General features: G+C 46.0%; 2 protein-coding genes and 1 non-coding gene across 4 annotated transcripts; 2 read left to right on the top strand and 1 right to left on the bottom strand.

Annotated features, from left to right (window-relative positions):
* Positions 1 to 7,899: 7,899 nt before the first annotated feature.
* Positions 7,900 to 34,409, top strand: Sdad1 (SDA1 domain containing 1). 2 transcript variants are annotated; one of them, XM_040747407.1, is made up of 22 exons: positions 7,901 to 8,108; positions 10,016 to 10,120; positions 10,434 to 10,532; positions 10,701 to 10,811; positions 13,028 to 13,099; positions 13,175 to 13,275; positions 14,725 to 14,782; positions 15,593 to 15,667; positions 17,412 to 17,513; positions 18,947 to 19,016; positions 20,022 to 20,125; positions 21,470 to 21,527; positions 23,180 to 23,238; positions 24,140 to 24,216; positions 24,886 to 24,983; positions 25,088 to 25,164; positions 25,737 to 25,863; positions 26,026 to 26,117; positions 26,255 to 26,445; positions 26,550 to 26,634; positions 27,786 to 27,947; positions 31,404 to 34,409. In XM_040747407.1, the coding sequence occupies exons 1-22, from the start codon at positions 8,019 to 8,021 to the stop codon at positions 31,449 to 31,451; spliced, it is 2,061 nt and encodes a 686-aa protein (XP_040603341.1). In that variant the 5' UTR covers positions 7,901 to 8,018; the 3' UTR covers positions 31,452 to 34,409. The 2 variants fall into 2 exon arrangements, with proteins under 2 accessions (XP_040603342.1, XP_040603341.1); XM_040747408.1 differs by lacking the exons at positions 27,786 to 27,947; positions 31,404 to 34,409 and adding an exon at positions 26,881 to 27,020 and having other exon boundaries at positions 7,900 to 8,108.
* LOC121141037 lies at positions 15,188 to 15,307 on the bottom strand. Its single transcript, XR_005877985.1, has one exon. It is a non-coding gene; the product is annotated as a U6atac minor spliceosomal RNA (small nuclear RNA).
* Positions 34,410 to 42,072: 7,663 nt separating the features above from the next.
* Naaa (N-acylethanolamine acid amidase) lies at positions 42,073 to 56,941 on the top strand. Its single transcript, XM_040747406.1, has 11 exons — positions 42,073 to 42,347; positions 43,137 to 43,301; positions 45,826 to 45,952; positions 48,127 to 48,217; positions 49,949 to 50,025; positions 51,273 to 51,445; positions 51,529 to 51,591; positions 52,571 to 52,637; positions 53,448 to 53,476; positions 55,640 to 55,717; positions 56,256 to 56,941. The coding sequence occupies exons 1-10, from the start codon at positions 42,136 to 42,138 to the stop codon at positions 55,713 to 55,715; spliced, it is 1,080 nt and encodes a 359-aa protein (XP_040603340.1). The 5' UTR covers positions 42,073 to 42,135; the 3' UTR covers positions 55,716 to 55,717; positions 56,256 to 56,941.
* The last annotated feature ends 404 nt before the right edge of the window (positions 56,942 to 57,345 follow it).

The following is a 57,345-nucleotide window of genomic DNA, read 5'->3' as shown; positions in this document are numbered from 1 at the left end:
AAATCCAGCCCTACAGAAAGTTCTAGAAGGAAAATTCCAACCCAAGAAAGTTAACTACACTCAAAATAACATGGGCAATAGATAATCATACTTTATCAGAAGTCAGAAATAGGGAAAAAACTCACACACAAAACCACCACCAAAAACGGATCCAAAGTAAACAAGAATCAACAATCAATGGTAATTAATATCCCTGAATATCAATGGTCTTAACTTACCTATAAAAAGACACAGGCTAACAGAATGGATATGAAGACAGAATCCATCCTTCTGCTGCATACAAGAAACACACCTCAATTTCAAAGACAGATGTTATCTCAAAGTTAAGGGTTGGGAAAAGATTTTCCAATCAAATGGTCATAAGAAACAAGTGGGTGTCGCTATCCTAATATCTAACACAATAGACTTCAAACTAAAGTTAATCAAAAGAAATGAAGAAGGTCATTTCATACTCATCATAGGAAAAATCCATCAGGAAGAAGTCTCAATTCTGAACATCTATGCCCCAAATATAAAGGCACCCATGTTCATAAAAGAAATATTACTAGAACTCAAATCACACATTAAACCCCACACACTTATAGTGGGAGACTTCAACACCGCACTCTCACCACTGGACAGGTCCACCAGACAGAAACTTAACAAAGAAACAATGGAACTAACAGAAGTTATGACTCAATTGGGTCTAACAGACATCTATAGAACATTCCATCCAAACAAACAAACAAACAAAAAAGAATATAGCTTCTTCTCAGCACCACATGGACCCTTCTCTAAAATCAACCACATACTTGGCAATAAAACAAACCTTAACAGATACAAAAAAATTGGAATAACCCCCTGAATCTTGTCAGACCACTATGGCTTAAAATTATAATTCAACATCAACACAAATTGCAGAAACCCCAGAAACTCATGGAAATTGAACAATGCTCAACTGCATCACCCCTGGGTAAAGGAAGAAATAAAGAAATCAAAGACGTCCTAGAATTCAATGAAAATGAAGCACAACATATCCAAACCTATGGGGTACTCTGAAAGCAGTTCTAAGAGGCAAGTTCATAGCACTAAGTGCCCACATGAAGAAACTGGAGAATAGTCACACTAGAGAATTAACAGAACACCTGAAAGTGCTAGAACAAAAAGAAACAAACTCACCCAGGAGGAGTAGATGCCAGGAAATAATCAAATTGAGAGTTGAAATCAATAAAGTAGAAACAAAGAAAACAATACAAAGAATCAATGAAACAAAGAGTTGGTTCTTTGAGAAAAATCAACAAGATAGACAAACCTTTATCCAACCTAACCAAAATCAGAAATTAAAAGGGGGACATAACAACAGACACTGGGGAAATCTAAAGAATCATTAGGTCATACTTTGAAAACCTTTACTCCACTAAATTGGAAATTTTAAAGGAAATGGATGATTTTTCTGGATAGATATCACTTACCAAAATTAAATTAAGAACAGATGAACAATTCAAACATATCTATAACCCCTAAAGGAATAGAAGCAGCCATAAAAAGCCTTCCAACCAAAAAAAGTCCAGGGCCAGATGGCTTCAGTGCAAAATTCTACCAAAAATTAAAGGAAGAGCTAATATCAACACTCTTCAAATTGTTCCACACAATAGAAGCAGAAGGATCACTGCCAAACTCTTTTTATGAGGCTACAATTACTTTAGTACCTAAACACACAAAAACACAACCAAGATAGGGAATTACAGACCAATCTCCCTCATGAACATTGATGCAAAAATATTCAATAAAATCCTCTCAAATCGAATCTAAGAATACATCATAAAAATCATCCACCATGATCAAATAGGCTTCATCCCAGGGATGCAGGGATGATTCAACATATGAAAATCCATCAATGTAATTCACCATATAAACAATCTGAAAAAAAAAACATGATCATCTCACTAGATGCTGAAAAAGTCTTTGACAAATACCAATACCCCTTCATGATAAAGGTCTTGGAGAGATCAGGAATAACAAGAACATACCTAAACATAATAAAAGCAATATACAGCAAACCAACAGCCAGCATCAAACTAAGTAGAGAAAAATTCAATGTGATTCCTCTAAAATCAGGAACAAGACAATCTCTCCATATCTCTTCAATATTGTACTTGAAGTTCTTGCTAGAGCAATAAGACAACAAAAGGAGATCAAGGGGATACGAATTGGAAAGGAAGAAGTCAAACTTTCACTATTTGCAGATGACATGATAGTCTATGTAAGTGACCCAAAGAATTCTACCAGGGAACCTTCAGCAAAGTGGCAGGATACAAAATTAACTCAAAAAAATCAGTAGCCCTATATATAGACAATAAAGGGGGTGAGAAAGAAATCAGAGAAACATCACCCTTTACAATAGCCACAAACAACATAAAATATCTTGGGGGTAACTCTAACCAAACAGGTGAAAGACCTGTATAACAAGAACTTTGAGTCTTTAAAGAAAGTAATTAAAGAAGATACCAGAAAATGGAAAGATCTCCCATGCTCTTGGATAGGTAGGATCAACATAGTAAAAATGACAATCTTTCCAAAAGCATTCTACAGATTTAATGTAATCCCTATCAAAATATCAGCACAATTTTTCACAGACCTTGAAAGGCCATTCCCCAACTTTATATGAAAAAACAAAAGAACCAGGATAGCCAAAACAACCCTGTACAATAAAGGAACTTCAGGAGACATCACTATCCCTGACTTTAAGCTCTACTATAGAGCTATAGTTCTGAAAACAGCTTGGTATTGGCACAAAAACAGACAACCCACACACCTTTGAACACCTGATCTTTGACAAAGAAGCTAAAACAATACAATGGAAAAAATAAAGCATCTTCAACAAATGGTGCTGGAGTAACTAGATGCTGGCATGTAAAAGACAGAAGATAGATCCATATCTATCACCATGCACAAAACTGAAGTCCAAATGGATCAAAGACCTCAACATCAACCCAGCCACACCGAACCTCTTAGAAGAGAAAGTGGGAAGTACCCTTGAATGAATTGGTACAGGAGACTGTTTCTTGAACATAACACCAGTAGCACAGACACTGAGATAGACAATTAATAAATGGAACCTACTGAAACTGAGAAGCTTCTGCAAGGCAAAGGACACAGTCAACAAGACAAAACGGCAGCCCACAGAATGGGAAAAGATATTCACAAACCCCACATCTGACAGAAGGCTGATCTCCAAAATTTACAAAGAACTCAAGAAGCAAGTCTCCAAAACACCAAAGGATCCAACTCAAAGGTGGGGTACAGAACTAAATAGAGAATTCTCAATAGAGGAGTTTAAAATGGCTGAGAGACACTTGAGAAAGTGCTCAACATCCTTAGCCATCAGGTACATGCAAATCAAAACAACTCTGAGATACCATCTCACTCCCATCAGAATGGCTAAAATAAAAAACACTAATGACAGTTTATGCTGGAAAGGATGTGGAGAAACAGGAACACTCCTCCACTGCTGGTGGGAATGCCAATTTGTACAGCCACTTTGGAGATCAGTATGGAGATTCCTCATGAAAATGGAAATCAGCCTACCACAAGATCCAGCAATTCCACTCTTAGGAATATACCCAAAAGATGTACACTCATACAATAAGGACATCTGCTCAACTATGTTCATAGAAGCATTATTTGTAATAGCCAGAACCTGGAAGCAACCTAGAAGCCCCTCAACTGAAGAGTGGATAGAGAAAATATGGTACATCTACACAATGGAGTACTATTCAGCAGGAAAAAAAATGGAATCTTGAAATTTACAGGCAAATGGATGGCACTAGAAGAAACCATCCTGTGTGAGATAACCCAGTCACAAAAAAAAAAAAACATGGTATGTACTCGCTCATATATGGACCGCCAGAGAGTCTGGGAAGCAGGGAGGACCCTAAGAGAGATATGCATGGTAACCTGGAGAAGGGTTATGGGAGGAGATCTCTTAGTGGGGGGGGGAGATGGGAGAAAGAGAGGGGGAGAAGAGGAGGACACGAGGGGGGGGGAGGGGAGCAGGAAGGTTGAGGCTGGGCAAGAATAGAGAGAAGAATGAGAGATACCATAATAGAAGGAGCCATTATAAGTTGGAGGAGAGATCTGGCACTAGTGAGATCTTCACAGATCAATAAAAATGACACCAACTGGCATTAAGGCTACCTTAAATGTTCTCCCCTGATAATGAGATTGATGACTACCTTATATGCCATCCTAGAACCCTCATCCAGTCGCTGACGGAAGCAGAGGCAGATACCCACAGCTAAAAACCGAACTGAACTCCTGGAACCCAGTTGCAAAGAGGAGTGATGAGCAAAGGAATCAAGATCAGGCTGGCGAAACCCACAGATGCAGCTGACCTAAACAAGGGGGAATGCATGGACTCCAGACTGATGACTGAGAGACCAGCATGGGACTGATCTAGATACCCTCCCCATCCTGGGTGTCAGAGAAGAGGCCTCAGCAATTTATGGGACCTTGGAGAGTAGATCAATTCCTGGCATACAAATGGACTCTGGGAGCCCTTTCCACATGAAGGGATGCTCTCTCAGTCTGGACACATGGGGGAGGACCTAGGCCCTGCCCAGGATTATATGACAGACTCTGAAAATCCCTCATGGAAGGCCTTACCCTCCCTGGGGAGCAAAGGGGAGATGAGTGGGATGGGGGTTGTGAGGAATGGGGGGCGGCTAGGGGAGGAGGGGAGGGAGAGGGAGCTGAGAGTAACATGTGTAAAAAGTTAAATAAAAAATTATTATATAGCCGGGCGGTGGTGCCGCACGCCTTTAATCCCAGCACTCGGGAGGCAGAGGCAGGCGGATCTCTGTGAGTTCGAGGCCGGGCTGGACCGACAGCCTCCAAAACAATACAGAGAAACCCTGTCTCGTAAAACCAAAAAAAAAAATTATTATATAAAAAGAAAGGCTCCACCCACTCCATTCTTCTTCTGCTCTTCTCATTTGGCTCTCTCTTTCCCGCTGTTCCCCTGGGGCAGACAGAACTTTTTCTGTCTCCCTCTTCTGTCCTCTGTCTGTCTCTGTGCCTCTTCACCACTCCCCCCCCCCCTTTAATAAAACTTGTCACTAAGCTCGGTCTACCTGGCATGTTTGTCCCTCCGCCTCGGTCACCCTCACCTGCCGTGGAATCCTCCAAGGCTCCCCTCGCACTTTATCTAACACTAAATCCCAGCTTCCTTGACACCAGCAAACTTCGGCAAATCATCCTTTGAGCCTCACCTTTAAAGACAACAGTGCATTCAGGCATTGTGCTGGCCTGCCCCATGACCCGGCAGAATGCACTCAGGCAGTTCCCTGGTCAGGCTGGGGTTCCATGACTATTAGTCTGCACGCAGGTGCAAAGGACCCCTTTAAAAGAAAGACACTCCCCCACCCCGCCCACTTACGCTCCTCTCTCCTCATTCTGCCCCTGTCTCCCTCTTCCGTTCTGTCCTCCCTCTGTGTCTCTTTGCCTCTTTTCTCTTTCTTTCCTCCTCTCCCCTTTCTAATAAAACAACTCACTCAAATTGTCTTCCTGGCGTGTTTGTTGCCCCCACACACACCCTGGTCACCCTCGCCGTCCATGGAATCCACCAGGGTACCCCACGCAGGACTCCCTTCCAGCTTTATCCTAATATTTGTGCAAAAGAACAGCAGGGATGCTCTGAGGGTTAAAGAGAATGTAAGAGAAGCCCGTGAACAGTACGGGCACAGGGTGGGTGATAGCGTGTTTTTGTATTAACACTGCATTATTTCATTCATTCATTCATTCATTCATTCATTCATTCACCCAGCCAGCTACCTCACGTTCACTGATGCGCATTGTTTGGTTGTAGAAACTTCTCTGCAAAGCACCAGATCTGAATTTAAAACTCAAGCTGAGGAACATTCACAGAAATGCTAACAACAGTTGAATTCTAAGTACAGATTAATTTGCTTTCCATATCCAAACCATGAACTAAAACAACCAAAACCAAAAGAAAAGCAATCATACGGTGGTGCACGCTTTTAGTCCCAGCGCTTGGGAGGCAGAAACAGGCACATCTCTGGGTTCGAGGCCAGCCTGGTCTACAGCGGGAATCTGAGTATGACCAGGGCTACACAGAGAAACCAGTCTCAAAAAACAAAAGCCAATTTAACCTCCACCCCTGCTCTTGTCAGTCTCTAAAACAACGTTTTCTAGTCGTATTCCTCATGGATATTCCTTCTAACTTCAGTACCGTGTTCCAGCCTTTTTCTTTTGGGCCACCAACCAGCTCCCAAATCATGACGTGGAGACTTGTTAATGGTTTTGAATGTTCAGCCTAGCTTAGGCTCACTTCTGGCTAGCTCTTTTAACCTCTTTGATTACATTTTGCCTGTGGCTTTTACCTTTTTGTAGTTTCCTGTTGTCCCTCTAGCTGGCTGATGGCTGCCTGGCTCGGGGTGTCTCCCTTCTCCTTCTCCCCTCCCCCACATCTAGATTTTTCCTGTTTAATCTCTCTGCCTGCCAGCCCCACTTATCCTTTCCTCTGGCTAGCTATTGGCCATTCAGCTCTTTATTAGACCAATCAGATGCCTTAGGCAGGCAAGGTGAAACACATGCAACACATCTTTACATAATTAAACACACATCCTTACATCGTTAAACAAATGGAGCATAAACACATGTAACACACCTTTTACACAGTTAAAGTAATATTCCAGGACAGTACAGTCTAAAGAAAATGATTAACCCTCATTTCTTTTCTATTTTTTTTCCAAGACAGGGTTTCTTAACAGCCCTAGCTGTCCTGGAACTTGCTCTGTAGACCAGGCTGGCCTCGAACTCACAGAGATCCTCCTGCCCCTGACTCCAGAGTGCTGGAATCAAAGGCATGCACCATCACGCCTGACTTTTAGTCCTCATTTCTAAAAAGATTTTTTGTTTGTTTTAATTATGTATATGCATCTGTGTGTGACTATATGTGCTGTAAGCATAGGTGCCTGCTGAGGTCTCATATTTCTCTGGAGCAGGAGTTATAAGCAGTTGAGAGCCACCTGACTGTGTGCTACAAACTGAACCTGGGTCCTCTGTAACAACAGGACCTGATCTTAGTTGCTGAACCATCTCTCTAGCCCCTAATCCTCATTTTGCAATACAGGGTCTCATGTATTCCACGCTTCCCTCAAATTCCACTTGTAGCTGAGGATGGCCTGGGAGCCTCAACCCTCCTCTCTCTACTTTGTAAGTTTTGGGCATGCCTGAGTCCCCTATTGATCCTTATTCATTTGAGCCATCCTAAGAATACTTAGGGAGGTGGGGAGGATCTGGGAAGAATTGGAGGAGGGAAAAAAACATGATCAAATGTTTCGGATTTTGTTTGTTTGTTTTGTTTTTATGAGACAGGGTCTGTATTGCTTTGGAGCCTATCCTGGAACTCTCTCTGTAGACCAGACTGGCCTGGCCTCGAACTCACAGAGATCCACCTGCCTCTGCTTCCCGAGTGCTGGGATTAAAGGCGTGTGCCACCAACTCCCGGCCTGATTAAATGTATCGTATAAAGATTATTTTCGCTGGGCGGTGGTGGCCTACTCCTTTAACCTCAGCTCTCAGCCTGATCTACAGAATGAGTACCAGGACAGACTCCAAAGCTACAAAAGAAACCCTGCCTCGAAAACGCCTCCCTCCCCAAAAATTCATTTCCAATGAAAAAAAAAAGTTGAGATAATGAAACCTGCTCATACATGTGGAAGAAAAAAAATCCACAGCTTTAACTTTCATTGTGTCTAAAATATTGGCGACAGCAGTAGCGATTGCCCAACAGCAGGGACCGACAGCGAGCAGACACCAACAAAGCACTGCAAACAGGGCGGGTAAGTTTGAGCCTCTGAGCCTCCCGTAGCTCGGTACGGCTTGCCGAGTGTCCCACGTGCTGCTTCCGGTTACTCTGGGACACACGAGTCTAAGCTGCCGCGGGGACCGGCCGTGACTGGCGAGGGCCTACGTTTTCCAAGAAGTCCCCGCCAGGTAGCCCATCTGCCGCCACCATGTCGGGCAGGAACAACAACAAGCTGCCCAGCAACCTGCCGCAGTTACAGAACCTGATCAAGCGGGACCCGCCAGCCTACGTCGAGGAGGTGGGACGGGGATGCGGCTCTGGGGTCCTCCCGGGAGGAGAGGGTGCGGGGAAGGAACGTTCCTCAGGGCTCGTCTCCCGCCGCTTGCAGACCCCACTCGCTGCCGCCGAGACACGGCTTAAAACCTGTCGCCTGCGCATTTGTGCAGCCACCCCGCCGCGGTGCCGAGGGCCGCGCCCAGCCGCCGGCCGCCTCGGATCAGAGACTCATTTAATTAGCCCCTCGCTTTGGAGGAGTCGTGCTTACAGATGCTTCCCACAGACGGCCGCGCCCCAGCCCCCCGAGCCCTGCCAGGACGAGCAGAGCGTTCTCAGATGCCCGGGCCGCCGTCAGAACCTTAGAAGGTGCGGTGAAGCCAGGGTTCCAACCCATTGGGAGCCAGCCTGAGCTAGAGTTGAGAAAACGCTTTGGGAAAAGATCGAGGTCGACAGTTGTGAGGGCCTTAGCACTTCAGGTGCGTGAAGTGAGACGAAATGAAAGCGGTGGCTTTGTGCTGTTAGCCTGGTGGAGACTTCAGACACGCATTTGTCTCGGAAGCATTTAAACCATCATCCCAGGCTGCTGCCGTTGACTTCCCGCGACACTGTGACTTTTTTCCCCAGAGGATAACTCAGCTCGTTTTTTGATTGTCCCTCTCCCCCAAACTCATGTATCTTTACATATGAGTGTTTATACAAATGCTTTTCAATACTTCGGGTGGCCGCCAATAGAGAGTGCCAGACTGGTACAACAAAGTACTGACAGGCAGGGCTTTCCGGTGTCCCGAGTCCCGTCATTCGCAAAGGTGTCGATTAAGAGTCCTTGCCTTTCTTTTTCTGTTAGCATGCAGAGTGGTGGGCTTTATTTCAGACTCTCGTATGTATATGCTGCGTTTTGTTCTTACCTGCCCCCTTCTACACTGCCCTTCCCAAGCCTTCCTGGTCCCCTTCCTTTTCCCAGACAGCCCCTGCTTCTGTATTGATGTCCCATACATTTCAGTTCCCAGCACCCCTTTAAGACCTCATCTTCCTGGGGAGTGACTCAGTGGTTAAGAGCACTGGTTGCTTTTCCAGAGGACCCAGGTTTGGTTCCCAACATCTTCATCATGTCTCATAACCATCTGTAACTCCAGTTTCGGAGGAGCCTACACCCTCTTCTGGCCTCTGGATGCCAGGCACATGTGTACACACATACATGTAAATACTCAGTATACATGAAAAAAGAGTCTTCCCCCATATCCCCCTTTCTAACTTGTGTCATCAACATAAATTTAGATCTAAATTCTGCTTAGGAGAGGAAACATAAGAAAGAAGTCTAGCTTACTTTCTTAACATAATGATTTCCTTCCAATGTCATGATTATATTGTTGCTCGTAGCTGAAAAAAATGTGTATATGTGCCAAATTTTCATTGTACATTCTTTCTGTTGATGAACACCCAGGCCAGTTCTGTTTCTGGCTGTAATAGGTAGCACACCAATAAACACGGTTGTGCAAGTGTATCTGTAGTGTTTGATTGGAGTCCTTTTGCTGTATACTCAGGAGTGTTATAGCTGGGCCATACAGGAGTTCATGTGATGTGGACGGGAGAACAGGCCACAGTCTGAGTTCCTGGCCCTTTGTTTATGCCTCTCTGCTCAAGCTTCTATCCTAAGGAACAGGGCTCACAGGAGCCATGTGGTGCTGGAGATTTTTCAAAATCCAGGTGGACAGATACAGAGAAGGAGAAAGGAATGTTTTAAGAGCTGGGGGTGTGACTTGGTAGAGGGTTCACCTGCCATTCATGAAGCCTTGGTTTTAATCCTAGGACCACCAAATAAAGTGTGTTCTTACATACCTAGACCTTTTCTCTGCGCCGCTGGCAAAGATGTGTGCACCTTGTTATTCTGCATAAAAGAGTGTGACAGACTCCATTCTCTTTCCCCTACAGTTCCTCCAGCAGTATAATCACTATAAATCCAATATGGAGATTTTCAAGTTACAACCAAATAAACCGAGCAAAGATCTGGCAGAGCTGGTGATGTTCATGGCACAGGTAAGAAGGTAATGGTAATTCCTCAGTGGGACAGAGGTGCAGAAGTACCACTGCCCCGCCCCCGCCCCACCCCTGCTATTTCCGGCCTTCTTCCTAAGATGTGTTAGAGGATTTTGATTTAACACAGACCAACCAGAACAAAAATCAAAAAGGTTTTTTTTTTAATTCATCATACAAGCAGGTTCTCAATTGTGCTGTGTACATTTCACAAAAAAAGCCACTGGAACCATGAGAGTTGTAGAAAAATTAGCATACAGGGAAAGCTGGCAGCAGGGAGAAAGGCCGCCCTGAGAAGAACTCTGCTTTGTTACAGATTGGCCACTGCTACCCGGAGCATCTCAGTAACTTCCCACAAGAGCTAAAGGAGCTGCTCTCCTACAATCACACTGTCTTGGACCCGGATCTCCGAATGGTAGGAGAGTTAAAATGTCCTGTGCATGCAATGACAATGGAGAAGTGAGGGCACCTTCCAGCGGAACACCTTTCTGGTGCCTGGGGCAGGGCAGAGGTGGATGTGCATGCCAGGTTTCTCATTTGATTAACTTCACCATCATCTAGTATGTTCTTTTCCTCCCCCTAGACATTTTGCAAAGCGTTGATCTTGCTGAGAAATAAAAATCTCATCAACCCATCGAGTTTGCTAGAGCTCTTCTTTGAGCTTCTGCGATGCCACGACAAGCTCCTGCGGAAGGTAAAGAACCAACATTTGCTGCCTACATCCCTCTCTTCATGAGCTGACGTGACAGAGTTCAGAGTTCACAGAATTATTAACTCATTTGATAGGGTAAGAGATATAGCTGATACAGCTATGCAGTTTAATATTAATAACCAACATTTGCTGAATGCCACTCTGGACTAGCATTAATCTCAAAGGCTTCCAGTATGTGTTTATTCACAAAAACCTGAAACAGAGATTGTTGAGGTCTTTATGGTTAATGCTATACAGACTGGTTGAGGCACTGCAAATGGCTTGTCTCGGTCAGTCATACAGCTTCTGTATGTGTAGGACTAGACCATGAACCCATGCAGTCTGGTGCCAAAACCTAGTCTCTTCATGACTATGCTGTACTGAATGGTTACATGAGGACATGCACACTAGCTAGAACCAACCTGCACAATAAAAACTTTTTGTTGTTTTAGCATTTTTCTATGACTATATATTTGCTTATTTAAGACAGGAGCTGAAGGCTTGTTGATTGAGTGTAGTCTTCCTTGCCTGGCACTTTGGTCCGTTGTGCCTCCCCTCCCCCCGCCAGCCGCCTGGGCTCTGCCACAGTTGTAGTCCCCAAATAACACACAGGACGCTGTATTAATTATGAAGCTGTTGGCCATTTGTTTGTTTCTTACTGGCTAGCTCTGAGTTAAGTATTTAACCCATAATCTTAAGTATTTCTCTTACCAGAGAAAATGGTCCAGATCTCTTACTCCTTTGGAGGCTACATTGTGACTGACTCTGCCTCTCTTTCCCAGAATCCTCCTTGACTCGTAGTCCCACCTATCTTGCTTCCCTATTGGCCAACAGTGCTTTATTCAACAACCAATAAGAGCTAGATTTACAGAATTTCATCTCCCATCAAGGCTTATGAAACAAGTTTCAGAAAGAAAAGCTTAAGTTTATATTCATTAAGTTAATCCCTCATACCAAATATTAAAAGGCTACTACTATTTGGTTTGAGCGTTTATAGTTCTGGTCTAAGTCGTGAACTACAAATGATCCATGGTACCATGTTTTGGCCCCGTTTAGTCACAGAATTGTCATGCGTTCGGTCAGATGTTTGCTTCTCTTAGAAGAGTTAGGGGCTGGAGAGATGGCTCGGCGTTGAGCACTCACTGCTCTTCCAGAGGATCCAGGTTCAGTTCCAGCACCCTCATCGGACAGTGACAACCATCAGGAACTCCAGCTCCAAGGGATCTGACACCTCTGGCCACCATGGCACCTGCTCTCATGTGCACATACCCAAATGCAGGCACATACACAACTACGTTAATTAAACATAATAAAAAGAAATATTTTATATTCATTTATAGTGTACAGTTCAATGAACTTTTTTGAAAGACTCGTTTTTATTTGTGTGGGTGTTTAACCTATGTGTGTATGTATACTACATGCATTTATTGCTCACAGAATCCAGAAGAGGGTGTCAAGTCCCCTTGAACTGGAGTTACAGACAGTTGTGAGTCACCATGTGTGTGCTGGGAACTGAACTTGGGTCCTCTGCACAAGCAGCCAGTGCTCTTAACTGCTGAGCCATCTCTCAGGTCCTCTGTGCTTTCTGTTTCTGGGTTTCTTGTGGTGCTGGAGGTTGAGTCCAGCGCCTTGCAGTTGCTGGAAGTGCTTGTTCACTAAGCTGCATCCCAGCCCTTGAGTCTTTCAGACTAAGTAGTCCAGCCTGACTTTGACCTTGTTGCAATCCAGGCTGCCTCGAACACTCTTCCTACCTCTGTCTCAAGAGTGGTACAGTACCGCAGTTTGCCTATTCTTGATGTTAGTGGAGTTACACATTACTTTTTTTGCAGCTGTCTTCTTGCCCTCAGCCTGCTGTTTCAAGATCGTGTCCTTTTCATTGACAAATATCACTGTATGGCTCTGCCACTTGTTTACCCATCATCAGTGCCATTCATCACCCAGTGGGTGTTTGCGTTGCTTCTCCTTTTTGCCTGTTGTAAACAAAGGAGTTCTGACTGTTTGTGTAACAGGTAGGGACTAGGTTTTCTTTTCTCTGGGGTAGACGTGTTCATTTGGTAAGGACCCCGGGGGCAGCCTTACCTTTAGCTGCTCTTGAGTGTTTGCTTCTTTGGATCTCTTCTAGTAGAGAAGGAAATAGGAGAAGCAGGGTTGTCCTGCGTATTGGTGCTTTTCTCCAAGGTCAGACATGCTCATGGGTTTCCTGTGCTTTCTTTCCTCAGACTCTGTACACACATATTGTGACTGACATCAAGAACATAAACGCCAAACACAAGAACAATAAAGTGAATGTGGTAAGTGCCCTTTGCGTCCTTGCTGGAAGCCTGTGCTGTCTGTACATCCGAGTCCTCATCCTCCTTGTTCCCTAGGTGCTGCAGAATTTCATGTACACGATGCTGAGAGACAGTAACGCCACCGCAGCCAAGATGTCTTTGGATGTGATGATCGAACTCTACAGAAGGAACATCTGGTAACTCAAGCAGGGATTTTTCTCATGGGAAATTCACACACACACATACAGAGCTCTGGCTGTCCTGAAACTCCCTCTGTAGACCAGACTGGCCTCAGATTCAGAGATCTGCTGCCTCTGCCTCCCAAGTGCTGGGATTAAAGGTGTGCACCACCACCACCCAGCTATATTTCCTTTATAATGATTACAGGACTCATAGATAAGTGTGGCTTTTTGTCTTTGTTTTAACCTTACACTCTAATGTACTTCTGTTATCCATTGAGTTGAGCATAATGTGCAGAGGCATTCATGTGTTTGGTGCTTTTGTCAGCTCAACATGCGTTACTGCTATCTGGGAAGCGGAACCTCAGCTGAGAAGATGCCTCCATCAGATGCTCTGTAGGAGTTTATGGTGCATCTTTTTAATTAGTGATGGATGTGGGAGGGCGCAGCCCATGGTGCAGTGTTATCCCTGCACATGGCCCTGAGTTGTTCAAGAAAACAGAATGAGCCGGGCATTGGTGGCTCACGCCTTTAGTCCCAGCACTTGGGAGGCAGAGGCAGGCGGATCTCTGTGAGTTCAAAACCAGCCTGGTCTACAAGAGCGAGTTCCAGGACAGCCTCCAAAACAATACAGAGAAACCCTGTCTCGAAAAACCAAAACCAAACAAACAAAGAAACCAGGAAGAAAGCCAAAAGCAGCACTTGGTGGTCTCTGCTTCAGCTCCTGCTCTAGCATCTCTCAGTGATGGAGTGTGAGCTGAAGTAAACCTTTTGTCAGCTGTGGTTGAGATTTCACTGATGTTTGAGACAGGGTTTCTCTGTATTGTTTGGAGCCTATCCTGGCACTTGCTCTGTAGACCAGGCTGGCCTGGAACTCACAGAGATCCTCCTTCCTCTGCCTCCCAGTGCTGGGATTAAAGGCATGGGCCATCAACGCCCAGCACTGTTTAAGTTTTTAAAATAATGTTTGTATACATTAGGAGTGTGTGTGGGTGTACCCAAGCCTGACATCTGTTGTCTTCCTCAGTTGCTCTTTACCGTAAGGTATGAGACAGAGTCTCTCATTTGAACCCAGTAGAACTCAGTTTAGTTCAGCTAATCTGGGTAACTGGTTTGCTGTTGGGATCCCATCTCTGTCAACAGACAGGCCCCATGCCCCCCTGACAGGAGTGGTGGGATTTGAACTCCAGTCCTCATAGGAGCACTCTCCTCACTAGCCGTTCCTCTAACCCTGGGTATTGCAGTTTTTTTCCTTCTGAGTTTTTGGTGGTTTTGTTTTTGGAGTAGGGTTCCTGTGGCACCAAATGTTCTTCACATTGATGGCTTCAAGTTGTGTCTTAGACTTAGCTGGAACTTAGGGAAGTTTTGTGCCTGTGCTGACTCTCAGCAGCTTGTCACTGTGAAATCCTAGAATTGACCATCCTAATGTCAGAGGTCCTTGGTGTTTGATGCCGTTTTCTCTTCCAGGAATGATGCTAAAACTGTCAATGTTATCACAACTGCCTGTTTCTCCAAGGTCACCAAGGTGAGCTGTAGGGCTGTGCAGAAGCGAACCGAAGTGGAGCTGGGTGCGTCAGGAGGGAATGGCTACCATTTCTACGTCATACCTTAAAAACCCTGTAGCTCAGTTGACTCCTCTAAAGTGGGAGCCAGGAAAGCGACTCTGTAAAAAGAGACGCCATCGAGCCCAACTGCATGATGCAACAAAACAACAGCAGCAGTTCACATTATTTTCCCCGGTGATACCCGGCTTTTCTTCTGTCGGGCCCCGGCACAGCTGAAAGAAACTCAGACAATGTGTGACTTGTAAGAAAGGCTGTGGTGGCTCCTTTCTTGAGATAGAAATTCTCAGCAGTCTGCCCTAAGGGAGCTGTATAGAGCCTGGCGGTTGTTTCTGTTGAGGTCAGTGTTTATCAGTAGATAGAGTGTATAAAGACAGTGATCGGATGCCACAGCTTCCATGCCAGTGCCTTAACTACATGTGTGTTGTGAGGCTCAAGCCCCTCCATCCTTGTCAAGGGGAGCGCTAACCTCTCCTTCCATATAGCATGTGCTTGACAGTCTTTCTTCTGATTAATGATTGACTTGGGGGCTCTGGGGATGGAACCCAGGGACTGGCCTAACTCTCAAGCATGTGCACTGCCATTGAGCTGCCTGCGTCCCTCTCCTCATCCTAGTTAAGGACTTTTTTGCGTGTTTGTGAAATATTTTAAATCATGGAGAAGGAGTGATTCCCTCCCTCCCTTTGAGGTTCTTTTCTTCCGTGTGCGTGTGGGTTGGAAGTCTGTGTTTGTTGTAACATGGGTGTGTTGACTTGTTTCTTGTTGGTCTTTAGATCCTAGTTGCTGCTTTGACTTTCTTTCTCGGCAAAGATGAGGAAGAGAAACAGGACAGTGACTCAGAGTCCGAGGTGAGTTGAATGAGGTGTCCAGTTCTTCACGTGTTGCTCTGAGTTCAGTCTGTCAGATGTTAGAGTTAGAAGGAAACGAGTGTCACATATGTCCTTTTTAAAGTCCTGCCATGTTGAGACTTTAATGCAAAACATTTGCAATTTATTCCTATTATTTATCTAGTAAGACTAACTAAAATGTAAGTCACATTCATTCTACCCCGATCTTAGTTCTAAGTTATTTCTTCCTGTTCATATATAAATTTAGAAGAAAAGAGAATGCTGGCAGTTATGAAATAGTACCACTGTCCCAAAAGTAGGAAAGAGAGGAGGATAATGTCACAGTGTTTTTAAAAATCAAGATTTGTGCTAAAAAATAAAATTTTTAGAGGAAGTAAAAATAAGTTCTTTTTTTACAGAAATTATTAAAAATATGCATATCCATGTAGGGCTAGAGTAATTGCCCAGTGGTTAGAACACTTGTTGCTCTTGTAGAGGCCCAGAGTTTGGTTCCCAGCACCTATGTTGGGCAGTTTAAAACTGCATGTAACTCCAGCTCCAAAGGCGTGAACAACATCTTCTGCTTTCTGTGGAGATCTGCAGGGATGTGCAGACCCACACACACAAATACAAATAAATGATTTTAACATTGTGGTAACTAGACCAGGAACCCCTGGTAACATGTTACTGTATTTCCTTGTAAAGACTTTGAGACAATGTAGACAGAGTAAAGGTTTTCTTGACTCTGGGTTGTTTCTGTCCTAGGTCCCCTTCCAGGTTACCCATTTAGTTTCCAGTGCATTTTTGTGTGTACAGAGAGCCTTACATAAACTTTTAGCAGCTTTATGCGTTATATGTCCACACTGAGTGTGCTTTGTGTCGCTGTATGCAGATGCAGTTGGTTCAGATCTGTGAATACCCACTGAGTATCCAGAATAGGAATGTATTACACTTTAAGTGTGCTTCCATTGATGAATACATTCACAGTTTCCTTCAAATAAAAGCAACATTGTGTTTGCATATATCATACTGAAATGAAAAGTAAATACTAAATCTGAGCACAAAAATCACCGCTGCAGGGAAAATGTGTGGCCTCTTTTAGCACACATGTTGCATAGTTCCTGATTTTAAAAGTTGTATTCATTAGTAGGTGTGTGCAAAAAGTCTTAAGAACTAAAACATAGGGGCCAGAGAGATAGCTCAGAGATAAAGCCCTGTGGAGCAATCCCAGCGACGTGAGCTGCATCTGTAGAAGCCATGTAAAGGATGGAAATAGGAATCATTCTGCAGAGTTGTCCTCTGACAGCTACGCAAGCACTATTGCATACACACACACACACACGCACACACACACACACGTTGACACTGACGAGGTTATTTTATTAAACAACCTAACACCTGTAACTCCAGCTCCTGAGGACTCAAGGCCGATGGCCTGCATGGGCACTGCACTCATATCATATTCTTTTTGTTTGGTTTTTTGAGACAGGGTTTCTCTGTGGCTTTGGAGGCTGTCCTGGAACTAGCTCTTGTAGACCAGGCTGGTCTGAACTCACAGAGATCCGCCTGCCTCTGCCTCCTGGGTGCTGGGATTAAAGGCGTGCGCCACCAACGCCCGGCCTCACATGCACATTCTTACACACAGACACACATAATAAAAATTAAGTGAATCCCTAGAACAAAGCGGGATGCAGTTGAAGGTCTGTGCACTGCTCCTGTGCAGATTTTCCTTGCTCCCAGTTTCCCAGTGTCCTTTGTTCTTCAGGATGAAGGACCCACAGCGAGAGACCTGCTGGTGCAGTATGCCACGGGGAAGAAGGGCGCCAAAAACAAGAAGAAGCTGGAAAAGGCCATGAAAGTGCTAAAGGTGAGATTTGTACCCGGAAACTGCAGTGGGAACCATGAGTGTTAGGACTCGCATGGAGTTTGTAGCCTGCTAAGGTTTGGAATCAAGAGATAATATTAAAGACAAACAAACCTTAAGAATGTGTAATGAATTGTAAACATTAACATTTTAGATGAATAGGTTATATTCAGCTCTGACAAAACTGTGACTTAAATGAATTTGATTAAATTTACTTTGATTAGATATGAGTTCTTTGAAAAAGTTTGGTATTTGGTGATGGTTATTCCAAATATCATTAGTTTGATCCCCGTGGAGCCTCTGTGTGTGTGTGTGTGTGTGTGTGTGTGTGTGTGTGTGTGTGTGTGTGTGTGTGTGTGTGTGTGTGTGCGCGTGCACATTTATGGGTGTTACAGTTTATTTGTGTGTGGCAGTTAGCATGTATACATGTTTGTGCACGAGTTTACATTTATGCAGGTGCCTGTGAACACGGTGCAGATTGCCAAGATCAATGTTGGGTGTCTTCAATCCCTTTGCACCTTACTCTTTGATAAAGGATTGCTCCCTGAGCCTGGCTAGTCTGGCTGGTCAGTGAACTCCGGGAATCCACCTGTCTCTCTCTGCCTTTGCAGAGCTAGAGTTCCAGGGCACGCCACCACATCCCGCTTGGTGCTGAGGATGCAAACTCAGGTCCTCAGGCTCCCATGGCAAGCACTCTGCCAACTGAGCCTTTTCCCCAGCCTCTACGTTGTGCTAGCATTTGCATCTTTAATCTTTAAGTCACACATCTCATAGCCGATTTGTTTTTACTTTTGTTGTTGTTTGGTTGTTTTATTTGGTTTTTGAGACAGGGTTTGACTTTGTAGCTAGCTCTGGCTGTCCTGGAACTCACTCTGTAGACCAGGCTGGCTTCAAACTCAAGAGAGCCACCTTCCTGCCTTCCAAGTGCTGGGATTAAATGCATGCACCACCATACCTGGTTTCTCAAAGCTTAATTTTAAGAGGCAAAAACCAACTTTAGTTCTTCCAAATGAGAAAAGATTTTTAGAACAAGTATTTATATAATGGGGACAGGGAAATGGCTCCGTGGGTAAGAACTCTGCTGTGCAAGCGTGGCCACCTGAGTTCAGATATCTAGTGCAAGCCAGGTGTGGCTGCGCACATCTGTAACGCTAGCCCTGATGTGAGGGGAGACAGGCGGGTCCCTGGAAATTGATAACCAGCCTGCCTTGCTAGAAAACAGTAAGTCCAGGTTCAGTAAGAAACCCTATCTCGGTGAGACAAAGTAGAGTAGTAGAGCATTGACATCTTCCCTGTTGGGCACACAGCCTACAGTCAGTCTAGGACTGGCTAAGCCTTCAGGACACAAGCACACAGACAGGCTGAGGACTGCCTAGCTGACATGTCACAGGAATTCAGAGCCAAGGGGTTTTGAATGGGTTTCCCTTCTCTTTCAGAAACAAAAGAAGAAGAAGAAACCAGAAGTGTTTAATTTTTCAGCTATTCATTTGATTCATGATCCTCAAGGTACCATAATTGCTACTTCTGAGTTCCTAATTGGTCTTATCACTTCCTGTTTTCTTACTCTTGTTTTAGGTCAGTCTTTCTTAATTGAGTCACCTAGGAAACTGGGTAAAGTGAAGATTCTGATTCATTAGGGGGTGTGTGTGACTTTGGAGTCTGCACTTCCAAGAAAGTCCTAGTAGATTGGCTGCTGGCTGCCTGCAGACCACTCTCTTAGAAGCAAACTATATCCGTAGTCACTGCAGAGACTGATGCACAGCATCTCGGGAGCCTGTATTTAGGAATATGTATATACATATGTGTGAAACAGCAATTAATGGAAAAGGGCAGGGAAAGGTAAGGGAGGGCTTGAAGGGAGGAAAGGGAAGGAGGAGATGACATGATTATAACATCAAGAGATAAAAGAAATAGTTTTTAAAATATGTCTTGAAACCCAGGGCTGAAGAGTTGCCCTAGCAGCTAAGAGCACTGTCTGCTCTTGCACAGGACCCAAGTTTGGTTCTTGGCACCCACATCAAGTGCCTCACAATGCCAACCTGGCTTTGAGGGATCCAACACCTCTGTGAACATCCGCACACATGTGCACATACAAGCATACACATAAAATTAATATTCTCTAAAAGATGTTAGAAATCACCTTGAGTGTTGGCACAGCACTCATGAGGCAGAGGCAGGCAGATCTCGGAGTTCTAAAGACCAGCCTGATCTACACAGTGAGTTCCAGGGCAACTAAGGCTATGTAGTGAGACCCTGTCTAAAAAAAAACTTAAGAGTCCTTAAGACGGCCGGGAGGTGGTGGTACACACCTTTAATCCCAGCACTCGGGAGGCAGAGGCAGGTGGATCTCTGAGTTCGAGACCAATCCTGGTCTACTGAGCGAGTTCCAGGACAGGCTCCAAAACAATACAGAGAAACCCTGTCTTGACGAATTTGGGGTGCCATATTTGATCTTTTCAGTGATGTAACTCTTCGTGCCCTTTCCCTGTGCCTCTGATTCTTTCCTCCCAGATTTTGCAGAAAAGCTTCTGAAGCAGCTAGAGGGCTGTAAGGAGAGGTTTGAAGTGAAGATGATGCTCATGAACCTCATCTCCAGATTGGTGGGAATTCACGAGGTACAGAGCTTCTCATGGCGGATGTCGGGAGTGGAGGGAATTCACGAGGTGTAAAATGCACTGCTTCTCTTGGTGGATGTTAGGAGTGGGGTGGGCTTGGTAAAGGAAAGCAGTTACGTAGAACAATGTCTCGGTTCTAATCCCCAAGCATTTACACGGTTAGAATTAGTAGGAAATCAAACCTTTCCCCCTGAAAGCAACTACTTTTATTTACCATTGTTGCCTTTCCAGTGTATATGCACATACTAATCTATGCACATGTTCACATGTAACCATTATGTGCTCTGTACTTCATACTTTCACATACATGTTCCTGAGCCAGAATAAACTACATACTTCTCTTGATTCTTCTTGTTACCTTCCAGTGTGCTAATCATCCTGGCATTAGCTTCCAGGTGTCTCGGGTAGGGGTTGTACGTTTGCAAAGCAGGGATCCCTGGGTATTTCTTTTGTATTGAGTTAGAGCTATTTGGTGTGTGTATATAGTGTGCATGTGGATACTTTCAGAATAGCTGCCTTTAGAAAAAGATTACCAAAGTTTTAGATCACAAGGAAGTGACCCTTGGAATTGTTCTCTTGACGGCTTTGTTTTTTTCCTCTTACATGTATGGGGGTTTTGCCTGCATGTATTTTTGTGTAATGCATGTGTTCAATGCCCCTCTTTTGGGGCATCAGACCCTCTGGAACTGGAGTTAGTTACCTGTGGCTGTGAGTCATCATGTGGGTACTGGGAACACGTGGTCATCTGGAAGAGCAGCCCTTGCTGTTAACATCTTAGCCATCTCTCCAGCCCAGTTTTCTAACATGGCTGTCATGACTGGTTCTGCTCTGAGATTGTTCAACATTTTGCTTTTCTTGGTTAGAAATACAGAGACCAGAGTCCTTCCTCCAGTGTAGTTGGGCTAGTTGACAGTAGAGTCAGGGGTATCAGTTTGTGGCACTCTAATAACACTAGGGCCACTCAGATTGTCCCTGTTCTGTCCCCAGGGGCTTTAGGACCAGTGCTGGTCCTGACCTTGCTCTCCTTCTATGAACACCAAGACAAAGCTCTGCAGCCAGGCCAGGGCCAAAACTACAAGGGTGTTGGGTTTTGTCTGCCTTTCCCTACCCATTCTACTCTTTCTCTCTTGTATGGAAAGAGAGCAGGGTAATGGGGGAGAACATTCTTTCGCTGAGTTATTGCAGCATATTGAATTAGCCTGTGGTGAAATTGCTTACTGAGGCTAAAACAAGTCAAAAAGCTTGCCAGTGCATTTATCTTGGTGATGAAATTGCATGGTGGAAACTGAAATTTCATGCTTACATTTCATAAATGTTAAAGTTGGTGCATTCTTCTCTCCACAGCTTTTCCTCTTCAACTTCTACCCTTTTGTGCAAAGGTTCCTGCAGCCCCACCAAAGAGGTAAACTTCCTGTGTGTCTGTTCCTTGATGGCTGCAACCTAATAGGTGCTAGTCTGTTGCTATAGCACCGTTAAGGACAGATAGAGTTATGTGTGTTTTATATAGAGAAAAGAAAGGAAGATGGAAAGCTGAGGCCGGAGGATCAGGACTTCAGTCCAGCCCACACACACACACACACACACACCCCTAAAAAATAAAAATAAAGATAAATTCTTGCTTGCAAGTCTTTTTGTAACATAAATTCTCTTATCAGAAATTCTAGTTTTGGGCCTAGAGAGATGGCACAACAGTTAGGAGCACTATACTGCTATTGCAGAGGACCTTGGTCTACTTCCTAGTCCCCACATGGTGGGTTACAACCATCCATAACTCCAGTTAATAGATCCAATACCCTCTTCTGACCTACACAGGCACCAGGCATGCGTATGGTGCACAGACACGTGTGCAGGAAAAACATCCATACACATAATAAATAAGTCATAAACATGATGTAATTTTCACTTTAACCGTAGGTTGTGGTGGCGGGACTCCATGGCCTTGTGTGCCTCCTCAGTTAGCAGTGACACAGAAGCAGGGAGAGATGACCGACAGGAAGGAAGTGAACATTTGAACATCTGACATGAGCCTAGCGCCATGCTTAGTGCTTTCTCTACGTCACTAGATGAAATGCTTCAGTTGTCTCTTGGAAGTACAGAAAGTGACCACAGAATTCAAGTGAATGAGAAGGCAGTGTTCGCCTCTTTTCCCAAAGGCCTCCTCATTTTATTTTTGGTTGGTGGTGGCTTTTTGTCTGGCTTGTTTTTATATTTTTGAGAAGCTCTCACTATTCGTGCTTGGCTAGCCTGGAACCCCCTGTATACACCAGGTTGGCCTTGAATTCACAGAGGTCCTCCTGCCTCTGGCATGCACCACTGCACCCAGCTTGGGGTTTGTTTGTTTTTGAAACGGGCTCTGTAGCCCAGGCTGGCTGGAACTTCAGTAAGCCTCCTGCGTGGGCCCCTTGTGTGCTGCACTAACGGACATGAGACACATGCCTGGTCCAAAGGCCTTGTTCTTTCCATACACTGCTTCCTTTGGAAGAGAGTTTTCATATGTGTACATTTGTGTTTGTCCAGCAGATGTTTGTTTGGTTAGTTTGGGGCTTGAGACCAGATTTGGTGTATAGCCCTGACTGGCTCCAGTCTCGGGTCCTTCTGTCCCTAGGACCTCACTCCTATGTGCTAGGATCATAGGGTGAGCTACCACACACAGCCTTCTTGGTTTCTATGCCTACACAGAAAGCCAAGGTGAGCGTACATCTGTTAGGCACTAAGTTCTTACTCTCACCGAATTGGTGCTCTGGAGGGAAGTCTAGGCAGCGCAGTATAGTACTCAGGTCAAGGTTCGGAAGAGAAAAGCAGAGTAAGGACAATATTGAGTATGGAGGCAGATCCTCTTTTAGGCTGGGGATCTCAGAGGCCCTCTTGATGAGGTAGAGTTGAACAGTGGACCTGAAGGAGCCAAGAGGGGAGCCCTGCAGATGGGTAGAGGCTGCTGTTCAGGTGGAGTAAGTTAAGTGACAGTTGTGTGATAACTGAGTTTGCTTGCCATGTTGCTGTAGTCCTTGGAGGCAGATGATAATGTGTGTCCCTTCTGGTCTCTTGTGCTTTCAGAAGTTACGAAGATCCTTCTGTTTGCTGCACAAGCCTCTCATCACCTGGTGCCGCCAGAGGTGAGAACTGCCCTGACCTCTGGACCGGGGGTTGGGGGGTGCAGTACAGTGAGTGCCGCCACCGGGATCCATTGCACAGTGTTGCCGCTGCTGAGCATATGAGGGTTTCTTTCAGGGCTGCTGTGTCTCCTGTCCCTTTCTTTACATGAACAGAGGAGACCTAACTCCTAAGGGCATGTAACCGGAGTCAGCTGTACAGTTCACAGAAGGGAGCGTGCTGAGGGTTCTCAATAAACGACTAGGAAAGGTCCAAGGGTATTAATAAGTTCATGCTGACTGTGGTTTAAAGCTGGTAATTCTTTGATTAAAAGCAGAGTTTTGTTTTGATTTAGTCATTGTTGAAAACAACATAATAGAATACGTAGAGTAAGAAAACAGAGGTAGCCGGGTGCCAGCTCTCAGGAGGCAGAGGCAGGAGGATCTCTGTGAGCTCGAGGCCAGCCTGGTCTACAAAGTGAGATCCAGGACAGCTAGAGCTGTTATACAGAGGAACCCTGTCTCTGAAAAACAAAACAAAGCAGAAGTGGGGGCTGGAAAGATGGATCAGTGGTTAGAGAACTTGCTGCTCTTCAGAGACCCAAGTCAGACAGCACACAGACAGCCTGAAATGAGTTCCAGCTGCTCTGGTGCTCTCCTCTAGCCTCTGAGGCTACTGGCGCACGCACGCACACACACACACATATTAAATTTTAAAAAAGAAAACAATGTGAAAGAACCTTGTGCCCAATGCTGGCAACCCAGATTACTGACCTGGAGGAGTATGTCTTTCTCCCTCTCTTCCTTAGCTTTGATTCTCAGCTCCCATCCTGGAGGTGGAAGTCTGCTTTTGCAGTGAAGAATCTGCTCTCCTCAGGAAGCAGAGACCTCTCTCACGATACAACCTCTTTTGTTTCCAACTCAGATTATTCAATCATTGCTCATGACGGTGGCCAACAATTTTGTTACTGACAAGAACTCTGGGGAAGTCATGACTGTAGGGTACGTACAGCATGCTTGGGGACAGTAGGTGTTTATAATGTACCAACATGGACAGTAGAGCTGTAGGTGTGGCCTCTAGAACAGCAGTCTTCTCTGGAGGCTCTGTGTTTCCTTTCACTGATCAGAATTCTAAGGAGGGAACCAGATAAAAAGTGCCTGTCCTTCTGATCAGCCATGTGATATTTTGCAGTTTTACTCTTTACTCCCCCCTCCCCAAGAATTTTTCTTAGACTGGGACGTGGGATTTGTTAATGAGTCGCTCTAAAGAGAAACCAGAGAACTTCGTAGCCCTTCTGGTTAACTCCAAGGCTTGTCTAACCTGCCCACATTAGGTGATACGCTGAACAGTTACTTTGTATCTCTCTTGCCATCTGTGGCTGGGAGAACAGCTCTAAAGACCTTTAACCCTTCCAAGCCGTCTTCATGCCTTCTCTCCTTAGAGTGGGTGAGCAAATCCTGCCATGATTTGTTGTACCCATTCCTGGTCCTTGTTACACTGACGGGACAAGTGACTGTTGTCGTGAGTAACAGCCTGCAAGGCTGTTCACCCTCTTTCCTCTGCCACACTGCAGGTTTAGGGTCCTAAGCCTATAAAATCCAGCCTGTGTTCCTTTTGATTTTTGAACATAAAGTTACTCTTTTATTTTTAATTCATTGCTCCTTTTCCAGAATCAATGCTATAAAAGAGATAACAGCTCGGTGTCCTTTGGCCATGACTGAAGAACTTCTCCAGGACCTGGCTCAGTATAAGACGCACAAAGATAAGAGTGAGTTGCACTTCGTTCCCTGTGGGCCAGCGAGCATGGTTGACTCGCTTTACCTCGCTGTAGTCTTTGCTTCAACATTTCTAATCAAAGGTGGTGTTTTATAGACGTGATGATGTCTGCCAGAACTCTGATTCATCTCTTCCGGACCCTGAACCCTCAGATGCTGCAGAAGAAGTTCCGGGTAGGTGAGGCATACTAAGGGTGGTCAAAAGTTTGTGGTCTCAGAAAGTGAGTGATGCCTCCATGGAGACTATGTGTGATGCGTGTGGCTCTGTTCTTCAAGCTTAGGATGCAGCTGATTGAATTCCTTGATCCTCAACCCTTGTCGCCTAAATGTGTTCTGTGATGAGGCCTGGGTCTTAAAGGCCTGCCGACTTCTTGTACATGCCAGTGTTTGATGCTGTCGGCAGGTTGGAGTCCACAGTATCAGTCAGCCAGGGGCCACCTCTTTCAGCAGGGATGAAGTGTGTTTGTATCGCAGAGAGGTGGCACTCTTGGGCACTCTTGAGACTTAGTCAGGGCCGGTATTCTTTGCAAAAGTCAGTTTCTCAGTTTAGATCAGAAAGCATTGAGAAAGACGTGAACTGTGCTCTGCCTGGGGTTTTACATTGTTGATCTGATGTGTAAGCAAATTGTTCCTTTTATTTGACTATCTCCATTTTTTTTAAATAGTGTTCTCACCCTAGAGGGCCTTTCATAATGATTGTTCCTTTTAATCTAAGCACCTTGTTTTTAAATAATTTTATCTCTTAGGGTAAACCTACTGAAGCCTCCATTGAAGCAAGAATACAAGAGTATGGAGAGTTAGATGCTAAAGATTACATTCCAGGAGCAGAGGTTCTGGAGATTGAGAAAGAAGAGGATATAGGAAGTGATGAAGGTTCGTTCTCCTCCCTTTTGCCTTGCCTTGCCTTTGCTGGGGATTGAACCCAGGTTCTCACTCACACCACGGAAGATCTAGCCCTGAAGCTGCCTGGCAAGATCTGAGTGTCTGGGTGGCTGTGTAAATGGCAGCTGTATCAGTGACTTCTCTTTCGCCCAGATGGATGGGAAAGTGCCAGTCTCAGCGGGGAGGAAGAAGATGGTGAATGGGTTGATGTGCACCACTCTTCCGACGAAGAGCAGCAAGAAATTGTAAGTCCACGTGACCTCACAAGTGCATCGTCCTGTCTGCCAAGGTGCCATGTGTGCTGGGCTGTGTTAAAATGGAAATGACCGCACTGTCACTTAAGCTGGTAACTATTTGTCCTTTTGGCTCTGTGCTCTTCAAGGCCAAGAAGCTGGACAGCATGCCCATGGAGGAGCGGAAAGCCAAAGCTGCAGCCATCAGCACGAGTCGGGTTTTAACGCAGGATGACTTCCAGAAAATCCGAATGGCCCAGATGAAGAAAGAAATGGACGCTGCCCCCGGGAAAGCCCAGAAAAGGAAATACATCGAAATCGACAGTGATGAGGAGTCCAGGTGAAAATGAGACACGCCCAGATCTTCAGTCTGCCTGCATGGCAGTGAAAATGTCTGGGGAAGGAGGTCCCCATTGTTCTGTATTGTTTTGTTCCTCTCCACAGGGGTGAATTGCTGTCTCTGAGGGACATTGAACGCCTTCACAAAAAGCCCAAGTCTGACAAGGAGACCAGACTAGCCACTGCAATGGTGAGTAGGACATACCATTCCTCCTGTGAACAGAAAGAATAAAGTGAACCATAATCCCCTAGTGTGTAGGTATAAACCTGCTGGCACGTGCTCACTTTCCCTCCCTTTCTTTCTGCCCCTCCCCCCCTTTCTTAGGTGAGGTTTTGTTTTAAGGCAGGCAGGATCTTAACCCACAACCCAGGCTGGCCTAAAACTTTAGTTGAGGGTGACCTTTGGATTCCTGACCCTCCTGCCTCTACTCTCCAGGTGGTTTATAGACATGTACTGCCATGCTTGGTTTATGCGGGGCTGAGGAAAGGACCCAGAGCCTGTGCCTGCTAAGCAAGCCCTCTTCCAACTGAGCCACATCCCAGCCCAGAAGATGAGCTTCTTTTGTTTTCTTTTGATTGGTGTCCTTTTTGTTGCTTTGTGACAGGGTCTCTCTCTGTGTGACTGTTCTGGAATTCTTGTAGACCAGGCTGGCATTGAACTCAATCAGCCTATGTCTGCTGGGATTAAAGATGCCCCCACTATCCATGACTGTTAGATGAGTTTTGACAACTGTATATAGCCATGTAACTACCACCCAAAACACAGTGCAGAGGATAGAAATGCAGATTATGCGCTCCCCGTGGTCTCAGAATGCTTAGCACATTGTTAAAGCAGCAGGGAAACATGCTCACAGTCAGAGTGGGCCTGTAGCTGCTGCTGCGCCGCTCGTGTGTGTGTGTGTGTGTGTGTGTGTGTGTGTGTGTGTGTGTGTGTGTGTGTGTGTGTGTGTGCGTGCGCGCGCGCGCGCGCGCGGTGTGCGTGTGCAGTGACCGAGTTGTCCCTCACTGCTGTCGCACCGGGTCTCCTCCTCACCTTGATCTGGTTTGACTAGAGACCCATGTGGACAGTTGGAACCGTGTGCCTTCTCCTCCACTCTCCCACGCTCTGTCTTCCTTCCCCTTTCCCACCATGCCAACACCAGCACGGCCTCTGGAATCCCGAGGAATCTGGGTGTTTGCTCTCACTGAGCTCAAGCTTTGTCTCTGTTGGATTGAGTCCTAGGGATCAAAAACTGTACTTTGTCCCTGTCTTGTCCTTGACATCCAGCAGAGTGATGAGATAACGCCCGAGGTGTGTTGTTAGTGAAGAAATACTAATCACTAATTGCTTTGTGCTAATAGGCAGGAAGGACAGACCGAAAGGAATTTGTGAGGAAGAAAACCAAAATAAATCCGTTTTCCAGTTCCACAAATAAAGAGAAGAAAAAACAGAAGAACTTTATGATGATGCGATATAGCCAGAATGTCCGGTCAAAAACCAAGCGCTCCTTCCGGGAGAAGCAGGTGGGTTCATTGTGGAGCCTGGGTGCTAACGCGAGGCGGCTGTTTGCTTGACCAGAGGGTACCTTCTGAGGACCACATGCCGAGTGTGCTTTGGGCTCGAGGGGGCACTCTGAGGCTGGGGGCAGTCGGGGTGGGAAAGCCTCAAACCTGAGCTGATAGGGGTCTCCATCTGACCTGTGGGTGACCTTGGATCATCTTCTCTGTAAGAGAAGCAAGCTGGGTCCCCTCTGGGGTCCATTCGCATGCTAATGTGGTCTCTGGCCTGTGAAGTAGGTTGAAATTGATGCGTTAGCATGGGGCTTTTCTAACTGTCCCGCGGTGGTGTGGGACTAGCTTTCGGCACTCAGTCCTGCTGTGTTGTGAGTCTGTGTGTCCTTTCCCAGAGAGTGTCGTGTCCGCCAGCCTTTGGGATTTCTCTCCATTGTCACTTAGCTGGTTTGCTTGCCTGCTTCGTGTCACGACAGGGTCTTCCTGTGTGCTTTCTAGTGGCTTGAACGCACCCAGGCTGGCTTTCTGCAGAGAGTCGCTTGCTTCAGCCACCTGGGTGCTGCTTTGCTTCCTGATTGCAGGCATGTGCTACATGCACGGCCCGGCAGTCATGCTGCTCGGTGGCCTGCTCATGTCAGTGATGCACTGTAGTAAACAGATTGACGCCATGTGTCTTCCTCTTCTGGGAGCATGCCAGAGCTTATCACATGTCATTCTGAAGCCACTGTAGAGAATCTGTGCAGTTCCAGGCTACCCAGTCTCTGAACTGTCCTTCCTGGGAGCTAACCAACAGCAACCTGCCAAGACAGTATAGTGGCCAGCCCTCCGGGCAGCTCTGACTGTGTGCCATTCTTTACTTGTAATCTGTGTTTAACACTGTAGATAATAAAGTGATGGCATCTCTAAATAAAGGCTCCGGTTTTGCCACATAGTTGAATTGACTAGACCGTCCTTCGGAGCCTTCCTAACGTCATGGAGTTGAGGAAATGGCAGCCTTGCTGTTGGCAGCCTTGTGTCTGCAAGGTTAATTTGGTGTAGGGCCTCACTCCCCACATCCTGCTTTGTAGAATGCCGGGTTTTAGCATGATAGAGAAGCTGGGCTTTCATCCTCAGCAGTGCTTCAGATTGAAAACATTGCCCTCAAAGACTAGACATTTGAGACTAAACTAAGAATGACACACTCACGGCTGCTGGTTTAAGAATGTTTCTTCATCCTGCAGTTGTCTTGCTGCTGGGACTGACAAGTGAATCAGCATTCCTGCATTTGTTTCCTTGCCTGCAGTTTCTTCAGGCTTTATTCGTTATAGAACATAACTCTTGTTCCTGACTTTCCATATTGTCTCAGCTGCACTTAGACCATCAGTGTTTAAAGTGAACATAATATGTATCAAGTAAGCTGGGCAGTGGTGGCACACACCTTTAGTCCCAATACTTAGAGGCAGAGGCAGGCAGGTCTCTGTGAGTTCAAGGCCAGCCTGGTCTACACTGGGAGTTCCAGGACAGCCAGGGTGAGGCAGAGAAACCCTGTCTCGAAAAACAAAAACAAAAAGATGCATCTAGTATTATTTTTAAGTAAAGATAATAAGGCTGGGTGTAGTGGCTCACATCTGTAATCCCAGCAACTCGGGAGGCTGGGGCAGGATCAGTGCTTGAAAGTAAAGATAATAAAATTAATTTTAGTAGTATACCTTGATTTACCTAATATGTGAAAGTAATTCTAACAGCTAATCAATACAGAAGTTATTGAGATATTTTGTATTTGTGTTAACTAATTAAAATTCAGGGTTCTATTCCTGTTTTAGTGTGTGTGATACTGAAGCGTGCAAGCGTGCGTGCGTGTGTGCGTGCGCCTCATGTCAGATGCTCAGAGAGTCCCCGTACCCTCTAGGAAAGACCAACGCTTCCCCCCTGTGGGTCTTTCACTGTGTGGCACTCACAGGGAGAGAAGGGACTGTAGGCATGCCTTCTTTCAGCTGATGGCATTTGGAGGGGGAAGGAGTGAGATGTACAAATAGTTGTGCTGACTCGGGTAGCTAGCCGGCGCTGAGATGGGCTTGGCCTGCAGCTTAACTAGTCAGGACTTCCGAGTAGCATGCACACGCAGGTCCTGTGAGTGAAGAGCCTGCAGCTTAACTACTCAGGGCTTCTCGGTAACGCGCATGAGCAGGTCCACTGAGTGAAGTGTAAACACACACAGCCAACAAGACACTGAGAGTGTTAGACCTCCTTAGCCAAACCTATTAAGATACTGTCCTAACAACCCACCTGCCTACAAAGAGATTCTTTCTCCAGCAGGGAGCATGGAGACAGAAAATGCAGAACTTCACAGGGTTTAGATGCAAAACCAGGCCACGTCCATCCTAGAATGGTTTTTATATTTTTGAGGCAGGGTTTCCCATGAGTATGAGCCCAGACTGGTCTTGAATTCCATCTTTCTGACTCAGCCTGCCAGGTGCTGAAGGTGTGAGTCATGATATCTGGCTCCCAGAAATGCCTTCTAAACAAAGCACAAGTTAACACACCTTAGTAAATAAGAAACCAGATCTCTTCAAGTAGCTGGAACAAAGAGTCATATTTGGGGATTAATGGGATAATTGTTCATCACACACTGAAGATGTGTGCCTTGAGCTTGCTTGCCTGCTTAAAACTTGGGCTTGTTCTTAATAGCCTTTAGTATTGTGGGCTGTCTGGTGAGGCTTAGAGATCTTGAGTGGACACCTGTACCTCTAAGTGCCGAGAGGAGCAGACAAGTGCTGGGTGCCACCCCTGAAGTCAGGGGACACTTTCTGTAGGAAGCATAAGGTCACTGCAGACGTTTTTTCTGTGTCTCTCCCCCCCCAGGCCTTGAAGTCAGCCTTCAAATTCTACCTTGAGTATCGTTATTGCAGGAGCCCCCAGTTCCTGTAGCTAGAAGACAGTCACGTCCAACTAGAACACAGACATCACACATTCTTTTTACCTGACACAGGATGACTAAAGAAATTAAAAAACTTAGAGCCTGAGATGAGGAAATGGCTCAGCAGGTAAAGTCCAGGAACCCATGAAGTGCAGAGAGAGAATCAGTTCCACAGAGGTGCCCTCTGACCTCCACGGGGGACCATGACTCGTGCACACACATACTAATAAAAGTAAAGTCTTTTAAAGTTAAGAGCCTGAGTTAACTAGGAAGAAATATTTGTCTTGAGCCTAATTCCCAGAGGTTTGACTCCTAATATTAATTAATGTCTTCAAGTATGAGCCGTTGAAAAGAAGTTATGGCGGTGACATATGGTGAGGTGGTCTTACTGGGTGGCAGCAGTCGCCTTCACCCACTGAGCCATCTTGCCGACCTGCATTGGAACCTGTAGGAAATACTTCACTGTGTGATGTTTTGGGATGGCTGATGACGCGTGGTTCTTACTTGTTACTTGATGGCCCAGTTGGTGAAACAAGTTCTCCCTGCTGATGCTTTCTCCTCTTCTCTTGCAGCTGGCACTGCGAGATGCACTTTTGAAGAAGAGGAAAAGAATGAAGTAACTTAGCAGCAAGTTATCCATCTGCCAGACGCTAGCAAACATTTGCTTACATTAAAAGATCAAGAACCTAGTTTAGAAACCACAGTAACTTTTGAAACAATTTAGTATTTTTAATTTGGAGGTGGGACTGGTGGGAATGTGAAATGTAAATAGTAGTGATGTTAAGATCTCTTATACCAAGTGCCTCCTAATTGCTGCTGCATACATAGCAGGTGTACATAAGTTGTTTATAGTGAGCTGTAAATAGTCCCTATTCCAGGGCCCTGGGGCTCCTCACTAAGTGCAGGGATGGGAGTTGTGCATGCTCTTCAAACAGGACAGCGTTACAAGAGTAAGAGGGTCTTGCTTGTAAATAGGCTTTCCTGCTGTATAGACTGGGTACACAATCCATCCGTTTTGTTTTGTTTATATAAAAAGTTTTGGCTAAGACCTCGCTTTTTAAATCGCCTTAAGTCTAGTGATTTTGAAATGTTTAGCAAGGTGAGTGACACACACCCATAATCCCAGCATTCCAGAAGCTAAGGCAGGAGGCTCGTTGGATTAGAACCAACTTGGGATGTACTGAGTTATCAGGGGCAGCCTGGGCTGCATAGTGAAACCCCAACCAGAAACGCAGGCAGCCTTAGAACTTTCCAGGCCTGTTCTCTGTTGCCAGGGATTTCTTGTCGAGGGGCCTGTTCTCTGTGTCTGTTGCTGGGGATTTGTTTTTGTTGCTGTGCTTCGGACCAACCCTAGGGCCTTTTGTTTCCCACTAAGTGGATTCGCTGCCTCTGAGCTTCGAGTCCAGCCCAGACTGCCGACTCTTCCCATTGGCTCAGTCAGCTCCCTTCATTCTCAACTCAACCCATTGTTTGCCTTGTTCTCATCAATGCTTACATGATTAATGTCAGATAGGTGTGTGCAGTGAGCAGGCACTCTTGATCCCTTGTGGGACCCGCTCTGCATGCAGGCCACTGGATTTAGAAATGGTTGGTGCCTTTTGCCTCAGATAGCTTAGGTAATCTTGTAATGAGAAGCTGTTGCATGTTTGGATTAGAGGAAAGGGCAGTTTTCTGCCCCTCTGAATTAGTAGCAGCTTCTACTGTTCGCTTCCCCTTTCCCCTTTTCATTGTTCTGCCCCGTCACTTTCCCGAATGGTGCCTGGGTGACTGTTAGGGGATTGCCCAGCAGCCTCCCTCACCCAGCACAGTGGTGGGGAAGTGTGGGTGCAGATGTGTGTCAGCCCTGAAGTCAGCGGGGCTCTCACTCCAGCTGCAGCTGAGCTTTGTTGTAGCTCCTCCGGCCCGCACCGCCCAGCTACTGGGGTTTCAGGCACACGCGGGGCTACTAGGGGTCATGGCCAGGCCTCAGCATATAAACCCAGAATACCAGCACATTTCCTGTGTGACATTAGCCAATTTCACTGGTATAGAAGTGCCACACACCTCTTCTGCCGAATCCCTAGTGCTAGTTAGGTGTGTCCTGTAGTGTCGAGGGCACAGCACTGTGTGAACACCTGATTTAACCCCTGCCTGCCAAGGCTGTCTGTAAATGTTACACCGCCTACCTCTCTCTGAGTAAGTTGTGTTTTGGTGGGCTTTTTTCCTTTCCTTTTTTTCTTGTATTAGTTAAGTTGCTGTGTTTATTTTAGCCACCAAGGCCAGTGTTTTGACAGCTATTTTAAAATACATGCTGAATGTCCACTGTGTATAAAATAAAGCACTGTTAGGTGCTTGCGGCTGCACACACAGTGTTTGGGTCATGTTGAGGGAAACATGACGTTCCGTGAGGATACAGCCATGCTTCATCACGATCCGGTCACTACAGTAGACACACACTGAGTCTTCACACTGGGCTGAGCATCCCCATTCCCCGTGGTGGGCAGGGCGGCGCTGTAGACAACTTGTTCTTGAGGCCTGTGGTTAAGTCAACATGCTGTTAGTATAATTTTTTAAAGGATGTAGTTAACACAAATTTTGTTTTTATTCATTTTCTGATTCATTGAAAATTTAGAATATATATAGAATATTGCATTAAAATTCTAGTTTAACTAAAATGTTTACTTGTTTTGAGTTTTCTATTTAAGCTTAGCAGATGTTTAAGCTGTACATAGATAATGTTGCTCCCACAGGTAGTGTCCTCTCATTAATTCCTTGCATGGTTGGAGTGTATTTTCTGAGATTTAAGAACATTCAGCCAGCCAAGCGGTGGTGGCGCATGCCTTTAATCCCAGCACTCGGGTGGCAGAGGCAGGAGGATCTCTGTGAGTTCGAGGCCGGGCTGGACTGACAGCCTCCGAAACAATACAGAGAAACCCTGTCTCGTAAGAGAATGAGGCAGGGCAGGAAGTTGCTGTGAGTTTGAGGCCAGTCTGGGCTACATAGCAAGATAGCAAAACCCTGTCTGGGAAGGGGGATATGAAACCAAGAAGGGTGGAGAGATCTGGACTACAAGAAGGAATCCGCGGCACCTGGAAATCTAGTTGCGGTCCAGGCTGCTGGGGGAAGCCCTTTCCTGGTCCTTCTCACCTCTGTAAAGATGCAGAGGCCACAGTTGCTTCTGCTGCAGTCACATAGCATGCTCTTCTGTTTGCATAGGTTCTCTGTTACCTTCTCTTGCAGATTCTGTCTGTGTGTTTTATCAGTCTAAGTGGTTAAAGGATGAGAAGTACTTGTAGTAAAATCCAGTATACATGTGGGAGATTATAAAAAACATACAGAAAATGTGCCAAATATTCTGGGGACGGGGTTGTTGGGATCATGTATAAGGTGTGTTTTCCTTCTACTTTCTGAGTCATGGTGTATTTTTTTAATGAAAACATATTCTTTTTTATTAATTTTAAATAGCTTGTTTTACATGTCAATCCCAGTTCCCTCTCCCTCCCCTCCTCCCGCACCCCCCCATGGTGTATGTTTTTACTTACATCATTGTGTAAGAAACAGACAAAACGAGATGGCGAATAAAGGTTTGTGGAGAATCATCCTTGTGAAACTTCTCTGTAATTAGGAGATCCCGTGTCGTCATGTCCATCCGTCTGTCTTCCCTCCCCCACCCACCCCCAGGGTGCTGGAATCGAGCTGAGGACCCTGGCGCATGTGGAACCCGTGATCTACCACCCAGATGCACTCCAGGCCTGGACAGGACGGGGTGATTTCAGAGTGCCCAGAGCCGTTTGTCTCCTCTCCCTTATTTCCCCGCTGGCTTCCTGGGGTCTAGAAACATCCTCTAGGACCCTCTCTGAGTCCTGCTCGTAATTTATACTTAATGTTGTCAGAAGTGCCATTAAGCAGAGGCTGGAGAGGTGGCCCAATGGTATAGAGCACCTGGTGTTCTTGCAGATGATCTGTGTTTGACTCCCAGCACCCATGTGGTGACTTATAACTGTAAGGTGTCTGTAACTGCAGGGGTCCAATGCCCAACACAAGGGCACCAGGCATGCACGGTACACACACATGCATACAGACAAAATACCCATACGAATAAGGAAAAAATCAATTACTGAAAGTTTCTCTTGTCCTGCCTGGTCCCCCTGCCTCTTCAGCCCCAAATAAACATACAGAGACGCTATATTAGTTATAAAACTGCTGGCCACTGGCTAGGGATTCTTATTGGCTAGCTGTGTCTTAATTATTAACCCATTTCTCTTAATCTATGTATTGCCACCAGGCTGTGACTTACCCATAATCCAGCATGTTACTCCTTGGGAGTATGGCGTCCTCTCGCGGCACCTCTCTGCCTACCTCTCCCAGAATTCTGGTCTCCTAGTCCCGTCTGTCTTCCTGCCTATTAGCCAAACAGTGTTTTATTCATCATCCAATAAGAGAAATATGTATACAGAATGTCATCCCCATCATTAATCTATTTTTAAAGTACCATTAACATGGTTCTTAAGAGGAAAAATGGCTTACAGTTTGCATAGAGTAAAATAAATCATGAGCTTTAGCTAAATCCTACTTTTGAGATTTTCGTTGTCCAAATGATAGAATATGGCAAGAGCTGCAGTTTCTATCTTTGAGCTTTTTATATGAAAACATGAATTCATGGTCATTTCACTGCAGGGACTGCAACACTGAGTGACAAGAGATTCAACATCTCTAAAGGACAGGCAAAATACACTATAGTTGGCCACTTTCTCCTTGCTCTTACCAAATACCTGGCAAGAAGCGACTTAGCAAGGATTTGTTTTGATTCCCAGTTTGAAGGACAACCTTTGTGGAGGGAGGGTCATGGGTGCCAGTGTGTGGCTAAGATGTCTCTCTTCTGAAGCCCAGAAGGTAGAAGAAAAGCCTGAAGCTCACACTGTGCGTCGGCTCACTTCCTCCGGCCATTCCCCAGCTCCTAAAGGCTCTTAACTCCAGCTAACAGTCTGCGGGGACACCTCACACCCACGCCAGCTCAGTTAAACCATTAAGCAACAGTTGCGGTGGACGTGATTTTAAACCAAGGAACAAGCTGGATGTGTGCCCACCTGAGGCTGAGGCGGAAGGGATGGGGAGTTTAAAAGTCTCAAAACACACACAGGAGGCGCAAACACTGTTATTGGGAAACCTAAGCTGTTTGTTTAGTTTTTAGTTATTCAAGACAGGGTTTCTCTGTGTAGCCCTGGCTGTCCTGGAACTCACTTTGTAGACCAGGCTGGCCTCAGACTCAGAGGTAAGCCTCCTGCCTGGGCTTCCCAGGTGCTGAGATTCAAGGCATGCGCCATTACCACCTGAGGTTAAATCAGCATATAATACCTAAAAAGTGATACTAAGGCTTTTCTGTATTAACCTCTGAAACTGGAATATGTTTTAAGTTCTTGCATCCTTATGACAGCGTATTGTCCTTGCTTACACAGGCACTAGCATCCCACCTTGGGGAATGGGGCTTAGTAGCTGGTAAGAAAATACAGGGGGAAAAATGCTGAAACATTTTAAGCTACTGTTAACAGAAAAGTACAAGTACCGGGGGTGGTGTGTGATGTAGCTTAGTAAAGTGCTTGTGTAGCATATGCAAACTCCTGGTTTCAATTCCCATACCACATAGGCCAGGCATGATTGGGCACGCCTGTGGTATCAACACCTCACAGAAGCCTCAGGGTTGCCTGGGATACAGGAGACCCCATCTCAAAGTGTTACAGCGCTGAGGACACTTAAGCTTGGTGAACATTACAGCCCACCTCACAGTATCCAGCTCGGCTGGAAACATGCATCGTTTTAGAGCCTGCGTCTTAGTGCACTCTTGGGTACTGTAGCTTTCCGGACACAGTGGTGTGCACACCCAGTGCTGGAAGGCTCTAAAGCACACTGCTGTGAATCCAAAGCCTGCTTGGTCTGTGAAGCAAGTTCCAGGCTGCATGGCTCCTGTCTCCAGAGCAGACTCACCGAGGTTCTGTGTACATGTGTACACAGCTGGGGTCACTGAGTCTCTCACTGGTTGGCTAGGCTACCCCCTGGAATCTACCTGTCTCTCCCTCACCTGCCACCGCAGCTCTGGATTATAGGCATGAGTCACCATGTTTCGGGGAGAGGGAATTGCTGGAGATCTAAACTCAGCTTCTCCTCCTTAAGCAGCAAGTGCTTTACCCACTGAACCATCCTAACCCTCAAGGCTCAATGGCACAGAGGGTAATGTGGGGGCGGGGAACAGTGGCATCTACATCAAGTCAGATGGCTGTTTGGAAGCATTAACCCCGAATGTAAAGACACTTAAGCAATATCTTTTTTTTTTTAAGATTTATTTATTTGTCGCATACACAGTGCTCTGCCTACATGCCAGAATTGTAGATGGTTGTGAGCCACCATATGGTTGCTGGGAATTGAACTCAGTCAGTGCTTCTTAACCTCTGAGCCATCTCTTCAGCCCCCTTAAGCAATATCTTAATTTCAATTTTTATTTTAATTTTTTTAATGTGTAAGAATAGATACATGATTTTTTTTGTACAAACACATAAGAGAGTTCTTTGAATGCAAACAGAGTCCTGATAGAAAAGAATGTCACTCTTTAAATGACAATTTTCCCTTGAGGCGCATACCGTAATGGTACTTGTTTTAAAACAGCCATATGAAAATGGTTGCTGGGTGTGTGGGAAAAGTATGTCTGACTGGCCTTTCTGTCTCTGTTATAGACATTCTAGTAATTTACATTGTACAAAGCATCCTTTGAAAAGCCAGGAACAGCACTAGTTTCACCTCAGCCAAAGGCCGTTAGGGCAATCTGTTCCTAAATCAGCATCATGGGAAATTGGACCAAGGAGTTAAGCCAACGGGCAAGATGGGAGCCACCATTCTCTGGGAAAAGTTGCAAAAAAGCAGGAGTTAAAGGAATCACTCAGGAGCCGGGCGGTGGTGGCGCACGCCTTTAATCCCAGCACTCGGGAGGCAGAGGCAGGCGGATCTCTGTGAGTTCGAGGCCAGCCTGGTCTACAAAGTGAGTTCCAGGACAGCATCCAAAGCCACAGAGAAACCCTGTCTCGAAAAACCAAAAAAAAAAAAAAAAAAAAAAAAAAAAAAGGAATCACTCAGGAAGCAGGTCAGGAATAGACAATACTCCTCACAGCTTACTGTTTCAAGGACACTTGAACCTTCCTCCTTTTGAAAGATAAAAACATTTTATAGCTGTGACTTTAAATAGAACACAATGAAACATTTACGGACTCAGTGTTACATGTCGTGTTACTTTTATTAAAGAATGGAGGCACAGAAACCGGCATCATACTACACAGCTGTAACCCCAGTACACGGGGCGAGGGCAGAAGAGGCAGACCGTTGGGGTCAGCCTGAGCTATGCATTACATTCCAAGCGCCTGTCTAAAAGGGAAGAAGTTAACTATAAGGAATTGAAGTTCTCACCATGACTCCTCCCTCAAGAGAGCCGCTAACCTCAGGGTTGATGCCTGCCATTCCTGTAGCATGTGTATATATGTTCAGCACGGTATTGTTTAGTATCTTAAAAATTTACATAAAGAGTATCAATCTACACTTGTGCTGGCTGTAACTCAGCATTAGCTTCCGTGGGGGGGGGTGCTCATGGAGGCTAGAGGCCAGCCAGCATCAGATGTCTTCTTTCTGACACCCGGTTGCTCGCTCACTGATTTGATAAGCAGGGTGTGCAGTTTAGTTCCCTCAGTGACAGGCAATTGGGCGGACAGGCCTGGGGCCCTCGGTCTCTGCCTCCCCGGAACTGGCTTTTTTTTTTTTTTTTTGAGACAGGGTTTCTCTATAGATTTGGAGGCTGTCCTGGAACTCGCTTTGTAGACCAGGCTGGCCTCAAACTCACAGAGATCCGCCTGCCTCTGCCTCCCGAGTGCTGGGATTAAAGGCGTGCACCACCAACGCCCGGCTCTGGCACTGGCTTTTGATGTGGCTGCCAGGATATAAATTCAGGTCTTCATGCTTATGCAGCAAGTGCTTTTCCAACTTGGCCATCTTCTCCAGGCCCGGGATTATGTTCTTCATAAATGCATTTTTCATTTTGTTAAATGCTGCAGTCTTTATTCAACCATTCGTAATTTATTGTTTTCCTGACAAAAAGAAGTTACATGTTTCCGCTGTTTAGAACTTTGAGGGCATCCCTGCCAATGCTAAGGTCTGGACCACAGAGAAATAATACGCAGAGAAACGACCTGTAGAGAAACCATCCGCGTGAGGCAAGAAGGAAGCTGGTTCAGCACCACTCAGTATTGGTTCAAACTTCTAGAGTCCTGGCAGGGACAGTTTGTTCTTCAGGCATTCAAGTACAGTGCAATTTTGGGAAGGAAAAAAAAAGGTTTGCTGGTGACAACTATCTCAATCCCATGTGCACAACTAAGCTTAAGAACCTGGGGAGGAGCAGGTGTGGACTTGGTCATACAGATATTGTAGGTCACCAGGCTACAAAGTACATGTAGCTGGGTTCTATTGACTGAAAAACAGAGCTAAAGATATAGGTCTAGGGAGGAAGAGTCTGGGATAAACTAGTAGTCTGGGGCATTTGGATGTGGCCTGGCCCTACAGGTAGCAAAAGTCACCAGACTATTAACTACATCCTCTCCCAGACTTCTGGGTGAAAATGGGTATACAACCCTTCTGTTGCAGAGACAAGCCTGTGTGCTTAACATTCCTAGTTTCGCTTATCTGTGAGCAAAAAGACCTCATGTCCTCTACAGAGCCATGAGTAGTAAGCGTGTGTGAATGCATCTAGAATACATGTTCTAACAGTTTTCTTTTTTTTTCTTTATACAAACTAGATAATGGGCAACAAGTGTCTTTGCTAGAAATGGAATTGCTAGGTTGGAAAGGCTGTGTTTCCTTGGTATTGGATAATGTTAAATTTCATTGTAGCCCCACCCACAAGCCTATTTTACTGCAGCCATATCAACACAATGTTACTAGACTTCAAAACTGTAGACTTTTACCTGTGAAGTGATTGAATGTTTTAATACATAGTTCAGTGGTGCTGGGGAGGGGAGATAATCACATTTTGTTACTCAGTTTGGTTTTCTTTGTAGCGCTTTTAACCTTTGCTTTGTTTCTGAGTGCTTCACCCCTCTTTCTTAAAGATGCATTTTTGTTTATGTGTGTGTGAGAACATACGCTCACATGTGTGTGGATGTGCCCAAGGAGACCCTTTGGGGCTGCAGTTACAGGCCTTCATGAGCTGCCCGACACAGTTGCTGAGATTCAAGCCCTCTTCCTCAGGATACCGCAGCAAGCACCTTTAGCCCGTGGATGCTACTTCTTGTCAGTTACAGTGCAAATATCTCCACAGGTGGGACATGGTATATCTGTAAAAAAAAAAAAACCAGGTTCCTGTATAAAGTTTGGACCTGGAAATTTTCAAAACCATTCCCAAATCTCCTCACACATTTTACTATGAGCAAGAAGAAAACAGGTGGCAACTTCAGCAAGAGTCCCTAGTTCTGCCTGGCGGTGATGTCGCATGCCTTTAATCCCAGCACTCGGGAGGCAGAGGCAGGAGGATCTCTGTGAGTTCGAGGCCAGGCTGGTCTGACAGCCTCCAAAACAATACAGAGAAACCCTGTCTTGTAAAACCAAAAAAAAAAAAAAAAAGAGTCCCTAGTTCCTTGGTGTGCTGACTAGTTCCTTGGTGTGTTGACTAATTCCTTGGTGTGCTGACTAGTTCCTTGGTGTGCTGACTACTTTTATGTCAGTCGGCACACACTAGAGTCCTTGGAGAGGAGGGAGCCTCAGATGAGAAAATGCCTCCAGAAGATGAGCTGTAGGCAAGCCTGTAGGGCATTTTCTTAGTTGGTGATTGATGCGGGAGGGCCCAATGCTGTGGAATAGTCTTTCTGTCCACTGTGAATATGTATTATTCTCATTGGTTAATAAAGAGCTGAGAGGCTGGGCGTTGGTGGCACACGCCTTTAATCCCAGCACTTGGGAGGCAGAGGCAGGCAGATGAGACCAGCCTGGACTACCAAGCGAGTTCCAGGACAGCCTCCAAAGCCACAGAGAAACCCTGTCTCCAAAAACAAAAACAAAAAACAAAAACCCACAGTGATTGCTGGGGAGGGGTCATGACGTGGTTGTGGGTCCCTGAGCCAGGGAACTTCCCTCTAGAAACTTGATCCCAACACTTTGTGCATTATTTATCTAGCACAGAAGAGCCATGGCTTCCGTGTGTAGCTAAGGAATGGCTCTCAGTGTCTAGCTGCTTGCTCTTAAGCTACAGATGGGACATTTGCTTTGAACAATGAAATAGGACTTAAGGAAACGAAAGGTTCTTGAGCTTAATAGCATACAGGTCATAAAAGTAGACAAATCAGAGGTAGCGGTGGCCCCTACTGGAGGGCAGGGCTAAGGAAGGATGGCCGTAGTGGCTGGAGAGATGGCTCAGAGGTTTCCTGGGTTTGATTCCCAGTACCCACTGCCGTCTACAACCCCAGTTCCAGAGGATCTGAAGCCCTAATGTGGCCGCCTCAGGCACTAGGCACAATAAGGTGTACAGAAATACAGGCAGGCAAAACACACATGTACATAAAATAGTAAAAATAAAGACTCCATTTTTTTATGATAGAGGGATGGGAACACCTGAACAAAATGAATTCCCAAGTTTCTTGAGCACATTTAGCTATTTGATTATAGGCAATTCTGCTGTCTCATAAGAATGTTTGGGTCTTACCAAGGTGACTTTACACATTCAGTCTCTCAGATATTAGGGACAGTTTAGATGAGTCAAGGGGGATTCAGGTTGGAGATTTGCTAAGATAGGCTTTGGATTCAAACAACCCAACAGAGGAAGGCAAAGGCTCCTCCGCCTGTGGCCCCAGGCAGGTGAATTCCCTCCAAGCTCGGCCACCAATAGAATGTGAATTAATTAGGAGTTGCCATTTGTCTTGTGTTGATAAATAGGTGTCAACAAAAATGGTTAAATTTTTAGGGGGTTTTGCATAGAAGTTCTGCCCTTCAGAGAGTTTTAAAATGAGCAAATGCAGACTAAGGAGACAAAGATGTCTTTCTATCACTGTAGGACCTTAACGCCCTGGACCACTACAGCTCAGTCTCGGCCCACGGAGGTGTGATGCGGCCTCAAATTGTGAGTGAGAAGCAAGTTTAATCTTGCTAGTGCAGGAGGCAGCTGTCACTGCTTGGGTTCCTGGTGATGGGTGGGGCGACCTAGGGCAGGCTCCGCCTTCAGTGCTAGCACCGCCCCGATGCCTCCCGCTTCACTTCCCGGACTGGTGAAGGCTCGGTGGTGGGGTGGTAGCCTCAGGAGTCCGAGCCATGGGGACCCGAGCCACCGGAGCTGCGGGCCATGGGGCACATCTGGCACTGGCTCTGCTGCTGTTGCCGGGGCCCTGGCTGGCGGCTGGTGTCCCCGGAGCTCCGCCACTCTTCAACGTCAGTCTGGACGCGGCCCCGGAACAGCGCTGGCTGCCCATGCTGCAGCACTACGACCCGGACTTCGTGCGCGCCGCGGTGGCAGAGGTCATCGGGTGAGCCGCGGGACAGGTCCTGTGAACTTGCAGCCAGACTCTGCCCCTCCCCCTCGGTGCTGCACCCGTGCCCTCCCCACTGCTCCATGCAGCGCCCAGAGGGTGGCTGACACAACAAGGCCAGTTAGGTTCCTAAGTTCGGGGTCGCCGGTGGCAGGCGCGCGCCTTCCAGACGTTTTCCGGGTCAGCGCGATGCACAAGGTGTCACTCAGTGGGCTAAACATCCCGGACCAGCCTGACCGCCCTTTCTCTCCAGGGTGCTTGGCACTCATTGGAGATGGAGGCGAGTGCTCCACCATTGGGTGTTAAGTCAGCCCTTATAATTTTTATTTTGAAAGTCTTTCTGGGAGTTTGACCCTGCTCCAATGAGTATATGGATAACACAAATTGCACCTGGTATTTTTCTGTTTTTGGCGGGGCGAGAGGGGTGCAAGGGAGAGGATGGACCCTGGAGGAATGGGAAGCTAGTGTGATGTGGGTACGCTGTATGAAATTCCCAAATAATTAATACAAACATTGTGTTGGGAGAAAAACAGTTAAAGACTTCCTGTGTAGCATAAACTGGCCTTAATTGTGAACCTCCTGCCTCGGCCTGCTGAGAGCTGGGATTATGACCCGACACTACGGCTCGCGGCTCATTCCCTCCGCTTTGGATTCTGGAAATGGAGCGGCGTGGTGCAGCGCTTCAGTTCTGGGAAAGTCTAGACTCTCCCTGCCCCTAGTCCACACACACTTGCACCCTGCATGCTCTGAGCTGGAGACACAAGCTTCGTGCGTTGCCGTTTCTAGCGACAGAGTTCCCCAGTGGGTACTCGGGGTGATCGGAGAGGTGGTGTCGAAGGTGGAGAGCTTCCTGCCCCAGCCCTTCACCGACGAGATCCGCGGTATATGCAACTTCCTCAACCTCAGCCTGGCCGACGGTATCTTGGTCAACCTGGCCTATGAGGCCTCCGCGTAAGTGCCCCATGGGAGGGTGGGTTAAAGTCAGTTGACTGTCACCTGGCCGAGACTGTCACCCACGATGAGTGGGCGGCGGTATGTTTGCTGTGAGATAAAGCTAGTCACTGCAGTTTGGAAACCACCTTAGGTCTCTGTCTGGTGGACTTCCCGGAGGAAGCAGCCGCTCTACCCAAAACTTTGTTTTATCTTGTCATCAATCTAGAGGTCATCCCTCTTTCCAAATCACTCAAGGGTTGGGGCGGTGACTCTGTGGATAAGAGTGCCTGTGGCGGATGGAGTGAACCTGAATTCTGATCTCTGGCTGCCGGTGGCCTCAAGTGCCTGTAACCCAATCATTGGGGTGGGAGAAGAGAGGAGGATCATGGGAACTTGCTGTTTCAAGTTCAGTGGGAGAACATGTCTAAAAAGTAAGGGGGGGTGTTGGTGTGAGCATGAGTTCAGTTCAATCCCTGAGACATAGCGGAAAGGGGGAACTGACTACCGTTGCTTGTCCCCTGACCTCCAGAAGCTCACTGTGACGCAAGCCCTCTCCCCTCTCCCACACAAATGAAAACAATGTAGAATCAGTAGAGGAAGACCCTCGACTGCCGCACTTACTGTTTCCTACCCTGCATGGACAGCCAGTAGATGCCAATAGCTCCTGACTGCCTTAGGATGAAGGAGCACACCTTTAGTTCCAGCACTCAAGGCAGGGAGATCTCTGAGTTCAAGGCCAGCCTGGTCTACAGAGCTAGTTCGAGGACAGCCAGGGACACACAGAGAAACCCTGTTTCTCACAAAAATGAATAAGTAAAAGAAGATTTAAAAAAAGATGAATGAAGGGAAGTTGGTGGAATAACAAACTATTCTTTGGCAACTTTCCAACCCCAGAAAAGCAGAGTCCCGAAGCGATCTACTGCCTGCCTTTCCAGGGTAGACTCCTGTGTACTCTAGGCTGCCAAACTCAAGTGCCTTTCAAAGGGAACTAAGTTAATTTTACTCTGTGTCTCAGGTAAGGTTTGTTAAATTGCCTAATTTTCTTTGTAAAGCGCCCTCAGGGTCAGGTTGGAAATGTTCTGCCCTCACTTCTGAAGGCTGGCCATGTGAGCTAATTATGTCCTGCTGAATCTTTGTAGCCTCAGGCCACGTAGGGGCACAGGCCTGGGGGGAAGGTGGCTTCTTCCGGTTTGTGATATGGAAACCAAGCCTCAGAGAGAACATTTGCCAGCTCTCTGGTGGCTGGTGAGTTCCAAGGCTGCCCACAGTGCCTCTCCTGGAGCAGAGGATGCACGTCCTTGTCCCCGTCCTTCTTCAGGAGGGGGTCACACTGAAAGACTTGCACACCAGGAATGGTGGTGCACACCTTTAATCCTGGCACTTGGGACATGGGCAGGAGGATCTCTGTGAGTCTGAGGCCAGCCTGGTCTAGATGGTGAGTTCCAGGACATGCCAAAAAATGACTTGGCAATAGTGGTCCCCTTGGTGGTCCTCTTGCCATTCTTCAGAAAATACCAACTTTGAGAGCAGTCCTGCAGACTTTAATCACTCACCCACTACCTTTGAGGTCCTTAGGAGTCAAAACCTCACCAAGCTTTCTTCTTTAAACAAACCAAGCAGTGAGGTAATACTGGTTTTTTCTAATTATAAAAGTAACAGTGAATGATCACAAAAAATAAGTAGTACAGAAAACTTTATTTAAAAGATATTTTGTATTCACTCAGTTATCTATTTTGTAGCAAGCTTGCCCTGTCTGGCCTGAAACTGTCTGTGTACAACAGGCTAGCCTCAAACTCACAGAGATCTACCTGCCTCTGCTTCCCGAATGCTGGGATTAAAGACATTTGCCTCCACCACCCAGCTCTGGAGTTCCTTTTAATTTAAGTGTGTGTGTGTGTGTGTGTGTGTGTATGTGTGTGTGTGTGTGTGTGTGTGTGTGTGTGTGTGTGTGTGTGTGTGTGTGTGTGTGTGTGTGTGTGTGTGTTTGTCCTAACAATGCATAATATGAAGAGGACAAGTTGGGCTAACTGGTTTTTTTGTTGTTGTTTTGTGGCTTTTCGATACAGGGTTTCTCTGTAACTTTGGTGGCTGTCCTGGCACTTGCTCTGTAGACCAGCTGGGCCTCAAACTCGTAGAGATCCGCCTGCCTCTGTCTCCCGAGTGCTGGGGTTAAAGGCATGCGCCACCAGCGCCCAGCTCTCTTGGGCTAACTTTGAGTAACATGGTAATAGGTAACACACCAGCAAGCAGGGTTCAGGTCTGGCTGTGCCTTGCACACACACAGGACGTGGGGAAGATTAAACTCTCATCTCATCATCTGTAGCAGAATCATGTGGCCTGATGGAAGGGTCTAGATGCATTGTGTCCAATTGTATCTTCCAGCCACAACTGTCATTTCATATCCTTGTACAAGAGCATATTATAGCATTTATGTCCACAATAAGGAAGAAAACCTGTTGCTTTGAGGATTTGTTTCAAAAACAGAAATCTCATTCTTTGTTCCTGTTGTCTTCATTCTTGTTGGAATTATCCCTTTGCTCAGATTCTGCACCAGTATCGTGGCCCAAGACGCCCAAGGCCACATTTACCATGGCAGGAACCTGGACTACAATTTTGGAAATATCTTGCGAAAGATGACAGTGGATGTGCAGTTCCTAAAGAACGGGCAGGTATAACCATTTGCACGAGACCCAGAGATCAGGGTCAGGAATAGCCGCACCCACAAGATGCAGAGATGGAGGCCGGTACAATCATGCGCACAAGATACAGAGATCAGGCCGGGCATTGGTGGCACATGCCTTTAATCCCAGCACTCAGGAGGCAGAGGCAGGCCGATCTCTGTGAGTTCAAGGTCAGCCTGGTTTACAGAGTGAGTTTCCAGGACAAGCTCCAAAGCAATACAGAGAAACCCTGTCTCAAACAAACAAATAAATAAGATACAGAGATCAGTGGCAGGTACAACTAAGTGCACGTGCATGAGAGGAGAGACGGGGGCAGGTACAGCCGTGTGCAGGAGAGGAGAGGCAGGGCAGGTACAGCCGTGTGCACGAGAGGCAGAGGTCCTCCATTAGAACAGCAAGTGCTCTTATCTGCTGAACCATCTCTCCAGGCCCTAAAAGAGCTTGTGGTCTTTTTAGTTGTTTGTTTTTTCAATTGTTTCTTTGTAACTGCATTGTAGGGCTCCTTATTTTTTATTGTGTATGCATGTGTATTGAGTGTGAGTACAGTGGATCTAGCATTCCAGGCAGGTGGGAGCCGCCCTCAGGGTGGGAGCAGTATATGCTTTTACTCACAGAGCCAACCCTCGGGCTTTAATTGCAGGGAATGCACTCGCACCACACTCCTGGAGATGGTGATGGGGAGCCTTCACGGAGGCACACGGAAGGTCTAGGGGAAAGCTCACTGAAGAAACTAAGTCCTTCTCCCTTACAGTTCAGTCACCCAAGTCACAGCCAGACAGAGCAAATTTGAATAATGCTGTGAACAAGGTTATTAGTATAATATTAGGTTTGGTTTGGTTATTTTGAGACAGGGTTTCTCTGTGTAGCCCTGGCTGTCCTGAAACTCACTATGTAGACCAGACTGGCCTTGAACTCAAAGATATCTACTTATGGGTGTTGGGATTAGAGGCATGCATCAGCACACCTAGCTTTAATATTAAGTTTTGAAAACAAAAATACTACTCTAGGTCTATTTAACTCCTCAAAATCTAAAAATTTTGGTTAGCCGTTATAAATAGTACAAACTGTGCAGGATGGATGCTTCTAGACGCTTCCAGGAACTGATGCCTCTCAACTTCTGCAACTTGTGACTTGGTTTACAGTGATGTTGTAAATGAAATCTGGTTGTAGGGTGACTTAAAGCGTTTGAACTTTAATCTGGCTGTTATTGGCAAGTCATTCCAATGGTTTAGTTCCCTAAACTCCACAGGCCTTATAAATGAAGAGTGTTTGCCTTTGGCATAAACTCAAAACCATTTCCAGTCACACTCCATTTGCTACCTTCAGAATGGAAGTCTTCTGGGTCAATAGTGTTTCATAGACACACAGAATGCAAAGGGATAGAAACAACGGGTTGTGGTGAAATCTGCTGGTTCAGTATCATACCTTTAAGGTTTTTTTAGTAGTCTGACTTAGCAGCCAGTCTGGTAACTACCATGACTCATTCATAGTGTCTGTCACCCTGGGTGGTGGTACAAGTCATCTGCAACTACTGTCTCTCATCTCCAAGTACCAGCAAGGTCCTCTGCAAAAACCACAGGCACAGCCATTACTTCATGCTTTGCCGAGCACGTTCACTAAAAGGCAGTTTGGAGAGCCAGGTGTAATGCAGGTAGATAGCTGAGTTCAAGGCCAGCCTGGTCTACAGAGCAAGCTCTGGCATAGCCAGGGCTATGCAAAGAAACAGTCCTGAAAAACAAAACAAGGAAGCAGCTTGGTTCTACTTTGGTTAGGGAAAGGAAAGCCACACACCCCACCACCGTCCATCTCACTCTGAATTCTGACCATAGATCGCTCCCTGGCAAGGTTAAGAAACCTTGCTCTAGAATATGTTTCAGAGTTTCATTCTGTTATGTTGAAATCTCTAAGGCGAAAAAAATTCAGGAAGCTGGGTATGGTGGCATACACTTTTAATCTCAATTCTAGAGGCAGAGGCAAGTAGATCTCTGTGAATTTGAGGCTATCCTGGTCTACACAGCAAGTTCCAGGCTATCTAGGCCTCATATAGTGAGGCACTCTCAACCAACAAGTAAACAAGCAATGCAGGAAAGTGTAGGGGAATTAAGTGATTTCAATTTGCACTCTGCTGGGTGGTAAATGATGCCTTTTTCCCTTGATTTCAGGTTGCATACACGGGGACTACTTTTGTGGGATATGTAGGATTATGGACAGGTCAAAGTCCACACAAGTTTACAGTTTCTGGCGATGAACGAGGTAATTTAAAAATTCCTGAGTATTTTAAAGCAAATCCTTGTTGAGGTCTTCTAAGTGCCTCCTTCACTCTCAACCAGCAGATTTTGTGAAAGGAAACTTCCAGCGACTTCCACTTCCACTCATGAGGGAAGTCCCGTAAGCAAGGAGGGTGACCTCAGGTGGTGCCTGGGACTGCAAAGGAAGGACTGAGGGACGATCTGGTGGAAGGTGCAGAGGCATGGGGGATAGGCTGCTACTAGGGTCAAGGGTCAGGGAAGGCCTGATCCATGTCATCCCAGTCTGGGTCTGCAGAGGCAAGAGGAAGATATCTCTGTGGTCTGACAGCAACAACAAAGGCACCTACTGTCTTTGATGTTGCAAATATATATATGCTATTGGTGTGATTAAAAAAATGGAAGTCAGTGTAGTTATGGCAATAGTTATTACTATTGGTGTAGTCTAGAAATGAAACACAGTTGGTGTAGTTACAACAGGGAGTAAGGACATTGGAGGTATAGAGGAGACCATGGCCATGTGCAGGGCCATGATGATCGTTTGAATTTTAACCAGAATAGAAGCCATAGGAGGGTGTTGGGCCAAAGAGTGAACAGACTCTCTCTCTCTCTCTCTCTCTCTCTCTCTCTCTCTCTGTGTGTGTGTGTGTGTGTCTGTCTGTCTCTGTCTCTCTCTCTGTCTCTCTTTCTCTCTGTCTCTCTCTCTCTCACACACACACACACACACTTACATGTACATTTGAAACAGTATTATCTTTTTGTAGCTCACACATACATTTGAAACAGTAGGCTCCTCTTGAATGAGCCTCCCGAATGCTGGGATTGCAGAAGTACCACTATTCTAGTGTGACTTATGTTTTGACCATCTTTGACTGCTCAATGTTAAGTTGTGTGTGCATGTGTACACACATGCATGCGCGCATGCATGCATGTGTGTGTGTGTGTGTGATGTATATATTTACTTAAACAGGCTTTGATTCCATTGTCTTATGAATTAAGATGTTTGTTAAACTAATTATTGAAACGAGAGCAATTTAAAGTAACTGAGTTACTCTGGAACATACAAATTTGATGAAACTCAGTCCACATGTAAACTTATTAAAGATACGTCAAAAAGGCAAAGTTTGCCCCATTCTTCCTAATATTTGTCGAGTAGCCTCCCTTGAAAGGAATAGAATTTAATTTTTGCCAAGATAATTATTGGTAGAATGATTTTATCTAACATAATCACTGTTGAATCAGGTGCAAAAGATTCTGTTTGCAAAACCTGAGGGAAGCTGGCCATGATGGCACATGTCTGTATCCCGACTCCTGGGCTGCACAGGGAGATCCTGTCTCAAAAATAAAGAAAAGAGAAAAAAAGAAAAGGAGGAGTCAGTAAATATCTGCTTGTTTTTGTTTATTACTATACATATGAATATTATATACATATTCACTTGTGTATAGATGCTTTTATGATTGGTTGGCTCTCAGGCCCAGGGCCAGCAAGATGACTTAGCAGGGAAGGGCACCAACCATCACGTCCAAGGATCTGAGTTTGATCCCCGGGACCCACATAGCAGAAGGAGAGAACGCACTCCTGCAGGCTGTCCTCTGACTCTTAAATACATGCTGTGGCACACACACCTAAACACACAATAAAAGTAAATATGGAAATAAATGTAACAAAAACCTTTTACTTAAGAAGTATTGTTTGAGTGGTGTTTGGGCCTGAACTGCTGCTTCTTTGCACACGCAGATAAAGGCTGGTGGTGGGAGAATGTGATCGCTGCCATTTCTCTGGGACATTCTCCGATCAGCTGGCTCATCCGAAAAGTGAGTACTAGTGTTGAGTCCCCTTCACCCAGGCTCATCTAAACAGAGGGGTCATGCTGCAGGGCTCTGCGTCCTTTAACAGGATTTGATGTTTTCCTCCAAGAAGAACAAATGATGCATTGTCTTCCAGTCCATCTGTCTTTCCATAGTAAACATTAATGATAAAGCGAGGTACTAACTGACAATCACCAGGGCAGATTTTAGTCAGTAATGCACTATTACAATAGAGACAACAGTCAGGGTGACCTGAGCTCAGCTCTGAGTTGTGCAGAGGAGCCAGGCTGCTATAAAGGAAGAATGAGGGAATGAAGAAGGTGAATGGAGACTTAGAAGGGTCAGAGAAGACACACATGAAAAAAAGTAAATAAAATAATAATAAAAGTATCTCATCCTTCCAGCAATATTTACAAGGCCTTGTCAGGGCCTTGTGGCTTGTGTGCCTTGTGATATAACACTAGCTGTGGGATGTCTTTCTCTCAAAGTGACAAGAGTGATTGTGAAGGTGTTGGGGACGGCAGGGTGTTCTCAGCAGCTGAGTTTAGTGAAGGAACATGAGTGGCAGTGAGGTGCTGGAGAGTGACCCTCTTCACTGTGCGTGCCTCAGACCTTTGAGTGTCTCCACAGACTTGGCCTGGCTCCTCGTCCTAATGCCACATGCTGTCTCTCTGTCCCAGTTGAGTCCATTGACCTGGAACCCAGCCCCACATCCACTCCAAACCCTGAAGCCACCATCGCAGTGACTCCTGTTTGTCTCTTGGTACCTGAGCTCTTGTGCCCTGAGAATGGATGGGTTCCTTGTTGTGGCTTCCATCATTATTTCGGTGTGTCACCACTGCTTGGTTACGGCATTGTGTTCTTGGAAATTTTGCTGAGAGCAAGAATGAGGTCCTGGCCCCCCTCCAGCCCATTGCCTCATGCAGAGCAGTGATCAGCAGTGACTGTGGAGATTACAATGATTGGGAAGGTGGTCAGTCAAAACTCATGCCACCAAGACTGGGGGAGTCAACTCTAGGACTAGCTCACAGCTCTGTCCTGTCGCTACGGCCTCTCTGCCAAAGCTGAGGCGTTTGTCAGTGCTGTTCTGTTTTCTTCTCAGGAGCCCCAGTGACTATGGGATAAATCAGGAGTCACAGGTTATAGGTATGGCTTAGTTTAGTTAGCATCAAGAGTCTTTGGAATGTGTGTCCTGCCCCGTGAGCCCTCCCCATTGGATGACGTCGCCAATACCAGTTTGTCTTTTTGCTCAGACCCTGAGTGACTCAGAAAACTTTGAAGCTGCTGTTTACACTCTGGCCAAGACGCCCCTCATCGCTGATGTTTACTACATTGTTGGGGGTACCTTGCCCCGGGAGGGGGTAGTCATCACCCGGAACAGAGGTGGCCCAGCGGACATTTGGCCTCTTGACCCACTGAATGGAGCGTAAGTAGAATTGCATCTTATTTTGCATTTTAATATTTCTTCTAAATGTCCCTGGTAAGGCAAACTGACACACTCTATTGCAGGTGGTTCCGAGTTGAGACAAATTACGATCATTGGAAGCCTGTACCCGAGTGGGATGACCGAAGGTAGATTCTTCTTGTCTTGTCTTGTTCTGTTTCATTGAGACAGGGTCTCACTCCGCATGACCAGGCTAGCATGGAACTCGCTTTAAAACCCAGGCTAACCACAAATTCAGAGTAATCCTCTTGCATCAGCCTTCCTGGTACTAGATTAGAGGCATAATTCCTGTAGGTAGACTTCCAGTATTTTCTCATGGTCAGGAGACTGTCCCATTCATACCACAGGGACCTACAGGTGACATCTCCTTCCAGAAAATACAGCTGGCCTCTCACCAGGGCCTGGAAGGGCAAAGAGTACAGGGTGTGGAGGAGGGCAGTGGAGAGGACCTCTTGGTAGTTGGTGGAGGCTAGAAGGGTCCTGGCCCCAGGGTCAAGGAGCCCTGGATTCCACCATGATCCCTACCAGTGACTCCGTGGAGCCAATAGGGTCTTTGTTCACCTAACTGAAAGTGTGTGGGAAGGGCTGAAAGTCATTTTCCATAAATCAATCAGTCAAGCCAGGCAATGATGGCACATATCTTTAATCCTAGCTCCCGTGAGGTAGAGGCAGGCAGATCTCTGTGAGTTCAGGGCCAGCCTGGTCTATAGAGCGAGATCCAGGACAGGCTCCAAAGCTACACAGAGAAACCCTGTCTTGAAAAAAAAAATCAGTCAATTGCTCTGCTGATACAAGGGCTTGAATTCCCTTTCTAATGTGGAAATGCCAGTCATTTGGTTACAGGAAGTAGTATATCTCACTAATCTCTATTCTCCCACTGGTTTGGCAATAGTGGATTTCTGCAGCAATTGTCCCAATTTCCTTGAGCACTTGGGATGGGCAGGGGCAGGGTCCAGCTGAACGAATCAGATGACTCAGGAGAGAATGTTGGGAGCCAGAGTCTATTCGCAGGAATCTGGGCCTTGCACTGTGCCTCTCAAAATGGCATCTGATGAGGGTCAGAGTTTCCTGAGGCACCTGGTGATCTTTGGCCCATTGTCCTTACAGAACACCAGCCATCAAAGCCCTAAATGCCACAGGGCAAGCACACATCAGCCTGGAGGCCCTTTTCCAGGTAACTCCATCTCCATGTTGTCCTAAGAGTATGAAAAAGCTGCTCTGAAATCAAGAAAAAACATTTCAGTAAAAGTTCTATGAGAGCCGAAAACATTTTAAAAATCGCTTAATATTTTCTGAGTTTGGGTCTATATGGTAGTGTAAGTGTCTTCATCTAAGCTTCTCTTCGTATTAAAATAAGCATAGCTAGAATATGTGTTTGTTGTTTAAGAGAAAGAATGGGAGCTGGAGAGATGGCTCAGCAGTTAAAAGCACTGACTGCTCTTCCAGAGGACCCAGGTTCAATTCCCAGCACCCACATGGTGGCTCACAGCTGTAGCTCCAGTTCCAGGGGGATATAACACACTCACGAAGACATACATATGCAGGCAAAACACCAATGCACATGAAATAAAAATACTTAAATGTTAGAGAGAGAGAGAGATAAAACAAGGATCTAAAAATCTGTAACAAGCATCCTGAGATACATAGAAATGTTAAGTGGTTATATTATTTTTTTATAAACTTTAATTTAGTGTGTGTGTGAGAGAGAGAGAGAGAGAGAGAGAGAGAGAGAGAGAGAGAGAGAGAGAGAGAGAGAGAGAGAGAGAGAGCTTGTGCCGTACCAAACACAAGGAGCTCAGAGGACAACTTATGGGAGTCGGGTCTCTCCTTCTACCATGCGGGTTCCAGGGATTGAACCCAGGCCATCAGGCTTGGCAGCAGGTGCCTGGGCAGCAGGGTGAGTGGTTATAGTCTCCTCATATGTACTCCACATGCGTTTCTTCTACCTTTTAATATTCTCATGATACGATTTTTTTCTATGCAGGTTTTATCTGTATTTCCCGTTTATAACAAGTAAGTCGCATGTTCAGCACACACTCTTCATTTTCCCCTAGCACAAACGTTACTGCAACCAGGTGACCCAAGTGTCAGAGCAAAAGCTCTGGCACTCGAAGCCTTTAAAAGCTAGCCCAAGCCCGGCGTTGGTGGCGCACACCTTTAATGCCAGCACTCGGGAGGCAGAGGCAGGCAGATCTCTGGTCTACAGAGTGAGTTCAGGACAGCCTCCAAAACAATACAGAGAAACCCTGTCTCGAAAACCAAAAAAAAAAAAAAAAAAAAAAAAAAGCTAGCCCAGCGCCCGTCCTACTGTGCCAGTTAAAGGGATGCACATTAGAGGGAGACAGAGAAAGGTGTGTCGATCAGGGTGCTGGGAAGAGGAACAAATAAGGGGTCGGTGAGGCTGAGCAGGAAGCTGGCAGGGGATTAGGTTAAACAGAGGAAGAATTGGGGGAAGATTCTAAAGTCCTCCTGGTGCTGCTGTCCCATTCTGCCCCACTCTGGCTCTGCAGGGGCTCTGAAAAAGTCCTCACCTCTTGAGGGGACAGGTGCCTTGCCTTGGAGGTGGCGATGGTGTGTCCTTCAGGCTATGCTGTTCCTGGAACCCAAGTTGATGCAGGTGTAGGATAATGACTGGGGGCATTGAGGTGCATTTGGAGGAACCGGAACAGGACAGTGTAAAAATGGGCGGTAACATGTGTCCGTGTATCTGAAGACTTGAATCGGGTTGATGTAGCTTAGATGAGCACCAGTTTCTGGATAGGGACTCCCTACTAACGTGCCGCGTGCAGAGTGACAGATTAGCATGTCCGTGTGCAGAGGGAGCAGTGGTACAAAGCAAAGGAGACACATGTAAAATGAAGGCAGGTGGCTGGGCCTTAGCCTTCCCTCAGGTACCATGGGGGCCCAGTGAGGAGTCTGTGCTTATCTAAGAGCATGTGACAACCTCAAGCACACCTTGGCTTCCCAGGGATCCTTGCTCCCAGAGGCAGCAGTGAGCAAAGCCAAGTCTCAGGGGACAGATATTCTAGTTCAAAGGGAGGGACAGGTACATGTCACAGCCAGGTGAGAAATTCAAGAAAACCAAAGCCAGCAGGATGGGGTGACCAGGATGAGGAAGGAGTTGGGTAACGACATGTTTGCCTCTCAGTCTGCAGGGGGACGTTCTTCACGAGTTTTTCAGCTCTGTCACATTCCAGTCTCTGCTACCCGCTCTGACTCACAGTCTGAGATTCTTTTCCTTCCTTCCTTCCTTCCTTCCGCCCTTCCTTCCTTCCTCCTTCCCTCCCTCCCTTCTTTCCTTTATCTTTTTTCTTCTCTCTTTTTTCTTCCTTCCTTCCTTCCTTCCTTCCTTCCTTCCCTCCTTCCTTTCTTTTCTTTTTTCCTAGACAGAGTTTCTCCAGGAAACTGCTAGCCCTGGCTGTCCTGGAACTCACACTGTAGACCAGGCCGACCTCGAACTCAGAGATCCACCTTTCACCTCTGGGGGATTGTGTTTCTCTTTTATGTATTTATTCTTTTTTTTTGTTTTTGTTTTTTTGTTTTTTTTTTCGAGACAGGGTTTCTCTGTGGCTTTTGGAGGCTGTCCTGGAACTAGCTCTTGTAGACCAGGCTGGCCTCGAACTCACAGAGGTCCGCCTGCCTCTGCCTCCCAAGTGCTGGGATGTATTTATTCTTTTGATTTTTAAAAATGTTGCTTTACGTTATTATGGTTGTTTATATTATTATTATTATTTCTCCCCCTTTTAGCCTGTGCTCTTGACAGCTGTAGTCTGTGAGCTAGGGTTTCTCTGGCTTGTTGCCTGTGATTTTACTCACACACTCTCCTAAGGGGAGGGTCACAGGAAGCCCCTAGTGTGCTCTGAGGGGTGACTGTGCAGAAGTTGGGGGTTCCCTTTCACCATGACAGCAAAGAATAGGCGATGACCCCATTAGAGGTAGCCCCACACATGGGTGATGTCACCCACTACCACAGCGTGATGCTTCGAGGAGTCAGCATTTAAAAATCCAACTTGGCTTTCAATGGTGTTTCAAAATAGGAAGAAAAGCCATTTAGATCTCTTGCGTTACATCTTAGACATTACACCTCTTTGCCTTCTTATCCTGCATTCCAAGAGATGGGGAAGGGCGTCATATGGGAAGGTGATACACACATAAGAATTGGTCTCATTATTTCAGCTACACAATCTATACCACAGTGATGAGCGCTGCCCAGCCTGACAAGTACGTGACTAGGATCCGGAGCCAAAGCTGAAGGTAAGCAGAGGAGCGAGTGCGCCCACGCCAGGCTGTGAAGGATTTGACATTTGTTACTGCTTGCAGGGGAAGGGGTGGCAAGAGCTTCTCACGCACGATGGTGACCTCCCTAAGACTTAAAAGTACGTGATATTTTCAGATAAACATTTAGCATATGATGGTCAATTGTTAGGTATTTTTTAAAGTTTACACAACACTGAGATCTCTCTGCCCATTGCTGCTTAACAAACCCTGAGGCCCAGGGTTCCCAGAGCAATAGTGAGGCCTAGTGTATCAGCGCATCAGAAGGCAACAGACCCTCACAGAGTTTACCTGAAGGCACCAGTGAGTCCACAGGGAAGAGGAAAGACACAGGGGACAGGGACCTCCTTGTGGACGGCACCTGCCATCAGGGCCTTAGGCCACCTACTGCTCAGGTCTCTGGATTGGGAAACCTAGCCTGATGGTTTGGTCAGTCTTTTATCATGAAAATATTTTTTAAAAAATTACATTTTTAAAAATTTTGTTTGAATTAAATGTGTTTTCTTTTCCCTACCAGGTGGTGATTGTCCAAGAGTTGCATTTGAAAGACTAAGTTGGAATGAAAGTGCTCTGTTTGATGAGCGGTGTGGACTCCTCCCCATTCAGCGTGTCTGCCTTGTGCAGATCTCCGTGCTCTGTCTGGGGAGGCGGAGAGTAGCACATTGTCTTGCATCCTCCCCCCTCCTGGTCCTCTTGATCATCCTTAACAGCCCACCCTGGCTGGAACAACTCAGATAACCTGTGCCCAAGGCCAGGCTCTATCCGGCTGGTCTCGGTTTCCCATGGTTCTCTCTACTTCTGCTTTTCTACTGAAGAAGTGGAGGGGCACAGTGGCTGTCTTGTGGACAAGCCTGGGCAGTTTCCCCTAAGGCTGGGTGACAGCCCACGGCTCAATTTACCTAACAAGTGTGAAGCCCTGGATTCTGTCCATAGCACCACAGAAAAGAGAAATACATAAGTTTTCTCTGAAACGTGGAGAACTGTAGTTTCAGTAGAATTTGCTTAAAGAAATTCATATTTCCATATAGTGACACTCTCACTTTTATAAACTTCTAATGTATTTTTTTAATGTGGACCTTATTTTTTAAAAAAGCCAACTATTTTGTTACTGCTTTTGAAAGTTATGTGAAACCAAATAATTTCCTGTCATTGTTTATTGCTTGTTAATAAAATGTCAAAACATGTTGTCAGGGAGAGTAAAAACTTGCAAGACATCGAGCATTGTGTTCTACCCAATTATCCTGAAACCTAGTGCTTCTGTTTTTAAATATAGTTTATTGTTTTATATTTCCTAGGAAAGAGAAAAGGAACTAAGTATAGATTTCTTTGTAAATATTCATGGTTGGTTTAATACCTATTTAATATACTCAGGCATCTTAGATTTGCTGAAGAATGATCTGGGAATGTAGATTAACAATCATCTCATCTCAGTCTCATCCGTGGGAAAGACAGGAGCACACACACACACACACACACACACACACACACACACACACACACACAAACGCATGCACGCACGCACACACGCACGCACCCCCTACTCTCCGTGTGACTCTTGTGGAGCAGCAGCCTTTGGGGTCACCACTCTGTTTCTGGGTTAAGGAGCT

The sequence above is a fragment of the Mesocricetus auratus genome, unplaced genomic scaffold (assembly GCF_017639785.1).
Source record: "Mesocricetus auratus isolate SY011 unplaced genomic scaffold, BCM_Maur_2.0 Super-Scaffold_100006, whole genome shotgun sequence".
Lineage (NCBI taxonomy): Eukaryota > Metazoa > Chordata > Mammalia > Rodentia > Cricetidae > Mesocricetus > Mesocricetus auratus.
Note: the sequence above shows the minus strand (reverse complement) of the source record. Positions and strands in the feature narration are given on the sequence as shown.

Excerpts from the sequence above, each read along its gene's own strand:
- Sdad1 (XM_040747407.1), top strand. The coding sequence starts at position 8,019 with ATGTCGGGCAGGAACAACAACAAGCTGCCCAGCAACCTGCCGCAGTTA. Across the intron at positions 10,121-10,433 it reads TGGTGATGTTCATGGCACAG|ATTGGCCACTGCTACCCGGA; the intron begins GTAAGAAGGTAA and ends GCTTTGTTACAG. Across the intron at positions 20,126-21,469 it reads GATTGGTGGGAATTCACGAG|CTTTTCCTCTTCAACTTCTA; the intron begins GTACAGAGCTTC and ends TTCTCTCCACAG.
- Naaa (XM_040747406.1), top strand. The coding sequence starts at position 42,136 with ATGGGGACCCGAGCCACCGGAGCTGCGGGCCATGGGGCACATCTGGCA. Across the intron at positions 48,218-49,948 it reads AGTTTCTGGCGATGAACGAG|ATAAAGGCTGGTGGTGGGAG; the intron begins GTAATTTAAAAA and ends TTGCACACGCAG. Across the intron at positions 52,638-53,447 it reads GCCTGGAGGCCCTTTTCCAG|GTTTTATCTGTATTTCCCGT; the intron begins GTAACTCCATCT and ends TTTTCTATGCAG.